Source organism: Chelonia mydas, chromosome 7, assembly GCF_015237465.2.
Source record: "Chelonia mydas isolate rCheMyd1 chromosome 7, rCheMyd1.pri.v2, whole genome shotgun sequence".
NCBI classification, from domain to species: Eukaryota; Metazoa; Chordata; order Testudines; family Cheloniidae; genus Chelonia; species Chelonia mydas.
In genome coordinates this window covers 119,882,074-119,954,162 of record NC_057853.1, presented here as the reverse complement: position 1 = coordinate 119,954,162, position 72,089 = coordinate 119,882,074, and the positions used below count along the sequence as shown (strand labels likewise).

The 72,089-nt window shown below is 44.1% G+C and overlaps 1 protein-coding gene across 10 annotated transcripts; it reads right to left on the bottom strand.

Moving 5' to 3' along the window:
• Positions 1–12,779: 12,779 nt before the first annotated feature.
• Positions 12,780–70,051, bottom strand: SLF2 (SMC5-SMC6 complex localization factor 2). Of its 10 annotated transcripts, none has more exons than XM_043550554.1 (20): positions 69,981–70,051; positions 58,909–58,952; positions 56,221–56,930; positions 55,045–55,102; positions 49,587–50,779; positions 47,122–47,204; positions 46,115–46,234; positions 45,288–45,455; positions 41,434–41,536; positions 38,374–38,449; positions 36,601–36,742; positions 35,693–35,795; positions 34,529–34,705; positions 33,783–33,880; positions 31,954–32,041; positions 31,235–31,363; positions 30,373–30,450; positions 21,240–21,326; positions 19,670–19,738; positions 12,780–18,722 (listed from the first exon to the last, which is right to left on the bottom strand). In XM_043550554.1, exons 1-20 carry the CDS (start codon positions 70,034–70,036, stop codon positions 18,687–18,689), a joined length of 3,618 nt encoding a protein of 1,205 aa, XP_043406489.1. In that variant the 5' UTR covers positions 70,037–70,051; the 3' UTR covers positions 12,780–18,686. The 10 variants fall into 10 exon arrangements, 3 of the variants coding, with proteins under 3 accessions (XP_043406489.1, XP_037761844.1, XP_043406490.1); XM_037905916.2 differs by having other exon boundaries at positions 69,742–69,994; XR_006292066.1 differs by lacking the exons at positions 12,780–18,722; positions 69,981–70,051 and adding exons at positions 20,860–20,936; positions 69,742–69,929 and having other exon boundaries at positions 19,705–19,738.
• Positions 70,052–72,089: the final 2,038 nt, after the last annotated feature.

Below are 72,089 nucleotides of genomic sequence, written 5' to 3'. Positions count from 1 at the left end.
GGATTAGCAGATGTTAGGAACTGCTCAAGTTTACCTTCAGCCTTACTCAAGGAGGCAGTGGGTCTCTGTCAGGTGGCCAAAGCAGCAACCAAACTCTGGCACTGAATTGTCATAGGGGAAGCCCTCTGCATTCTCCAGTCCATAATCATTCCCCTTTCTTCCCTCATGCTGATTGCTCCAGGTGCAGCGAGGGAAATAATGGTTGGCTTCAAACTGGCCACGTCAGAGGGACAGAAATCGTTTTTAAAAGCAGCGGAATTTCTCTTCTCGCTTTCTACCTGTATTACTTCTATGGGCCGCGTGAGCATCATGTCTGAGCACCTCCCACTCTCTGATGTGTTCCTCTTCACAACACAGGGCAGTGCTTTTATCCCCGTTTTCCAGGCAGGGAGCTGAGGCACGGAGAGACTAAGTGATCTGCTCAAGGTCACACAGGCCATCTGTGGCGGAGCAGGAAACTGACCTCAGATTTCCCAGGACCAAGCTAGTGTCTTCATCACTGAACCGTCTGTCCTCTGCTTTAGATTCCCACCCCCTTCCCCAGCAAAACTTTACATACAAGCATAAGAATGGGCACACTGGGTCAGAGCAATGGTCCAGCTAGCCCAGTGTCCTGTGTCTGACAGTGGCCAGTGCCAGGTGCCCCAGAGGGAATGAACAGAACAGGGCAATTCCAAGTGATCCATCCCCTGTTGTCCAGTCCCAGCTTCTGACACTCAGAGATTTAGGGACACCCAGAGTATGGGGCTGCATCCCTGACCATCTTAGCCAATAGCTATTGATGGACCTATCCCCCAGGAACTTAGCTAATTCTTTTCTGAACTCTGTTATACTTTCAGCCTTCATGGCAAGGAGTGCCAAAAGTTGACTGTGTGTTGTGTGAAGAAATACTTCCTTTTGTTTTAAACCTGCTGCTTATCAATTTCATTGGGTGACTCCTCGTTCTTGTGTTATGTGGTGGGGTAAATAACACTTCCTTATTTACTTTCTCCACACCCAGATAGCAAGCGTAAAAAATTGGGACAGGGGGTGGGCGGGTAATAGGAGCCTATATAAGAAAAAGCCCCCAAAATCAGGACTGTCCCTATAAAATCGGGACATCTGGTCACCCTACCTCCTATGGAAGCTGTTCCATGTCCCAATCGGTTTTGTTGCCCTTCTCTGTATTTTTTCCAATTCTCATATGTCTTTCTGAGATGGAGTGATCAGAACTGCGGGCATATTCAAGGCGTGGGTGCACCATGGATTTATACAGTGACAATATAATATTTACTGTCTTACTATCTATTCCTTTCCTGATGGGTCACACACACACAGAACCATCGGGTTAGAAGGGACCGCAAGGGTCATCTAGCAGAAGTGCCGACTTTCTAATGTGCCCGGGGGTGCTCCCTCCGAGCTCCGCCCCAGGCCCTGCCCCCACTCCACTCCACCCCTTCCCCCAAGGCCCCACCCCTGCCCTGCTCCGCCCCACCTCTTCCCACCCCATTCTGCCCCCTCCCATGAGCACACCCTGCCCTCACTCCTCCCTCCCCCCACCCCGTGCCTCCTGCATGAGGCAGAACAGCTGATCCACGGGAAGGTGCTGAATGGGGAGGGGTGGTCAGCGCCTAGGTCATCTAGTCTAACCACCTGCCAAGATGCAGGATTTGGTGTGTCTAAACCCAGGGCCGTCCTTAGGCATACACAGCATATGCGGCTGTGAAGGGCACCCGGAAATTTGGGGTACCAGCCTCGCTGGCTGCAGCATGGACTCCTCTCCGGCCCCTCCCCTGCACTGGGCTGGCAGGCTTCTCCCCGACCCCCGGCCCCTCAGCTGGCCAGCTGAGGGCTCCAGCTCAGGCCGGGCCTCACAGGGCCAGGAGCAAAAGTTTGCATCAGAATGAGCAGGGGGAGCTGGGCCAGGTGTGTGGGGGCGGGGGGCAAGGCTGCCAACAGAGTGGGGGGGATACCTGGAGTCTGGGAAGAGAGTGGGGGAGCCAAGCTCGGGGGGTAGAGCTGGGCACAGGATTTCAGGGAGCAGGGGGCAGAGAAGGAATCAGGCTGGGGATGACTGGGGGGAGTCGGGCTGGGAAGGGAAAAGAGCCGGGGGGGGGGGGTCTTTGTTTGGCTCAGTGAGCAAGCAGCAAACACGCTAGGGCCTCCGGGGGAGCAGGCTAGTGACCCCAGGGGAGAGCAGCTGTTTCAAGCAGCTGCCCACTCTGCCTGCCCCTCTCCCCTTTTCTGCCCACGTGCCCTGCACCAGCAACTCCCTGCAATCTCTCTCCTCGGTTCCTTTTCACTCTGCCTCCCGCTTCTCTGAAGTTTAATCCCAGATGGGGAGGATCCCCTCTGGACCGTCACCTTTCCTCTCCTCCCTTCCCCAGCGGGGATCAGCATCCGTGGGCTGGGAGGAGGGAGAGGCGCACACAGCCAGGCTGGGGAGGAGGGAAAGTTAAAGGGAAATAAAAGATGGCATTTGCTTTTCCTGCCCATTCACAATAGTCCGGTGAAGACAGGAGGAAACGGACCCTAACACAAAACGAGGAGGGGGATGTACCTGGAGCAGAAAAGCCGCAATCAGGGCTGCAGAATGCGAGGGAGGGAGCAACCGCTTAGCTGGGGAGGGAGATGGACTCGCGCTTGACAAGGCTGGAGTAGCTGAAAACTTTTACTTAGGCAAAAGGGACGTGACTTTTTTTCTTGTGGACCCAAGTATCTCCAGGGCTGTCTGTCAAGCTGGCAGCATTGTGACCGAGGGGGAGAGCCAAACAGTGCAGCGTTGAGTGGGATTTGAAAGGTCCCTTCTTCCTCGCCCGTGGGAAAGACCTTGAAAAACAGCCTGAAATAATCCAAAACAAGAGCCACTGTTCAAATGAGCCCTGGCTGGTTATGGCTCCAGCCCCACTGTTGAAGCATGGTTGAAACTGCGAGCAGAGTTATACCCAGTGCAATCCCACTGAGCCGTGTGTGGCAACCAGGGGTGTAAATCAGGGCAGAAGAAAGGCCTGCTGCCTGAATACAATTCCTTTTCTTATTAAACTGCACCTCCCAAGCACCTCTTCACTAGTCAGGACTAGAGGGAAATGCTCTAGTTTAGGGAGAACGAAAGGCCATTTGGGAGTTGATGGCCCAGAGCCGTGGCAGGCAAGAGCCCAGAAGAGGGCTGGACTCAGCCATTGGTATCAGCTATTTCTTTTTTGTCATTCAAATGGATTTTGGGCCACGGCTGACATCCCAGCCATCATGTAAAACGCTTCCCTGTGGCCTTTTGACATGCACACCGAGGTATCTCACTGCCAAGTCCCCGTCCTAGCAGGGGAGAGGAGAGGAGGGGGAAGGCTGCAGGGTAATCTCCCATCTCCATGCAGCCAGTGGCCTATGCTTGCCCCTGCCATGCTGGAGCCTCCACATTTATTTACTGACAAAATTTGCAGAATTTTAAAATATTGTGCACAGAATTTAATTTTTTGGTGCTGAATTCCCTCAGGAATATGGGGTGCTGGGTAGTTGCGGGAGGCTGTGGGGGGGAGATCGCTGGGCATAGGGATCTGTGGTGGAGAACTCTGGGTGAGGGGCCACTGGGCATGAGGGTTGCAGGCATAAGGGGGTGGGGGGTACTGGGCAGGGGAGCAGTGTGGCGGGGCACACTGGCAGCGCAGGGCTGGGGTTAGGGGCGCAGGTGGGAGGGAAGTAGAGAGGTTAGGGGTGAAGGCGGCACAATTAAACTGTTTCTAATAAAGTGCTTGTGGCAAGTTTTCCAATACTGTAAGCTTATGTTTGTGTTGCTAAGAGAAATTTAGATATAGGGCCACCAGTTTAATAATACTCCATAGGACCCCATAAACCCTAAGGACGGCCCTGTCTAAATCATCCATGACAGACGGCTCCAGCCTCCTTTTGTAGACCTCCAGTGAAGGAGCTTCCACAACCTCCTGAGGTGTCTGTTCTATTGTCCTACTGTTCTTACAGTTGGAAAGTTTTTCCTCAGATTTAATCTAAATCTGCTCCGCTGTAGTTTGAACCCATGGCCTCTTGTCCTGATCTCTGTAACAAAAGAGAACAACTTTTCTCCATCTTTTTAATGGCAGCCTTTGAAGTATTTGAAGACTGCTCTCATATGCCCCCTTAATCTCCTCTTTTCCAAACTAAACATACCCAGTTCCTTCAGCCTTTGCTCACATGGTTTGCATTCCATCCCTCTGATCATTTTTGTCACTCGCCTCTGGATCCTTTCCAGTTTCTCTACATCCTTTCTAGACATTGGTGACCAAAACTGGACACAGTTCTCCAGCTGAGGCCTAACCAATACAGAGTAGAGTGGTACTATCACCTCCCGTGACTTGCATGCTATGCCTCTGTTAATGCAACCTAAAATTGCATTTGCGTTTTTTGCAACAGCATCGCATTACTGACTCAAGTCGAGGTTGTGACCCACCACAACGCCCAGATCCCGCTCAGCAGTGCTGCTGCTATGCCAGTTCTCCCCCCACTCTGTGTTTCTTCCCTAAGTGGAGGTCCTGACATTGGTCTTTGTTGAATGTCATTTTGTCACGTATACCCCAGTTCTCCATGTCAAGATCCCGCTGAATGTTAGCTCTGTCCTCCAAAGTGTTGGCAATCCCTCCTAGCTTTGTGCCACCTGCACACTTGATCAGTGTGCTGTCGACCTCCATCCCGGTCATCAATAGAGCTGTTAAACAACACTGGACCCAGAAGAGATCCCTGTGGAATCCCGCTTGAGACCTCCCCCAAATCTGACATCATTCCATTCATAGTTACTCTTGGTTTGCAGTTGTCCAACCCATGATGTGTCCACTTAATGGTCGTTCTGCCAAGACCACATTTCTCCAGCTTATTTATCAGAATGTCATGTGGGACTGTGCCAAAAGCCTTCCTGAAGTCCAGGTATATTACGTCCACCGCATGCCCCCATCCACCAAGCCAGTTAGCCTGTCAAAGAAGGAAATCAAGCTGGTTTGGCATGATTTGTTCTTGGTAACTCTACGCTGGCTGCTAGTGATCACCCCTCCATCCTGCAGGTATTGCAAATAGAATGTTTTATGCATTGCTCTAGTAGCTTTCCAGGTACCGAAGTCAGGCTGACTGGTCTTAGGTCCCCAGCTCCTCCTTTCCCCCCTTTTCAAAGACAGGCACTATGTTAGCCCTTCTCCAGTCTTCCAGGACCTCTCCTGTGATCCATGAGTTTGTAAATATTATCGCCAGCGGCTCTGAGATTTCTTCAGCACCTCAGGTGAATAGCATGGGGCCCTGCTGATTTGAATTCATTCAAATTGGCCCGAAGATCTTGGCTGTGCGTATAGATTATTTTACCTACCACCAGTGCAGCTACCTCTAGGGAGGAAAAAAATTAGGTCAGTAGGGTGTGAATAAACCAAAGTGCAGTCTTTCTCCACTAGCCAAAAGCTCAATTTTTACATCTGATCCAAAAGAGCCTCATCTCGTTGTTCTCTCACTGGCCCTTTGGTCACTCGTGACTTGGAGGGATACCTACATCAGTGGTTTTCAACCTTTTTTTATTTGTGGACCTCTAAAAAATTATGAATGGAGGCATGGACCCCTCAGGGGTCTGTGGACTACAAGTTGAAAACCACTGTTTTATGGTAACAACCACCTTTCATGGACCCCTTAGACATGGTCTGCGGACCTCTAGGGGTCTGCGGACCACAGATTGGAAACCACTGACCTAGTGCATTTCCAATGTCTCTTTCTGAAGCATGGGGTTGTTTCAGAAAGACTTTTCATGCAAGTCCTTGCCCAGCTAGCTGGTGCCTTCTTAGGATGAACTGCCATGGGATCAAATGAGTCAGCAGAACCAAGGAAGATTTGAGGGCATTCTTGTTATCTCTAGTTCTATTCTAAAGTTGCTGTTGAGGGCAACCTTCTCCAGATGCAGCTGAGAGTATAGCTTTTGTCATTGCAAAAGACAAGGGAGTTAAATATGTACTTACCCAATGAGTCATCTGATAATGGAACAAAATGGACAATACATGTGATTTGCCGAAAGGCTTAAAAGGGGACATGGCCAAGGTTGACTGGGCTGAAATGCTACCTACCTTTTAAAAACTACAAGACAGGGTCTCAGAAAGTCTCCTCCCAGTTCCTACATCCTTACCCCATTGTGCCTACTGCCCGTCTCCCCCTCCGAAAAGAGCCAGGTACTGCAAAAAGGCTGTTACAGCTGAGGCCTAATAGATTGTGCACAGGTCAGAGAGAGATGTAGGATTATTTCCTGCTCCACTTCGCCTCACTGCCTTGTTGAGTCACTCCACTTATCTGTTCTTCAGCTTCCCTCCCTGTAAAGGGGACAGTGCCCACCTTTTTAAAGTGCATTGTAATCTATGGATGGCTAAAGCCCTGAATTAATGCTGTGTGGGGTTATTAACAGAACTTTCCTCTCTAGGTAACCCCACATTGATCATTGGTCTTCCAGGTCTATGGGGTGCTAGGATATGTTTGCTTTTGGGGGGCAGAAAAGACACTTCGAGGTACACATACAGTGTCGTGACCAACGTAATTCTTTCCCTCACCTTGCACGTGTCCTTATGAACCAGCAGTTTAATGTTACCAGAGTCATACAAAAGAGAGAAACTCTTCCGGTTGCAAGACAGGAGAAGAGGATGACTGTGGAAAGAGCCACACATAAGCTCTGGCAGGCAGGTCCGTTTATCAGTATTAACATTTCACACTTCACCCTGAAGCATCTCCATGTGTTTTAACCATGCAGCCCCCCTGAAAGGCAGCTGCCTGTTTGCACTGAGGGCTGGGCAGCAAGCAACGAGCACAGACTGGGCTGCACACCCGTAAGGGCAGGGTAAATCCTGGTACACTGGAACAATTCTTTTATGGAAAGTGCCACAACAGAGCAGAGAAGACCTTGAATTTTAGGTCCCATCCAAAAGCGAGAGCCAGGAATCTGCAGGGAGCTCCATTTTTTCTGACCCAGAGTCAGCCGTCCTGGGAACAGAACCTTTGGCTCTATCCAGCCTACGTGTTTTCACTATTAACCCATCCCCTCTGGCAGTTGGTGTGCTGGCTTGGACCCTGTCCTTTTTTAAATGGTGTTTTTAATTAGCTGCATGGGTGTGTGAGAACATGACGTCTGAGAAATTCTGCTGGCTCTTTGTAAATCTGCATGTACAAACTCCATTGATAGCAGAAGTGCTATAACACCAGGATCCAAGTGCAGTCCAGTATGGAAATCTTTCAAAAATCTGATTCATTTTTAAAGTACATTGCTGTATACATTAACTAATTTAGAATCTGACTAGGCGAACAGTTAGTAGTGTGATGTGATACGTTTGCTAAAACCACCAGAGAAACTTCACTGGCTACAATATCTATTTGCATAGAAGAGCACGTAAGGTAGCATTTATGCCCAAAAATATTTTATGTTGGGTACCTGAAGCCTCTGTATGTAACCTGGGGAAAAAAAAAAACCCAAAATAGCAACATCAGGACACACAATAATGCCAACGAGTTAACTGAGAAAGATAAACAAAGCTCATGTCAGTGGAGCGCAAGTTACCAGCGACTGGGTGGTTGCGGTACAAGTCGATATATTTCAGTCCAGTTCCTAGTGGTCAGGTGTTTACCTCACAAAAACCAACAACCTAAATGGCACCGTGACTCAGAAGGGAGGTCCAAGACCCAATGGGGCCACGGCTGCTAGACGGCAATGATAGTCAGACTGAGGTTCCTTCCTGTGCCTCCTGGGGCTCTTTGCAGCACGTGATATTAACACACAGTGTGATTTAATTAATAACCACTCTCAGTTATGAACGAATCAGGAGGCTTTTACCATGTTATTAACCAACCGTAGTTGATAAAATACTACTACTTGGTCAGTCATTTTGCTGTGAGAATCATAGATCTAGTAAATGAATCCATGAATTCACACTACGGTCGCTCTCTTGGGTAATAGCTCCTGACCCACTGAGGTCCAGGTATCATGGAGTATCTTTGCTATCCAGGCAATAGGTGGAATCTTGTACATGTTATTCATGCCGTACCACTGCTGTAGAGAGCGCACTTCCATTTCTAGGGCTACCAATTTAGCATCCTTCATCAGCAAGACATTGGCCCACACACCTCCAAAAGAAAATTTTTTTAAGCCTGAGATTAAAATTGCTCACTAATTTCTTCTGTTCAGATAAATACTTGCTTTGAGATTATTGGTAGTAAAACTCAATCTATTTAATATTAACGGGTGGAACAGTTTTCAGCTATTTACTCCCAAGGTTCCCCTATAGTGAGACGACATCTGTAAAGATCCAGGTGTGTAATATTGCACTGGGTCTCCCCGACCTTCATGTGGCTTTAGGTGTAGTCCGATTTTTACAAGGGAGCTTCTGTTCCTATATGTGACTACGAAAATCTTAACATGCATGGATTGCTAGGAGATTAAGGGAATATAAGCAAATGAATACAATAAGATTAAAGATTACAGGACAAATTCTGCCTGCAATAAGGGTTATGTTATCTCAGGACTGGAGGGATTAAACCATAGTTAATTCTATTACCAAACAATAAAGGAAACTTGTAATGTACAGCCTTAGTGGTTTGCAAATGATCAATAAAAAAAAGGCAGATTCCCTCCAAATAAATGAGATTTGGACAGAGATCACTTTTAAAATCTCTTCTTTTGCAAGTTTCCGCCAATCAAATTGTTGCAGCTTGGCAGTATACTAGGAAAGGCTGAAGAAAGATGGCTTAAAATATATATGCCTGGCTACAGAAGATGGGCCAGACTAGAGGAAGGAGAGCAGTGTTTAGGACATCAGGAAGTCCAGCATCGTACGCTCTGCCATTGTGGTGCTGTGTGACTCTGGGCAAAGCCCTTCACCATCAGTCACGGTGGGCAGGTGCATCAGAGAGAGAGAACCTCCCACAAGCCTGTCTCAGCAGAAAAGGCCTACTGGCTGTTTGGTGATGGGATGAACAGCCTTCCCCTTCTCTGTTCCTAGTGGGTGCCCACCCCCCCACTGACGACTCCGGTCAGGCCCCGCCCTGGCACTTTCAGCAAAGAGGCCAAGGACTGAATGAAGCACAGAGACTTAGGTCTGGTCTACGCTACAGAGCTACATCAGAACAACTACATTGCTCGGGGGTGTGAAGAATCCACACACCCCTGAATGACGGCATTATACTGACCTAGCCCCCAGTGTAGACAGTGCTCTGTTGGTGGGGGAGCTTCTCCCATCAACATAGCTACTGCCTCAGGGGGAGGTGGATTAACTATGCCGGCAGGAGTAGCTCTCCCATTGGCTTAGAGCATCTTCATTAAAACGCTACAGCTGCACTGGTGCAGCGTTTTAAGTGTAGCCCCAGCTCTACAGTTGCCTTAGGAGGCCTGTGTGGGAAGTTTGCCCCATAACCATCCATGCACCATAGGCCTGATCTGGCAATAGACAGACTTCAGACTTGCTATAAATCCAACATCCCTCCATGTGTTATATTTATGAACGGGGCGGGGCGGGGGGGGGGGGCAGAATTCACTTTGAAATTCCATTGCAGATTGTTGTTTTTATATCTCCAAATTAAGCAGGCAGTTAGTCACTGCAGTTCTGAGAGAACAACCAGCAATCTGCTGGTGGTTAAATACTCTCTGTGCTGCCTTTTTTTTTTTTAAAACATGACAATTGATGGCAGCATAGTGGATTGGTCTCATTGAATTACAGAGCCAATTTGGAAACAGGTGCCCATGCAGTTCTCAAAGGGGGAAAAAAAGTTAAACACATCAGAAGTCAGAAACCTGCCCAATAATCAGCTGGATGATTGATGGGCTAAAGGAGCGTTCAAGAAAGACAAGGCTGTTGCAGAGAAGCTAAATTAATTTTTTTGCATCAGTCTTCAATGAAGAGGACATAAGGGAAGATGGTTTAGGTGACAAATCTGAAGAACGGTCCCAAATTGAGGTGGTTTTGGGAGAAATTGATAAACTAAATGGTAATAAGTCACCAGGACCAGATGATATTCACCCAAGAGTTCTGAAGGAACTCAGATGTAAAATTGTAGCTACTAACGGGGGTGTTCAACCTATTCCTTAAATCAGCCTCTGTACCAGGTGACTGGAGTGTAGCTAATATAATGTTGATTTTTAAAATAGGCTCCAAAGGTGATCCTGGCAACTACAGGTTGGTAAGTAACTTCAGTACAAGGCAAACTGGTTAAAACTATAACAAAGAACAGCATTATCAGACAGACAAATGAATAGGATAGGTTGGGGAGGAGCTAACACAGCTTTTGTAAAGGGAAATCATGCCTCGCCAGTCTATTAGAATTCTTTGAGGGTGTCAACAAGCATGTGGACAAGGGTGATCCCATGGATATAGTACTTGGACTTTCAGAAAGCCTTTGACAAGATCCCTCACCAAAGGCTCCTAAGCAGTCATAGGATAAGAGGGAAGGTCCTCTCATGGATCAGCAACTGGTTGAAAGACAGGAAACAAAGGGTAGGAATAAATATGTCAGTTTGCAGAATGGAGAGAGGTAAATATCAGTGTCCCCCAAGGACCTGTATTGGGATCAGTGGTGTTCAACATATTGTGACAAAATTCCTCCTCTACCTTGGTGGATTTGCTCGCCTTGGAGCGTCACAGCAGCCCTCAGTTTGGCCGTTTTCATAAACCCACAGTCCAGGTCAACTCCTCCTGTGTCTGACCAGGAATTGGGAGGTTTGGAGGGAACCCGGGACCGCCCTCTACTCCGGGTTCCAGCCCAGGGCCCTGTGGAATGCAGCTGTCTAGAGTGCCTCCTGGAACAGCTGTGCGACAGCTACAACTCCCTGGGCTACTTCCCCATGGCCTCCTCCAAACACCTTCTTTATCCTCACCATAGGACCTTCCTTCTGGTGTCTGATAATGCTTGTACACCTCAGTCCTCCAACCGTCCGCGTTCTCACTCTCGGCTCCTAGCGCCTCTTGCTCCCAGCTCCTCACACGCACACCACAAACTGAAGTGAGCTCCTTTTTAAATCCAGTGCCCTGATTAGCCTGCCTTAATTGATTCTAGCAGCCTCTTGATTGGCTGCAGATGTTCTAATCAGCCTGTCTGTCTTAATTGTCTCCAGAAGGTTCCTGATTGTTCTGGAACCTTCTCTTGTTACCATACCCAGGGGAAAGGGACCTACTTAACCTGGGGCTAATATATCTACCTTCTATTACTCTCCTGTAGCCATCTGGCCGGACCCTGTCACAATATTCATATATGATTTGGAAAAGGGGGTAAAAGTTGAGGTGGCAAAATTTGAAAACAACTATCTTGAGTAATTTTGTATTAAGTCCAAAGATGACTGCAAAGAGTTACAAACGGATCTCACTAAACTGGGTGACTGGGCAAGAAAATAGCAAATGAAATCCAATATCAGTAAAGTATCCAAAAATCCAAAATGTAATGAAATCCAAAATGTAAAGTAATGCAGAGAGGAAAAAATAAACTATACACACAACATGATGGATTCTAAATTGGCTGTTACCACTCAAGAAAGATCTTGGAATCATTGTGAATAGTTCTCTGAAAACATCTGTTCAGGGTTCATCTGTTCAAAGAATGAGTTACAGCTGGCAAGAAACGTTACAGACAACAGGAAGGGGGGTCTTCAAATGTGTCAGACAAAAAAAAGGAAAGATCAAGGACAGTGTGGGTCCACTGCTCAATGAAGGCGGCAAGCTGGTAATGGAAGATGATAGGAAGACAGAGCTGCTCAGTGCCTACTTTGCTTCAGTAGTCTCACAAAAATATAATGTGACCGGACAACTAGCGAAGTTATCAGACAATAAAGGGGATGGGATGCAGATAAGAATAAGTATGCCCACCCCTTTTGAAAGTAAAGCAGCAAATATCGCCAACGGCCAGTGATGGGACACTAGATGGGGAGGGCTCTGATTTACAATAGAGAATTCTTGCCCAGGTGGCTGAGAAAGTCCCACCGGCTACATGCTCAGGGTCTAACTAATCACCATATTTGGGGTCAGGAAGGAATTTCCCCCTGGGTCAGATGGGCAGAGATCCTGGATTTTTTTTTTTTTTTTGCCTCTCTGCAGCATGGGTCATTTGCAAGTTTAAACTAGTGTAAATGGTGGATTCTCTGTAACTTGAAGTCTTTACATAATTGTAGGACTCCACGAACTCAACCAGAGGTTAGGGGTCTATGACAGGAGTGGGTGGGTGAGGTTCTGTGGCCTGCGATGTGCAAGTCAGACTAGATGATCATGATGGTCCCTTCTAACCTTAGTCTATGTGGACTGCTTTTTTCCGTGTCTGTACAACGCCTAGAACAATGGGGTCTGGTCCGTGACTGGTGCTCCTAGGCACTACAGTACAAATTAATAACTATCCAAACTGGAATTTAGGCATGACACCAGGGTTAACATCCACCTCTACTTTTTGCCGAGTGCCATGGGCTCTTTAATGAGCCATCTGTTTTATGTCTCATTCATAACACAGCCCCTTCAGGAGCACAACAGCACCATAGCACTGTGCTGATTCAAAAGAAAACTACCACCTATTGACCCACCAATGCCAATCTACGCTGCAACAAACTACGTTTTAATGAGTCTTTGTAGTTTTGACTTAACAAATGAAGACTCTAGAGAGTACCTGCCTTCACTGAGTTATGACAGGAAGTAGATTCAAGCAGTTCTCAGCAAGCAGGGGAGGCTAACGTACTGTAGGGAAAACCAGAGCCAAAGAGAGTGTGAGGTATAGAAGTCAATTGGAATAAAACCCACATCATACTAAGTAAAGTTTATAAAAAACGTTAACACCGAAGCCCAAAATACCAAAACAAGTTTAATATACAGAACTAGACATTCAAACAAAAGGTACAAAGCAACAAAATGCTGTATAAAGTCACAAAATAAATCCTTGACATTTTCTTCCCCACAGCTTGCATAAGACAAAGCATATGAATGACACTGTTCTTTCAGTGCACAGACCAGAACAGCGGCAGAAACACCATTGTGAACAGTGACCTCTGGGAAAAGCTCACAGCTGTAACACAAATGACACTGCTTTTACAAAAGTCTGCAGTTTGAACAACACAGGAAAAATCAATGCGTGTTGACTTTCCCTCTGCCTGCCCTGAAAAGCCTGACTACTCAAACGCCTGCTACCGAGTTCTTTTTTTGCCATCCTAAACATGGTGTTTATATATTGAGGTGAGTAGCTGGAACACCTGCCATCAATCCAAGAGCGCAAAAGTCAGTCTTTCATTTTTAAGCAAGCTAAATAGAGAAACTAGTAAACAAAAAAAAACCCTCCCCTGGGATCCCTCAGTGAAGCTTCAGACCAGGACCTGAGATGAAACACTTGTAGCTCTGGTGATTGACCTCCTCCCATTCATAGAGAAAGAAAGTACAGCCATAATCATCCTGCTGGATCTCTCTGCAGCATGGATATGCAATTAGGTTACCCACCTCTTAGACATGACTGGGGTGAATGTAACCACCTTGAAACACCTCAATTGTATTCTCCCACACTGAACCCAGGAGTTTTTATGGGCAATTTTCATCCCCAGAGCGGTCACCTGCAGAGTCCCCAAGACTCCATTGCTCCCTATTATTCAACACCTGTCATGAAAGAATCGGTGAGACAAATGGGGATGAAGTGCCAAGCAACTCACAGACACCCAGCTCTACATCGCCTCTCAACTTTCTCACCATGAGGATGAAGAGGAGGTGCCCAAAGCTGAACCCAGGCAAGACTAAAGCGATGCTGGTAGGAAGAGGGAAGCACTTTGAAGAACTTTAACAGCCCCCATTTTCAAGGGCACCTGCCTTCAAATTATTTCACCGCCTCAGAGCTCCTGGGATGCTACTGGGTGCTCCAACAGTCATGGGGGCAGAACATGCCTACTTCCATGTGTGACCAACCAAAAGATTTATATCCCATTACGTCGGGCACACATCTGGCCGCAATAACCTCCAGGCTTGATTGAAAAACTTTTGGCTAGGCATGGAGCCACAGAGCCTAAAAAAGCTCCCAATGACACAAAACACAGGAACCCATCTGTTCAGCAACACACGTCACTGAACAGATCACCCCTATGCTCTGCTCTCTGCACTCCTTCGCCATAGAAAGGCATTTCAGTTCAAGCAGTACTTGAAATCCTCCATGGGATCGGCCTTGGCTTCCTGAGAGGTCACTACTCCCTCTGCAACCAGAATCCCCCACAATTACTACATTTCACTGAAAAATAAAGGGGTAAACAACAGGCTCATGAGTGCTGGAGGCAGAAGATTCTCAGGAGCTAGGCCTAGACCGTGGAAGCACAACAGAAATCCGCTATGTTAAGTCAGAGGAAGATTTTGCATTTAGATGCTGCAAACCCTACTCCCCACTCAAATTCTTCTCACAATAAGAAAATCACCAATTTATAAACTAACCAAACTCTCTTACAGGCTGGGAAAAATGGAAGACTTATTTTTATTTCTATTTTTAAATAGTTGGCAGATGGGAGGAACCATATAAATTGTCTAGGAGACGCTCTCATCCCACCTGACAGTGGCAGGGCCCTTGGTTAGACACTATTTTCACCGCCTATCCACACCTCAGCAATGCAATACACCAGAGCACGAAACCCTCAGCTCTTAGGAAACTCCAGCTCATACAGAGCTCTGCAGCAGGTCACCTTGGCATCATGGGCTACTGCCATCACATCAAACTTAATCTCCATCCTCTACACTGACTTCCCATAGAATACTAAGTCAAGTTCAAGGTCTCAGTCCTTCTCTTCAAGGTGCTCAGTGGGCTGGGCCCAGCGCTCCTAGAAGATTGTTAACGTTCTTCAATAAAGACAGTGGTAAAGAGCTCTATTCCTCTGGTACAACAAAATTTTCTACCAGAAGGGTAAAGCTCATCTGTGCAGTAGAGCTGGTCTAAGACTGTGGAATAAACTCCCACAGAACTAAGGATCATCAAGAACCTCAGCACCTTCTGACTTACAATGCAAGACAACTTAGAGCTGCCTTCTGACAGAGCAGTATGTACATTTAAAAAAAAAACACTAACGCGAGCACTATACTGCATACATATTTCTCTCCTTGGAAGGAGAAAACAAATCACATGTTGCAGATTTGTGGTCACATTGCTTAATGCAGTAATGAAAGCGTTCAGATACTACAGTAATAGGCATGGTATAAGAACCTATACAGATCATAATATCTAGATACATTAGTTCCATACTCCAAGTGTATAGAGCTTGAATAGCTAAAATTGCACAACCCATTAATAATTTTATCAAAAAGCATTTTCTGTTAAAAACGTGTTTACTTCCATGATCCACCTATTGTACTGATCTTGATATGCACCCAACAAGTTATACATATGCCATATGTCCCTGATGTTCTATTCACCTGAGATCCACTAAGCTCAACAGCTGAATTCCCTTCATAGGCTTCAAAAAGTTCTCACAACTGTCACCTTGAATGAAGTTTTTCAAACGCACCTGTGAAGTGTAAGTCCCAACTGACTTTTCAATGGGACTTGAACTCAAATCATTTAGGCACTGTAGAAAAGCCCAACTCATATACTTAAGACCAAAGCACAGTAATAGGGACAAGACGGTAGAGTACAAATGTTTGTTACCACTGTGCTACCAGATTTTCTTAATTTAAAAACATTTTATTGATCTAGTTTTGTAAACCAAACAATGCTTGTCAGTAAAATAAATGTGTTGCGTAGAAGCATGAATGTACACTGCGTAGCCATCCTTTCATTTCCTGTCTGTGACAGCGTAGCAACGTGTACCTAATTACCCATGGAATGAGATAAAGTGGCTCTCGGTGCAGCTAGCATCATTTTGAAAGATAAACCTCAGTGCAAAGTGCTTATTTGAAGACAGCAGAAGTGGTGACACATTAATGGTGCAATTAGCCTTTCTCCAGAGGAGCATTAGCATCATAGGGAGCTAGCAGGAGCACAGTGGGCTAGCAAAGCACAACAGCCATGGATTCGGTCAAAGTTGGCAGCAGCCGGCAGTACTGGAGGCAGTACTGAGCTCAGAAGAGATGACAGGCGAATGGAAGGAATCCCTGGCATGACACTGAAGCAAAGCTTTGGGACCATCTCTGTAAATCAATGATAGTGGTTCCCACAGAACCACTGTCCAACTTTCACTGGCTGGGGAGCTGTTCCTTCAAACACAGGAGAGTTGAAAGTGATTGTGTACAAATCAAAAGAGAAAGGAAAAATCCCAGGGTTTACAAAAAATGCAAAAGTGAAAAAAGTACAGGAGTACGTGTGCTGTTACTTCAAGACGTATTGTAAGGCATTGCAGTAAGACAGAAATAGGATGTGCAGTGATTTTTCACGAAGTGAAAGTTCTTATTTGCATGACTGCCTGTTTTATGTGCAGAGACATCTAATTAAAAAACAATTCTAGCTTTATTTTCCATTGGAGCTATTAAATAAAAAAGCAAATATCAAAGTGGCTATTTAATCTGAAAAAATCAGCAGTTTCAATTGGCTTTGAACTCCAATAAAAAACGAGACTGGCTGTCCAAACCCTCACCTACCAGTCCTCAGAAATGTACAAGACAGGAGCCTCCTCTTCACTTAGTAAGAAAATATATACACATTAATTACAGTAAGTAAAAACCAATATATTCGGCACTTTTTTTAAACTTTACACAATGTGAGAAAAATATAAACACTAATAAAATTATGTACAATAATATAGTCACAGAATAACAATCTGACACTAAAGGATGCATTTATATAGGACAAACTGTAGAGAGAGAAGTCCCCTACCCTACATTACCCAAACAAAAAAATACCCTTGAGGTAGATTTCTCCAAATCCTGGTGACAGGTTAAGATTTTTTGTTTCTTTGTTTTTAATAGAGCCATCACCATGAATCTTGTTCTAACACGTGAAGACCTTGTGAAAGGCACAAAGATGCTGTGGCTTTCGACTTTATTAATAAACTCACACACTAACGCTTGAAATGGAGGACAAGAAATAGTCTGAAAAGCAATTTAGCAGCGAGTGTCAAAAGCAAATAAAGTCAGGTAAGGATACTTTTCTCCTCCTTACAGGTCACTCCACAATTCTATAATAGTTTCTTCTACATATTTACATGAGGGAGCTTTTTTTAAAATTGAGTCTTTTTTGGCTATTTTTTCCTGGGAAAGAGTTTGGAATATGAATTTTATTATACAAATCAACCATAAGTACAATTAATACTTGTAAAACCAAAGAAAAAAACATTACATGTGTATTCTATGTTGATATCACTAGAATCTCTGGGCTTGCCAACACAACCCCGCAGCCCACACTAGTATGCTATGCTGTAACTTCCCCATATAGACCCTGAGAGCGTGAACTAAAAGGTACTTAGCTTGCATTAATGCAGTCCTGTTTTTAAAAAAAGAGGACTGCATTCACACAAACTAGGTACACCTTTTAGTTTGCACCAGCAGCATCCACATGGGGCAGTTACAGCTTGTGCATACTGCAGTTCAAACTCTGGTAGTCTGAACTGGAGGGCCATGTAGACATAGCCTAAGTTTTAATTAGCAAAAGATTCTTGTTGATGTTTCTACCAAATACTTGAACTTATCTATTTAAGCACATATATTTCATAGATGAAGTGGTATGCTAAGCACACTATAAGTAGTGAGTGCCAACATTTGCTCACAAACAAAGGTATTTTGTCCTTAGAATATTACACACAGCTCAAAGATTTCAACAAGAGTTTGAGCACACCTCTAAGGGCAAAATTTAGCACAAATGATTTTGGACAAGTCTAATATGACATATCTCTCAGCTACTTCGACATTGGCAAAGTCAAATAAGTTCTCATTTTCCCAAATCTAAGGTGATATTTTAAAATTGATATTTTTAAGTTGATATTTTGGTCATTTACAGAAAGGTGCTGAAGTCAGACTACATACATAAACAGGTGAAATTTGTGTTTTGGATACTGTGACAGCAAATATTAATGTTGCACGAAGATTTCTCCTTGTAATATTCGTCTTACATACAACTTAATTTTCTGCACACTGTCACTATATATAAATTACACAGACTTGCTAAAGCATGAAGGAGGAAAATTAAGTTTAAATTGAACCTAATACATCACTGTAATGACCTCTTAAATTCTCCTTTGTTTATGGGTACAGCACAGCCATGGAACAAAGAAAAGTTCAACAGTCAATCTGCCTGGACCACTATTTACACCGCAGTCCCCATCCCTTTCATTGAGGGGCCACCATTTCCTACTTCGCACACTCAATTCATGGCTGTTCATTTTCTAGCTGTGCATTAGCAATACTTATGGATGCATTTGGGCAACAGAACAAAAGAAAGTATATTACCCATAGTTTTACATTGTAGTGATTAGCAAGGGAAGGGAAATGAGAAAACTCTCTCAGCTTTCAATAGGATAGAAGACTAGTGGACAATTCAGATAGACATACTGAAGAAAAGGTATTTTTTAAATCTTGCACATACATATATACAATTTTTCAGGAATGTTACTGTATCTATCAAAGTCAGAAATCAATTGCACAGGTTATGTTTTTTCTAGTTGCCTGCACCAAGCTGAAGTTTTGATTCAAGTTGTTGATTTAGTCTGTTTGACCAGGCTAGAGTTTCAATCCTCTTGGAAAGTCTTCCTTGGTTGCAAAAGAAGTTCTTGTTCAATTTCTCTCTTTGTTGTTTTCTCTGACCTGGCTTATGTTTCACAAATCTGGCTCCCAGAAATCATGCAGCTTCCCCTTAAAAGAAAAAAGAACAGGAAAAAAATTGAGAAACATACAAATTTTATTTTTGAGAGAGTAATAAAGTAAGTAGATAAGTAGCTTGAGCTACGGTACTGCAAGTAAACCCGTAAATCCATATAATCTTCTTATTTTAAACAATAAGCCTACCAATGAAAAGCAAGTTTCCTAGGCAACAGCCAAATGCATATCTAATTTAAAAAACAAACAATTAGAGAATTGCATCATCAGAAATTTCCACAACCTGATTTATAGAAAGCTTTTTCAGCAGTGTATCACCCTCTAGTTCCTTTCCTTTCATGGCATTTTCTCTCACACAGGGATTCCATTCATTTTACCAATGTTACAATTATGTCAAATTTTCAGCAAGACTGCAAGAGCTATCAATATGCTAACAATGCCAATGTTTAATTATTCAATAATTATTTCAAATAGATTTAAGTGTTTATACGTGCTTAAAACTCAGTCCAAGAAGCCTCTTTCAGATTACTGGTTCAAGCAAAACAAACTTCGCTTTAAGATAATTGTTTATATCCCCAGTTAGTATTAAAATAGAAAATAGGTACTCTGATACCATGGCATCCTACTGAGATACAAAACCTAGAGATTGATAGAAAACAGCCCCAAATCTTGGATATCCAACTTGGATATTTGTACATTCCACACGAGATCATCTACATATCTTGAAGGCATATCACTTACAAAGTGCAATCAGAGTTTACTTGGTCACTCAAGCCATTTGTTAGAAAAAAGGTTGAAATCCTACCGAAGTCACAGACAGGATTTCACCCAAGATTATAGCAGCACAGCTAGTAGACAGTGTACTTTACTACTGACTTCATTTACTAATTAGAAATTGCTTTTTAAAACTGCTACATTATACTTTCAAGTAACACAAATTAGTAAAATGCATTTAGCAATAAGAAAAATTGGTTTAACAGTACCTGAGTAGGCCGAGAATTTTGTATCATTTCCTGCCACTTGCCATATATCCTAGCAACTAAGTCTTTTACCTATAAACAAAAATTAATTCATTTACCTATTTAATAGAATAAAAACAAATGTGAGACTTAGACAGCATATGAAGATCCCTTTTAAAGCTGTGATACAGCGGGGCTTTGGGGTGATAGCATTTGAGCTCTTAATCGAATGCTTATACTCCATATGCGGATACTAGAGTGATAGACAATTTTACAAGCAAGATTAAACTTGATTATCTCAATTTAACACGTAAATAATGTCAGTGCTAGAGATCAGCGTGAAAGCATTTGCCTGAGATCAGCGTGAAAGCATTTGCCTGATAATACCGGTGTCTCACTCTTTTTGGGTTAGCAGGGTGTAAAATGCAAGTCTTGCAGGTTGCCATTGGATTGATTATCTTGTTACAGTAATTACTCTGGCCAACAAACAGCAGCACAGACAGCTTCTAAAAGGTGTTCCTGATACATAAGGCCATACTTCATGGCTACCAATCTTGAGTATGCACTCAAATTTCTGCTCTGAAGAGCTTACATTATTTATTACTCTGCTTGTACAGCACCCAACACAATGGTACCCCCCTCCCCGCCCCCAAGAGCTACTTCACAACAATACATACAAGCAGAAGCGGTGGGGAGAAGCAATTAAACAGGAAAATAATAACCCCTTCCCACCTCAAGGGTAAGCGGAAAAAATACACAAAAAGATATGTATGGTGGTGGGGATGCAGTTTAAACTTGAAATATAGTTAAAGTAGGTCTGCAGTATTAATTGCACCAAATGACACCTCTATAGAATCAAATGTCAATAAAGAGGCTTTTTGAAGGGTAGAAATTTAGTGAATTCTCTAAGCTGGTGTAAAACAGCATTAAAATATAAAGGTTTGACTTAACTGAACAAAAGGCTTTTGAAAGGTAAGGACTGCCATGCCGTGGCTTGCTACTAAAGCACATGAAAGTAACTCAAGTAACAAACTTGAGACCCTCGTAAGTAAAGCACCATAACATATTATAAAATAGGTGAGCTAGGCTTAATTCTGCATCACCTTGGGTTTTTTGGTGGCTTAATTAATTATGTATGTAAATTACTTGTTAATTCAAATAAAAGCTATGGATCACTGTGCAAAAGGATCAGATTACTTTCCAAGTCCTCTTATCTTTTTCTCTGTAAGTGCTGCTTGGACAGATCCCTTGTCCCAAAGAGCACTTCCCCCATCAACAATCAGTGACGTCTCTAGGCAGGAAAAACCAGCAGTATCCAGAGATCCGTTGCAGCTATCTTTTTTTCTGGCCGTGTGGCCCCGATCTTGCAGTGATTTACACACGTGCTTAACTCTATGCACTGAAGAGTCCTTCTGACAGCAAATGAGACTATTCGCAGTGCACAGAGGTAAGCAACATGAGCAAGTCCTTGCAGGATTAGGGCCCACATGTATAAAAAGCCAGCAAGGAAATGTAAGGGAATCTCAGTACTTCTAGAACCTCCTAAATTGGGGCACGGAAATGGAACACACTTCGAAGACACACGTATGCTTACCTTCGTTCTATAAAATAGCCTTGCATCTTCCCTAATATCACACTTCACATGTTTTTCTAAGGCACCGCAGAGCCTCAGTAAGTACTTCTAAATAAACACAAATTCAGAAGTATGTTGAAGTTCATCACTTCAAAATTAAACTTTGTCTAAACCCTAAACAGAAAAATTGCAAACACAGGAAAAAGCACACAGTTTTTGCAGGGCTTTTTAATTTTATTTTTTTTTCAGTTTTTTTTTTTTTTTTAATTTGAAGCGTTTTCTCCAATACACACATCTGGCTGACTTTAGAACCATAAGGCCACTGCTGTTAGGCACCTTTAACACCACTTAACTCATGACTAAACATTTTTTTAAATAGTAGTTCCAAAGTTATATTCACGGAGCAGATGTGACAAAGCAGGACTGTCCTTAATGTTTCTTCTGAATAGTGTGGGGGTGCCTCAGTTTCCCCTATGCAGTTCTTAAGTATCTAGGGGGTGGGAGAAGGGTATATGATTGTTGCAGAGCCCTAGAGGGCAGGTGTGTGCAGGGGTCTGGACACAGTTAATGGCCAACACCCTGTTTCCTGGCAACTGATGGCCTGGGCCCTTCCCCCCTGCAAGGTGAGAGCTAAAGGGGTTGGAGAACAAAGGAATCAGGTGACCTCCTGGCCCAGGAAAGGGACAAAGCCCAGAGGAGGAGGGGCTGGAGAGAGTTTCGGTTTGGGGCTGGCTGGGGACATGGAGTGAAGTGCAGACGTGGTTGTCTGGCTCACTGCCCCCCAAAATGGACCCGGCTGAGGGGTCCTGTTTAATTCTGACTGGCTAGTTTTTTGAGTCTTCAATGCCCTAGAAGACTAAAGGTGCCACTCAGATCAAATTTTCATGAAAAGCAATGAAACTACAATAGTCAAAATATAATTTTTCAGCAGACAAGTCAGGTAATCATTAGGCATTTCCATGGAGGAATTAATGGTCTTTTCATGTTTGTGGCAGCTCTCCTGGAAGATTATTAATCTTCTGGCAACATCCTTTTGCTTAAATATGAACTAGGATCCATTTTACAGTAGTTTGGGACAATGAAAGCTGGTTCCCATATCTAACGGAAGCTTCACTGCAGAATTCTGTTTCCTTCCTAAACAAGTCTCCAAAAAACAGAGTTGACTTTCCTCTGTGGAGACTGGAATTGTGTGCTTGGAGGAGGGAAGCTTGCACTTTGAAGCATGGACCTTTTATTTTTGATTAATAAAAATGGAAAAACCAAGGAAGATCTGAATCTCAAGATAGATCATTTAAATGGAAAATATACTAGTGGGTTATGCACAGGCCCTTCACTTCTAGAAGCCTACTTAAGGTCATCAGAAGTGAAGCAGGCAAACATCCTATTCTCCACAGCAGTAGTTCCCTAACCTTTTTTCCAATTCTATGAACCACTTCATAAGAGACTTCTGTCCTCCATCTCCCAGTGAATAGCTGTCAAAAGGTTTCATTCTGTGGACCACTGCTGATCCACAGTAAAGAACCACTGCTCAGGGACATCCGCTAGCATCACAAAGATACCATATAATCCTACGTAGTTGGTACAGTCTAATCAGGAGAGACAATACTGAAAACAGCTGCAAGTGCTAAAGGCTTTATACATTGCCTATCCCATTGATTAGACAGCAGAAAGGTATTCTATCATGCCACCACTTTTCATTAAAAAAAGTAAATTTGGTGGAGAAGAAATGAGTGGGATTCCTAACTGAAAACACAACATTAGGGAGGGGGAAATGTATTAAGGTACTTATTTTAAAAAAACAAATTTCCAGGAAAGATGTGTAAACAAAAGGTTTATACAATACAAGTCACTAACATCTTCACAATAAAGCTACTATGAATCTTTCTCCACTTTCAAAGGAGTCGAAGATTCTCAGTCACACAAATATTAGCAACAGATTGGAACAGACATAAGAATGACATTCTCCGTCTTAAGGGAGTCACATGATAGTCAGATTTCTTTAACCACCATGTGGAAGATCCATGGAGTGGCAACAGCATCAGCGGTAAGAACTGTTCAGCTACCTTACAGTAAGCAATTCAATGGGAACGAATAAAGAAAGACCAAATTACTGTATGGGATAACAGATGTCTCCTGGTCAATATCCGCTCAATAAATGGATTCTAACATCCTAGGCCAAAAGAGCTATTGCTACTGAGCCTATAATGGCTGCTATATTAGCCTGCAGTTGCTGCACTCCACTACTTCACTACGCTCTGTTAAATACTTTGCAATATCTAGAGAGTGGGTCAAAACATTTTTGACTAAATGTTTATTTGTCAAAATATGCTGTTTTAGAGCTGAAACTTTTGCTGAGATGTATCCATTTCAAAAAGAGTTCGGTGTGAAGGTTTTGAGGTCCAGGTGGACTGTCAGGTCACTTACAGAGACCTGAAACAAAAATCTAACCTTTTTCATCCGAAAAGACAGACAAACACAATTCTGTTTCATGAAAGTGTTTGAAAGAGAGGGTTACTCACCTTGTGCAGTAACTGAGGTTTTTCAAGATGGTTGTCCCTGTGTGTGCTCCACTTTAGGCGTCTTGATGTCCTGCGCTTCTAATTGGAGATTTGTGGTAGCTGTGCCCAGGTGGGCCAGGCACGTGCCGTAGCCGTCTCATGCTGTTCCGAGTGCTTGCATAGCGGTGTGTAGTCAGCCATCCCCCTGTTCCTTTTCTACCCCCGAGAATCCGCACGAAACACCGAAGTAGAAGGGAGGAGGGAGGTTAGTGAAGCACCCACAGGGACAACCATCTGGAAGAATCTCAGTCACTGCACAAGGTGAGTAACCCTCTCCTTCAAGGAGTGTCCTTGTGGGTGCGCCAGTTTAGGTGACTGTTGAGCAGTGCCCCTCAGTGGAGGGGAGGGGCTTCAAAGTTGGTCTGTTGATGCTGGATAACATCTTAAATCCAAAGTGAGCATCTGATGCTGATTGTTGTTCTAAAGCATAGTTTTTTGTGAAAGTATGGACTGATACCAAGGTAGCTGCTCTACAAATGTCAGTGATAGGCCACATAGGCTGCCAGTGCTCTGGTAGAGTGTGTGTGAACTCCTGCTGGAAGTTGTACATTATTGTTTTGGTAGCACATCTGGATTGATCTATGGTGGGGAACCCCCATAGTTTGAATATGGACTTGAGAATTCTAGGATCCATCTCCCATTCGTGAGTTTGTGAGAAATCCCTGCTTAGTACACCCACTATTGTATTTGGACATCCCAGAAGATAGGATGCAGATCTCTCTATGTTGTTGGTGATGCACCAATTCCAAAGTCATATTGGCTGTGTACATAGGGAGTATGATCATGTTTCCCCTTGGCGGTTTATATAAAACATGCATGCTATATTGTCCGTGAGGATCTTGATGGCATTGTTCTTGATTAGACGGAGAAAATGGTTGCATGCATTTTGGACTGCCCTTAGCTCCAGTAAGTTTATGTGCAGGTTGGACTCCGCTGGAGACCAGTGGCCGTGAACCATATTGTTGAGTCGGTGTGCCCCCCCAAACTATTAGGGAAGCGTCTGTCGTGATTGTAATGGTTGGAGTTCTTTGCTGGAACGGGACTCTTGAACAGATATTCTTTGGTTGTGTCCACCGTGTTACAGGTCTCACTCTGCATGACATTGTGAGGCGTCGGTTGAGAGAATATCTGTGTGGTATATACGCTGGCAGTATATACCACACCTGCAAACATCTCACATGGAGTCTGTAGGGTTGCCAATTTTGGTTGGCTGGATTCCTTGAGGTTTTATCACGACACAATCTTTAATTAAAGATTAATCTTTAACTCCTAGAGATTCCAGGACAATCCTGGAGGGTTGGCAACCCTAGGAGTCTGACATGTTTTACAACAAACATTGTTGCTGACATATGCCCAAGAGTTGTAAGCATGTTCTGGTGGATGTCTGTGGGCTGTCCATCACCGTTGAATTAGGCTGACTAGAGCGAGGAAGCATAGTTGGGGGTAACGTTGCTGTGAGACAATCAAGGTAGGCTCCTATGAATTCCAACTTTTGGACAGGGACAGATGTGGACTTTCGTACATTTATTCGCAACCCTAGGTCCGTGAACAGGGTTATTGTGCGCTGCGTGGCATTTATTGCTTCTTGCTGCATTGGTGCCCTTGGACACCTTCTTTATAAGTATGGAAATATCATTACTCCTTGTCTGCGGAAGTGAGCTGCAACGACAGCAAGAACTTTTGAGAAGACTCTCGGAGCGGTGGACAGGCCTAAGGGTAGTACTCTGTACTGGAAGTGTTGCTTCCCTAGGATGAATCTCAGGAATGTTCTGTGTGACGGGTGTATAGTGATATGAAAATATGCATCTTGAAGGTCAAGGGCCAAGTGCCAATCTCCCTTCTATGGTGCTGGAATTATTGTAGTTGGTCACCATTCTGAAATGTTGTGTTCTTACAAATTTGTTGAGTTTGTGTAGATCCAGGATGGGTCTCCACCCGCTGGTCTTTTTCTGAGTTAGAAAATAGTGTGAGCAGATACCTCTGCCCCTGTGTTGTAATGGTATGGGTTTCACGGCACCTACTTGTACAAGGTGGTTTATTTCCTGTTGTAGTAGGTGCTCCTGAGAGGGGTCCCTAAAGTGGGACGGGGAAGGGGGTGGGTAGGTGGGATAGAAATAAAGGGGATGGAGTAAACCTTTCAGATAATCTCTGACACCCATTTGTCTGTCATGATGGAGTGCCAGACTGGGTAGCATGGTGACAGATGGTCTCCAAAAAGACGGGGGACCATTTCTGATTCTGGAATAAGAGAGTGTGGAGGACTCGTGTCCTCAACCATGCCTTCAAAACTGTTTTCTGGAAGTGGATTGTTGAGACTTTGAAGGCTGGTCTTGATTCTGCAGACATCTATTCTGTCTTTGTTTAAAACCTGCTCCGTTTCTTTTTGTTTGCAGGTATGTAGATGCCCAGGCTTTTTAAGGTCGCCCTTGAGTCTTTTAGGGTATGTAATGAGTCCTGGGGCTGGTTTTGTTCAATATCTTCATTAAATGATCTAGAGGATGGCATGGATTGCACCCTCGGCAAGTTTGCAGATGACACTAAACTGGGAGGAGAGGTAGATATGCTGGAGGGTAGGGATAGGATACAGAGGGACCTAGACAAATTAGAGGATTGGGCCAAAAGAAATCTGATGAGGTTCAACAAGGACAAGTGCAGAGTCCTGCACTTAGGATGGAAGAATCCCAGGCACTGCTACAGACTAGGGACCGAATGGCTCGGCAGCAGTTCTGCCAAAAAGGACCTAGGGGTTACAGTGGACGAGAAGCTGGATATGAGTCAACAGTGTGCCCTTGTTGCCAAGAAGGCCAATGGCATTTTGGGATGTATAAGTAGGGGCATTGCCAGCAGATCGAGGGACATGATCATTCCCCTCTATTCGACACTGGTGAGGCCTCATCTGGAGTACTGTGTCCAGTTTTGGGCCCCACACTATAAGAAGGATGTGGAAAAATTGGAAAACATCCAGCGGAGGGCAACAAAAATGATTAGGGGACTGGAACACTTGACTTGTGAGGAGAGGCTGAGGGAACTGGGATTGTTTAGTCTGCGGAAGAGAAGAATGAGGGGGGATTTGATAGCTGCTTTCAACAACCTGAAAGGGGGTTCCAAAGAGGATGGATCTAGACTGTTCTCAGTGGTAGCAGATGACAGAACAAGGAGTAATGGTCTCAAGTTGCAGTGGGGGAGGTTTAGGTTGGATATTAGGAAAAACTTTTTCACTAGGAGGGTGGTGAAACACTGGAATGCGTTACTTAGGGAGGTGGTGAATCTCCTTTGAAGTTTTTAAGGTCAGGCTTGACAAAACCCTGGCTGATGATTTAGTTGGGGATTGGTCCTGCTTTGAGCAGGGGGTTGGACTAGATGACCTCCTGAGGTCCCTTCCAACCCTGATATTCTATGAGACATTGGTTTTATCTGCAAATAGTTTCTGACCCTCGAAGGGTAAGTCCTCGACTGTTGCTTGGACCTCCCCTGGAAACCTGGAGAGGTGGAGCCAAGATGTATGGCGCATGACCACAGATTTCGTGATGGATTGTGCTGCCGTGTCTGCAGAGTCAAGGGAGGCCTGTAGGGCCATCCTGGTGATGAGAGACTCTTCAGAAATATTTGCTTTGTACTGTTCTTTTTTGTCACTGGGTAAATTTTCAATAAAGTTGACATTTTGGAGAACATATTGTGTGTATATTTGGCCAGCAGGGCCACATAGTTAGCTATGCAGAACTGAAGTGTAGCTGAGAAATAAGCTTTTTGACTGAAAAGGTCTAGCCTTTTCCAATCCTTGCCGTATGGTGTCATTCAGGAGTTGTGTTTCCCCCTTTGGTTGACCGCCTCCACTACTAAGGAGTTTGGCATAGGGTATGTAAATAGGAACTCAGCCCCTTTTGCTGGCACATAATATTTTTTGTCCGATCTTTTACTTGAGGGTGGTGCTGTAGCGGGTGTCTGCCAGATTATTTTTTCAGGCTCCATGATTGCATCATCAATTGGCAGAGCTATCTTTGCCGATGGAGATGCCTGGAGTACATCTGTGAGCTTAGGTTGGGCTTCTGGTAGCTGTTCTAGTGAAGTGTCTAGAGATTCGGCTACCCTTTTCAAGAGGTCCTGAAAGGATCTGAAATCATCCCCCGTGGTGGGTGATGGCGGCATTATGGTTTTGTTCAGTGACGACGAAGAGAGGTAAGCAGGCGGCCAAGTGTCATATTCAGCTATGTTCTCAGGTCACTCAGTCTCTTTCTCTTGTGTTTCCGAGGGAGCTGGGACAGTTGAAGAGTATCATGCTGTTCTGGACCTGGGCGGGCTAATGAGTCTGTGGTGTTGGGCCATATACATTGCCCATGTATCCCAGTAGGACCAGTTAGGTGGGAATGGTATGGTGGGGGCGGTGCCCATGGCTGACCATACCATCCTCATATATCCGTTTGGTGGTGAGATGGTCTGGGCTTGGGTGAGGAATGGTGAAGAGTGTATATTACTGCTTCATCCTCCTCTTCCTCATCACTGGAGATAGGAGGGGCTGATCTGCAGGGAGTAGTCAGCTGGCTTGGTACCGATCTGGATGGGGTACCCTCGGTTCTGAGCAAAGGAGATTCAGGCACAGAGCCCACTATCAGGTCTGAATGCCTCATGAACTGCTGCAGACCCGTGAGGCTCAGTGCCGGAGACGGCATGGTAGATGGCCCAGGAGTATGAGTTGAAGCTGCCGGTGCCAAGGATTTAGAGCTGTGCGGTATAGGTACAGCAGGTGAAGCCATTGTACCACTCACTACCGAGGTAGTCTTCGGCTGTATGGGTGCCGAGCTGGAAAGTTTCACTTTGCTGTGAGAACCTCCATTAAAGCTTGCCCACATAGGGTCTTCAGCTCTTTGGGAACTTTCGATGCCGGACGTTCCCAGTGCTGCGCGGTCCGGCACTCTGACTGCCGTCGGTACCAGGGCAGATTTTTCCGTTGGAGATTGTTTTCTTTTAGGCAATTCTCGGTGTGGGGATGTCCATGCCTGCTTTTTGGTAGCCATGCTTGGAACAGGCTCCTTGTGAGCCATTGTTGGAGCAGAACCCATCAGTTGCTGTTCCCAGCAACCGTTGGCCAGGGGGCATCCTGGACTCTGGATTTGAGGCTGGCCTGAGGGATTTCTCCATCATGAGGAGCTTCAGTTGGAGATCCCTGGCTTTTCTTGCCTGGGCACTTTTGAGTGATGTGTTATGTCAGAGACCAGTATAGAAAGTCTGCAAGTCAGGCAGCATTTAAAGCCAGCTGACCCGGGCATGCCTGAGAGCGTCTGTTTCTTTAAGGAAAAAACAGGGATGGCCCTGTTTGAGGCTATCGCTGTGTGCCTCTTGAAAAGACAGGGGCACAGTAAAAGGAAAAAGAATTTTTTTTTTTTTCATATGAAGAACATAAGAACGCCATACTGGGTCAGACCAAAGGTCCATCTAGCCCAGTATCCTGTCTTCTGACAGTGGCCAATGCCAGGTGCCCCAGAAGGAATGAATAGAACAGGTAATCATCAAGTGATCCATCCCCTGTCTCCCATTCCCAGCTTCTGGCAAACAGAGGCTAGGGACACCATCCCTGCACAACCTGGCTAATAGCTATTGATGAAACTATCCTCCATGAACTTATCTAATTCTTTTTTGAAACCTGTTATAGTCTTGGCCTTCACAACATCCTCTGGCAAGGAGTTCCACAGGTTGACTGTGTGTTGTGCGAAGAAATACTTCCTTTTGTTTGTTTTAAACCTGCTGCCTATTAACTTCATTTGGTGACCCCTAGTTCTTGTGTTATGAGGAGGAGTAAATAACACTTCCTTCTTTACTTTCTCCACACCAATCACAATTTTATAGACCTCTATCATATCCCCCCCTTAGTTGTCTTTTTTCCAAGCTGACAAGTCCCAGTCTTATTAATCTCTCCTCATAGGGCAAACCGTGCCATACCCCTAATCATTTTTGTTACCCTTTTCTGAACCTTTTCCAATTCCAAATTTTTTTTTTTTAAATGGGGCGACCACATCTGCACGCAGTATTCAAGATGTGGGCGTATGAGGATTTATATTGAGACAATATATTTTCTATTATATATAAATAAAGAAATATAAGACATTATAGTAGGGCAAGGCAGTAGGGTAGCTAACTACAACTAAGCTAACACTATTAACTATGAACTATCTGAGGTAAGAGAGGGAACTGCTGATCGCTCTGACTCAACCCAAAGGCGGCAGAGAAGAAACTGAAGGACGGTTGGCTGAGCACCACTAGGTAACTGCTCAGAACGGTGCAAGATGGCTACGGCACGTGCACAGCCCAACCAAGCACTGCTACCACAAATCTCCGATTACACGCACATGGTGTCAAGACACCTAAAGTGGAGCATCCACAGAGACACTACTCGAAGAAGGTTTTGTTTCTGTTCTACTTTGGAAGGAAAATAAATTTTGAAGCCTCAAAATTTGTTACAAAACAGAATTGTCCTCCAGCTAGCTCCACTGATCTCTTACACAAGTAAGAAATGTTTTCCTCTAATATTTAACAAAATTTAAACTGTCCCTATACAAAAAAGCACCATCTTAAGCAGCCAATCACTTGAGCCAGTTACTTACCCTCTGATTAGAATTCACAACGTCAAAACAACTAACTTCACTGACCAAGTGAAGAAGACTGTAGGTCAGATAGTAGGCCTAGAAAGAAGCCAACATAATTAATGCTTTTAATATTGTAAGTGTGAACTTGAATCTTAGTTAAATTCAGAGTGCTGCCACCCTCATCTGAAACTACACCACGGATAATTGATTTTAGGATCATTTTATTTTAGTGCTATAATATCTAGTTTTAAGCCCTCAGGAAAGCCAGATGGCCAGGTCATTAAACATGTATATCTGAAAGTTTGCCTAAATAAATAATTTGAAATAATATGGACAAGAGCACTGGAAAATACAATTTTGGAACAATTTTACATGGGTCCCTACATGACCTGAAAGGTTTTCTGTATTTCCAATTGTTATAATTAAACAAACTGGATGCATAAAATGGGTAGCTATGTTTTTCTCTCAGCTTACCCCCCAACATCAAACATGTATACCAAGATCCTGAAGGAATGGCTTTCAGACTAAGCCATCCTGCACAATCTCCAGTCTTCCAATATAGGCAAAGAATAATATTACTGCAGAGTAGACAGCTTCTAGACAGACTGTAAGCTTTTTGGGGCACAAAGTGCCTTATTATGTGCTAGGCATTTTTCATCCACAATACGAACCCAATCTCAGCTGTGGCCTCTAAGCACTACCATAACAATAAATAATAATAGTATCTCAGCTCATATGAATGGATATAAAATACTAAGAGCAAGATGCTGCAAGGCATTCCATACACAGAACCCCTCAAGCACTTAACTCTAAAACTGTGAAAGTCAACATGTTCCAAATGACAAAATAAATGTCTAGGAGGAATGCAAATCACATATACCTGCTGCTCTAGTTCTGTACGGACAGACTCTCCACTGAGGTCATCCTGTTGCTCCTTTCTTGCTTCTATCTTTTTCTGTAATAAGTCAGAAGGCTTCATCTGCACCAGATACTGATATAGAAGAGACATCTATATAAAAGCCAACAAACAAATGTTTAGGAATTAGTATAGCTTCCTGACACTGCAAAGCTCAATACAGTACAAATAACAGATCACCACCAGTTGGAGACTATTTTGTCCACCAAAATGAAAACTCAACATCTAAAACAGTAGGTAATTTTACTCTATTCACAAACTAACAAGTGAATTCTTGTGTGTTGCCAACATTAAGCCAACACTATGTTAGTAACCAAATGCTGATTTTTGCATGACAAGCAATAAGCAGGAGAAACTTGCAAAAGGCATGGTACCATTATTGTCAGGAAAATGGATCTTATAGAGTTAACATTAAAAAAAATAAATCACCTATTACAGAATAAAGCAATGGTAGCTGTGGAATAAGTCAGGGAATTGAAGAGCTATATTTAACAGCATACAGCACTCATGATTTACAGAATTTTAGAAATCTAATCGGTCATCCTGAAGAACTCCTAAACCACAGCAAATATGAGCCTCAGAGAGTCAAGACCAAGATGTAAATTAAACACATCTAATCACTAAATAGCAAAATGAAACAAAACCCGCACACAAAATTTTAACAAAAAGTATGTATACAGTACCTGCAGGTCACTGGTAACAGGTAAACTTGTATACTTTTTGTTAAGAAGCTTTGAAATTATCGTTAGGCTAAGGTGTCGTCTTATTTGTCTGAAAGAGAAGTTTGTTTTTTTAAAAAAGGAACATCTCAAATAAGTGCTTTTTAACATTGCATATGAGGCAAAATATGATTTCCCTAAAGTATTTTAGCATGTGCTTTTTTGCATATCTAGTGCGATCTTCCAGCTTCACTAAATAAAGGTAGAAGGCCCAGTTTTTTAAAAATCTTTCCTCACAGGTCACGTTTTCTAAACCTTTTATCACTTTTGTTGCTCTCCTCTGAACTCTCTAATTTGTCCACATCTTTCCTAAAGCTGGACACAATACTCCAGCTGGGGCCCCACCAGTGCCAAGTACTATGGGACCCAATTACTTCCCATGTCTTACACACAAGAATCCTGTTAATACACCAGAGAATATTTTTTCAGGACTGCATCACATTGCTAACTCATTCAATTTGTGATCCACGATAACCCCCAGATCCTTTTCAGCAGCACCACCTAGCCAGTTATTTCCCATTTTGCAGTTGTGCATTTGATTTTTCTTTCCTTAATGAAATACTTTGCACTTGTCTTTACTGAATTCTATCTTGCTGATTTCAGACCAATTCTCCAATTTGTCAAGGTCATTTTGAATTCTAATCCTGCCCTCCAAAGTGCTTGAAACTCCTCTCAGCTGGGCATCACTTGCAAATTTTATACATACACTCTCCATTCCATCATCCAAGTCATTAATGAAAATATTGTATAGTATTGCCAAAATTGACGCCTGCATGACCCCCCTAGAAACAACCTCACAGTCTGTCAGAGAACTACTGGTAGTTATTAGGAGTATGGTCTTTCAACCAGTTGTGCACCCACCTTATAGGCGTTTCATCTAGACCACACTTCCCTAGTTTGCTTATGAAAAAAAGTCATGTGGTACCGTGTCAAAAGCTGCAGTGCTTCCCCCATACCCACTAGGCCAATAACCCTGTCCAATAAGGAAGTCAGGTTGGTTTGGCATGATTTGTTCTTGACAAATCCATGCTGGCTATTCCTTATAATCCTATTATCCTCTAGGTGCTTACAAACTGTTTAATAATTTAATTGTGATTGTTTAATAATTTGTTCCTGAATCTTTCCAGGTATTGAAGTTAGGTGACAGGTCTATAATTCCCAAGGTCCTCTTTGTTCCACTTTTTAAAAAGACAGGCACTAGGTTTCCCCTTCTCCAGTCTTCTGGGGCCTCAACCATCCTTTATGAATTCTCAAAGATAATTGCTAACGGTTCAGAGACTGCTTCAGCTAGTTCCTTAAGTAACTGAGGATGAATTTGATCAGGCCCTGCTGACCTGAATATATCTAACTGACCCAAATATTCTTGAACTTATTCTTTTCCCTATTTCGGTTTGCGTTCCTTCCCCCGTGTTCTTGATATTACGTTGAGTACCTTTTTAGTGAAAACTGAAGCAAAACTACCTCAGTCTTCTTGATGTCATCAGTTATCTCTTCCTGCCGACTAAGCAAAGGACCTATACTTTTCCTTTGTCTTTCCCTTGCTCCTAATGTAATTAAAGAACCTCTTTGTATTGCCTCTTACATCCCTTACTAGAAGCAACACATTTTGTGCCTTAGCCTTTCTACATGCTTATGCTATTCTTTTATACTACTACTTAGTAATTTCTTCCAATGTTTCCACTTTTTGTAGGCTTTACTTAAACCTGTGTGTATTTCAGGATATGTCTAATGTGCTTTGATATTACATAAACTGTTAACTTATTAACATCAAATAAATGCAACACTGTTATTACCTTCCACGCTTTACCCAGCTAGGGACCAGTTGAACTAACCAAAGGAGATCATGGTGATGACTGGAAAGTTCACTAATTGTCAGACAGAGCTGAGGCATCTTAAAAAGGAAAAAGCTTTACTAAGAATGGATTATATTAAAATGGTCAGCTGTTACATGTATGAAAAGTGGTCAGAAAATCCACATATCTACAATCAAACCATTATCCCCTTCCTGGAGCCGTGCAGAAAGAAGGGAGAGTATGTCCTTAATGATATTTTTTGCATTGCATTTGTAGGTAGTCAGCCCATAGATATTCCAGGTTTATTAATTTACAGTAGGACAGTCAAGGTTTGTATGCCAAAAAACTCGCTTGCCAGCTGCATTTAGGATAATGCTTTGCTTCATTCTTTCAAGCAGACATTCTAAATTTACAAGAATTCTGTTGAGTCAGATTCTTGTACAATTCAATATACTGCTTGCTTACAAACAAGCCAGACAAGCACAATGGTAGAGAAACATTTAACTCTCCCCCACATACTCCGTCACTTCCCCCATGATTGCTCATCTTGCTTATGCTGAATTTTCCAATTGTAATTTTCTTATTTATGTTAAAAAAAATTATTTTTTTGCTAAGTCAAGAACACAAGTCAGGATGACCACATGAACGTACTTCAATACAGGCCGATGTTTAAACAAGAGAGGGTTTCCTTGGACTCAAGCTGTAATTTTGTATACCTAGCATTATAAAATTAGGTATGACGTTACCTGGGCATCCCAGTCTCTGATATTTTTCAGTAGGTTTAACAGCAGGCCCTGAAGATCGATCAACGGAATTTGCTGCAGTCGTTTTTCCAGGCTAATTTTAAACAGCAGTACCAGCACCAGCAGCAGCTCCTGGTCCGCATACCCGTCCGGATACATAGTTGTACAAAAACCAAGAAACTTTTTGGGGAAAAAAACCCAAACATATTAAATTATGAGATTTTCAGTTAAATTACTACAGTAGAGCCCCATTTATCCGACCCCCTCCTTACCGGCTCTCTGCATTTACAGAACAACCAGGACTCCAGGGCCAGAAGCAGGTGATCTCGCCTGTGGCCACTAGATGGCGATGCAGCATTGCATTTCCCCATTCTTTGTCCAATCTGGCAAGGGGTCCCAACAAGGCCAGATAAACAGGGCTCTGCCGTATTTTAAAATATATTCTAGGAGCTTAAATTTGCCAGCAGGCATATTAAATGTGTATTAACTGATGGATTTCCTTTGCAACATCTCCTATCATACCAGGGGACTAAAAGGGAGTATTTTTTCATTTACAGTAGCACATTTTTCTTAAACTATTCACTCCCTCCTTTCTGTCATTCAGACAGGGTGTCTTTTCATCTGATTCCAATACAATATTCCCCAGAGAGGCTGGGAAAAGGTGCTGTAGCAGTGATCATCCCCCATGGAACAGACATTCTATATAAATATAGGGTGGTGAGTGGCTGACAAGCTTCCCAGCTAAACGAACAATACTTGAAAAATCTACGATTTTGACTAGACGCTCTCAGGTATTACTGTATGGGTTAATCCCACTTTATTCTCTTCTGAAAATATATGTACCTTAACCTACATCCTGAGATACACATATTCTGGATTTCTCAAGAATGTTGCTCTAAATATTTCCTGTAAACAGTAATGCTATCATACAGTTACCGCTTTCCCTACACAAATGATATGTTATGACAATTAAAGTATTTCCACAAGATATTTTTGAAGCCAGTTAAAAATTTTGTATTTACATTTTAGAAACTTTTACTCGGAAGAGCTAGCTTAAAAACATGAGCTTGGCTTTCTCTCAGGGTAGTATTACCTTCACAAGACATATCCAGTACCGCACTCAGACATAGATCTCCCTTAAAAAAAACAGCATGTGAGAAATCTCACCTTGACCACGTTAATTAGGTTGGTTTCTGGCAGACAAGAAAAAGCGGGACCTGCAGAGGTTTCTCCACTTGTTTGTTTTCCCACTGTTATTTGCATTTCAGATCTAAGAGAAAACATGTTAAATGACCTACACATTTAAAAAAAGATACTCCAAAGCCATTTTGATTCAATTTAAGAAAAATATTATATGATTTCTTAGAAAGTGTTATAGGGAACAAGCTCTGGGTGTCTCTAAAGCGAGGGGTCTCAACCTTTTTCTTTGGAGGCCCTCCCCAACATGCTAGAAAAACTCCACAGCTCACCTGTGCCCCAGCAACTGGTTTTCTGCATATAAAAGCCAGAGCCGGTATTAGGGGGTAGCAAGCAGGGCAACTGCCTGGGGCCCCATGCCACAGGGGGCCTCACAAAGCTACATTGCTGAGGTTCAGCCTAGGTGGCAGGGGTCAGTGACCTGGGCTTCAGCCCCACGCAGTGGGGTTTCGGCTTTTTGCCCTGGGCCACAGCGAGTCTAATGTTGGCCCTGCTTGGAGGCCCCCCTGAAACTTGCTCGAGGCCCCCTAGGGGGACCCCAGGCCCCTGGTTGAGAACCACTGCTCTAAAGCACTCTTAATGGTTTGGCCCAATTTCCTAGGTTGTGCTTTTTATAAAACTCAGTGAAAAGTTAAAGCAGGAAGAGCCAAGGACCGATAAACCCTCTGATTTGTTGAACATTTAACTGGCAGAAATTGTTATAATGGTATGTGTTCTATGTACTATATGGTTAACCGTCAGGCTGTTGTACACTGTTAAAAATGCAGAGAGAGTGGACATGACAGAAGAAAACCAAGGAAGCAGCTCCTAGTCTACATTCCAGCACGAGATAGGATATTTATTGTTTAGAGCAAAGAAAGCAAGAGCAAAATACTTACAAAATATCATCTTCACTAAAGGTGGGCTGTAGATGCTGCAGAGGAAATAAAGATCTAAAAGGCACTCCCATATTGATAAATATAGCCGATATATCAGACAGTGAGGGAATCCACGCTTTAGACTGTGCATCATTGATGGAAGCTACAAGTACAAAACAAGACACTGATGTTTAAAAAGTTAATTTTAGAGTTTGTTGCTTTTAAACAAACTGAATATGTGTAATGGCCATATGTGATGCCAGTGCTAAGCACTACTAACATGAGGATCTTCTGTACATCAAAGCACAGGCCTGTTATCCACAAAGGCACCAGGATAATTTTGTAGCACTAAAGGTGTGGTGCTTGACACTGAAAGGTGATACTGGTTGTCTAGTTGAGAGCAGTTTATGTTTTAGGTGAGTTTTTGAAGTTGCTCCCCAACCCAGGGCATGATACGTAGGGTGAGGGTTACTTTCAGAGGACCAGATAAACTGCCAGTGGGGCTATTATCAGAATACCGGAAGGGTTATGCCTGCCTCTAAGAATGGACACAATTTCTAAACCAGAAAGCATTGTACAGGTATAATTTACTCTTGTTTGATGGCAGTTACCAAAGAGATGATGCTCAAAGCCTAGGGGATATTGGTTTATAGCATGCATTACTGTCTGACATACACATAGTAATTGTAGAAGATGCTCTCGAGCCTAGGGATAGCTAAGTTAAGAAGGGAAGATAAAAATGAGATGCAAAATTTTTCAGACAACAAAAAGAATCAGGATTATAGCTCTGAACTGGCTTACGCTTTTGTAAACTGGGACTTGATGCTGTTGCGAGGAATGCTGAAAACAGTGGAAACTGAAAGTGCCCCAAGCAGGATCAAACACTACTCCTATGGAGTAACATTTGAGACAAAGATACACACGGTGATGTACAAGACAGAGGAGGACATGTTCCCTGTCCCAGAAGCTTACAATCTAAGCAGACAACAGAAATCAAGGAGAAAATAAATAGGATGGTTCAGAGAAACTCGACCCATACCAGCTTTTTAAACGTTTATATGAAATGGGTGAGTGACTGTCTTTTTAATTAAAAGAATTAGCTGGTAGGCTTCAATCAGTAACGAGTCTTGAGGGATTTGAATGAGCAAAAAAGCTGGAGAATATATGGAGTGGTCAGACAGAAGTCCTTGAAACTGCAAATGAGAGAGGGGAGGATAAGCAGGAAATGAGAGCAGAGACGTAGGCAGGGGCAGATGCTCGAAGGCCATTTCCATACATGGGGCCCTCTGTTACCACTTCTGCTATTTATCCTGAAGGAAAACCATGCAGCGTTTGATATAACCAGATAACCATCTGAAAAATCACACTGCCTTCTAGTTTTTAGTCTGTGGACCGTTTTCCTCAGCCTTTATTTTGTGAGGTATAGGCAAAGACTTCTGGGAGGGGAAAACGTCAACATTTGATCTACTGGACAGATGTCTTCCTAGTTTTAGTGCTATTTGGGCAAGGATGGAAGGTAATTGACCGGAGTAACCTTTGTATTGGGTGTATCACCCCTGCAGCTGTACAGTGAGATCACGACCAGCTGCACGGCTTGCATACAATCACTGAAAGACTAGCGGCTATGAAATGTGTGCCATATCACACAGCAAAGGGACCTAAACTCACAATCTGGATCTACAGTGGCAATGTAATAAAAGAGAACCAACGTATTCTCTGTTTTTCCTCTTTCTAGATTTGGGCCTAATGACCATTTTCCTCAGTCAATCACACTGTCTCGTTTAAAAGACTCACCATTTTTAATTGTTATCTCCATCAGCGTATCCAAAATCTGCACTGAAACATAGTAGTCTGAATGAACTGACATCATCTGTTGAAAGAAGCATTGCAAACTAAGTTACGTATTAGGTACACTGCAGTTTTATTAATAAAATAACCTGAATCCTTGTTAAGAGAAGAAACAGGTTACAAAAAAATAAATGCCAAAGCCTCCTAAGCAAGGAACAGTGTGAGACATGATACCACAGGGTATTCAGGTTATTTGCGTCATTCAAACAGAGTTCTTATCTTGTGAATGTTTTAATTAAAATTTACATTCTTGCAAAGGATAAGGTCAGAACCCTACATCCCAATGTCTCAACAGTTCATGAGACGATTCATACTAGTTGCGGCAACCTCAATGTGAGATATGTCACATGAGGATTTTCTTTTTGGAACTGACTTCTCCCGCAGGCTAAGCCACCTCAGTAGATAAACTCTTAATACATTCGAATAAGGTCTCAACTATATACATGACCCTTGAAGAGGTGATTGTAGAGAAGAACTTATTTTGAGTCAGGCAGTTTGGGGGAAAGAAAGGAAATGCAACAGTAAGATCTGCTCTCTGAATCTTGACCTCTTCCCTCAGAAACATTTGAGATGTAGCAAACAATAAAGAAAAATTGGTAAGGAGGGAGAGCAGCATATCCTAAAACCAGCAGTACTGTATTAATCCATTTGGAGACCATCTTCCTGAATATTGTTGAAGAGAACTGGGGAGGATGGTTTTTTAAAGATATAAAGACAACCCTAAAGAAGATTTCTTAAATGGTGGTTCACGTCTTTTCCTGAGGCCAATGTGGTAAGTGAGCTCCTGCCTTCTGGAATCGGTTTTCCTGAAGCTGCATATTCTCCAATGATTCAGAACTTGACCCACCTACCCATGCATGTTGAGGATTTTGGGCAAGATGAATAATTCCTTGTGATAAATGGAAGGGTGTTTACCTTGATAATAAATGAACTACAGAGAACTGCTATATGTAATATGCTGTAAAGCCAGTGCCCTCTAAGAGCAGAGACTTCAAACTCTTTCAGTGTAAGTCTTTGATACCAAGAAGCATGTCTTTACGGAGAGAAAGTAGGGAGGGGACATCTACTTTCCAGTGACTTGATAGGTTGCAAGAGCTTATAACCCTACTCCCAGGTTGGAAAACAGCTCTAACTTTTGGATAGACAAATTGCCCTAAAAACTTTGATATCAAAGTCTCTGAGCTACCTTATGACAAACCTGTGAACACTATTTGCTGTTGAGATGCAACTGTTCAACTCCAAGTCAAGGATGAGCTGCAAGTAATCCAGTGGAGATGGAATCTCTGGTTTCCAAGTTAATCTACCCCCCCCCTTGACACCATTACTAGAATTCTGTCAATACTCAGAATAAGCTGAAAAGTGTAAAATGCCTACAAGAAAGCTAGGAGAGTACCTTGTTTAGCAACTGCTGCTGAACAGCCAAGCTACCCAGTTTAGGTAGTTGAGGCGGTATGCAAGAACAGACTATGGGACGGGAGAGGCTGTCTGCAGAGAAGGAACTGTTACATCTCTTCATTTAACTAGTTGAGAACTATGTATTCTTGGCCAATTTGGGGTGATAAGAATGACTGACCACTGATTGCTTCTTCAGTTTTGATCTTCTGAATCACTCATTCTAGTAGTTGCATGAGGGGCTAGAAGGAGAGGGGTGTCAGAGCTATTTATCAGAATCCCACATGCCTGAATCATGTGACCAGGAAAGTACCCTGGGGTGCTTCCTGTATGGCCCCTGGGGATGAAGCTCTGATGAGAATGTCAAGATGAATTCCTGGACTCCTTAAGTCTGGCTAGTGTCACTACTGACAACATCAGAACATCCTGGGGGCAGAAGACAGACTAAAAAGTAATGCTTTTTGTGGTGATTTCTGCAACTGAACTCTGATAGAGACATGCAGATAAACTTCTGCCATAACCACCAGTGTCAATACGTTTGATGGAGAAATTTCTGCTATAACTGCAACTAAAGTCTCCATCTTGAACTTTGCCCTCATCTACCTGTTCATTCTCTTGAGGTCCAAGACAGGTCAAACTCTTCATAATCTAGTCTTTACTGTGGAGAATAGACTACGGTCTTGAGCATCTTTTATCACGAAAGACAGGCTTTAAGGCCCTTAACTATAGAAGTGAAAGGCCTCCTTCAGTCAGTTTAATTTTTCTCTGGGTCTAAAGAGGAAATGAAGGGTGTGGAAGAGCTCCAGAGAACATCTATACTGTACAGACTCCTGTACCCACATGTCTGAAGTCAATAGCATCCATGTGATAGACAAGAGATATTCCACCCTTAGGCCTGTTTCAGGACAGAACCACCCCTGTTGAGGGTCTCTACAGAAGCCTGCTGGTGATAGGGGAAGAGTCACAAGGGAATGGAAAACCTGATTTGCTGTCCAGAGTCAGAGCCCCTTCCCCAGCATAAGATTCTATGGAATGGGAGCAGGTGTGGCAGAGCTCCCCAATCCTTCTGACTCCTGACAGAAAGAGCACCTACTGGTCTTCTACTTGCACTGTTTGGCCAGCTCTGCCTCGATTGGGGGAGGGAAGAGGAGAAAAAAGGAGTTTTGGTAGGTGGTCCTACTAGACAGACTGGGTACAAGAAATTTCATCTCCTAAAAGGGATAGTAGGGATGGGAAGATGGAAGAGAGCTTTCTGTTGCCCCCAAAATAAGATTTAAGACACTAGGATTCTAAAGAATAAGGCAGGATTGCCGAAGTCCTATTCTGTTTGTAGTGCCAGGAAGGTGAAAAGACCGAAGTGGCATGGCCAAGCCCCGGAACCCCACAGTGTCTGAAATGTCTCTGGTGTTTGCAGGAAGAGAGGTGCAGCTGAAATATTTCAGATTGGAGGACAGATCAGGATCCAGAAAGACAGGGTGATTTATGTTTAAATTAGAAACTGATCTAGTAGGTTCACAATCTTGGGTATTCTAACTGTATGTCCCCAAATAAACTAATCATGAATATAATTGTATAATCTAACCTAGGAGAAGTGAAAAATAGCAGTGATCTTACCTGAAACAGCCACTTCAGAACTGGCATGGGGCACTGCGTACAACTGTAAGCACAACTGAGGAAACCCTGAGTTGCTAAAGAAAGTTGCTGTGTTACTTCTGATCTGTGAAAATAGTTAGAAAGAGAACAGGAATCAATTTGGTGATAAAATTGACATCTCCAAAACCATAAAAACAACATTTTTCCCCAAGATCTCACTTAAGAATTTTGAGTTTATGAAACATCCATTACAAATATTCTTTTCACTATATTCCTGGTGGATACAAGTTGCAGGCCACGTCTATGCTACAGAGTTAAGTCACCTTAAGTTTTGACAACGATCATAAGTTGCTTTAACAACATCGGTGGAGCACATCCAAGCAACGTCACTTGTGTCAGCTGAGCACGTCCACAGTCATTGCTCTTGCATTGACAGAGAGTGTGTTGCACTAGGGGTAGCTATTCCACTGTGCAACTCACCACCCTTTGTGACCCTCTGCTGCTGGGAGCTCTGGGAATGGATCATAGTGCATTATGGGGATGTGCATGCCATCCTGTGATGCAAGACTTTCCATCCCATCATTCCATGGGCTTCCTACTTCATTTCACAACATTTTTCAACAGCCCTAGTAAACTGTGCGCCCACTACCGTTAATTGACAGTATGGATCCTCAGCTGCTGATCACTGTGATGATGAGCATACGAACACAACGCAGCTGGTCCGGCAGTTTTCCATAAGCTGCAGAACAGAGTGAACTGGTGTTCCCTGCTCTGCAGTCTGCTATGGAAACAAATAATTCAAGATTGCTGCTGCCATTCACAGAACAGCTTGCCAAGGTGTGGGAAACAAGCACTAAGTGGTGGGAATCGCCTCGTGATGCATGTATGGGATGACAAGCAGTGGCTGCAGAACTTTCAGATGCATAAAGCCACATTCTTAGAACCGTGTCCGGTATGTGTATGTGTACCTGTATACCTTTAAACTGGTGACCAGAGCAGTCATGAGGGGCATTGTGGAACACCTCCTGGAGGCAAATTAGGAGACTTAATCAAGTGAGCTGTCTATACTGACACTACATTGCTTTAACTACATCGCAATAAATTCTATGCCGCTCCTCGAGGCGGTTTTATTGTGTCAGCATAGCAGGAGAAGCATTTCAATGTGTATACCTCTACTGTTTTGCTGACTTTTGTCAACAAAACTGTAGTTTAGACAAGGCCTTAGTCTACTACAGTGGCTGTACCTTATTCGTAATAGAACTTTTCAAACGCAGGTGACAAATTTTAAAGCAATTCATCCTCTCTCAATTGTCATAATATACATTGAAAATTTTAAGATTAAGAAAGAATAACTCGCTTTCAAATATTCACTGGTCTTCATTAAAAGGCATAATTGTTTTAAAGATATGTACTTTTTAAACAGTGTACTAGCTCTACTAATGAAGAAAGAAATTCTAAGACTAATTTGGATTATATTTTTATAACCAAATATATGCACTGCTAAGATAGATCAAACCAGTGGCCCCCGCTAGTCCAGTACCCTGCCTCTGAAAGTAGGTGCTACCAGTTTCTTTAGTGGAAAAACAGAAGAAACTTTATAGGGAACACTTGTGAAATAAGCCCACGGATGAAGTGTCTTCCTAATTAGATACTGACTTATACCTTGAAGCATGTGTGTTTTTACCCCTTCTAAGCAACCGTCTAATATAACCATGTATGTTTTTATCATCAGTGTCTAATTTGCTGAATCATTGGCCTCAATTATAGCAACTTGTGGTAAGAGTTCACAGGTTAATTAGGCATAGTAGTATTTCCTTTTATCAGTTTTATACTTGTGGAATTACAATCTTATTGAATCTTTTGTTCCTATATTATGAGAAAGAAGGAAAACTAGATGCTCTTATTTATCCTATGTCCAAATCATCATTTTGTATACCTCTATCATATACACATATATCCCTTCTCTAAACTGAAAGGGATAATCACCTCAGTCTCTATTCTGGGAATGGTTTAATAAAATTTTAAAAAAAGAACAGAAAAAATTGAAAACTACTTGCATTCCAATATTTTCCTGCAGTATTTAAAAGCCAAACACCGTAGCATCATAAAACAAGAGATTCTGGAGGTGAAATTGACTAACTTAAAAAAAAGAATTTAAAAAAGCAGCACAGTCTAATTTCCTGCCCACGCTCAGAGAAATGCAAAAGGAAAATTAAAATTGAATAGTGAAACGTTCGAAATTTAAAACTGAGTTTTGATCTTTATGAAACTATCAAAGGGGCATAGTGTCAGCTGGGCTTTTGTGATGTGTATGAAACCATTTAAAGTACAAGGAAATTTTGCTCTTGTGGGTTACACAGGCATACAAAGGATCTTAGTTCTATGAAGAAGCCTTGATAACGGGGATAGGGATACCACAGATTGTAACTTTTTTTTAGGTCCCTATTAATTTTATCCTCTGATGATAGGTGAAGAGAAACATTTCTGTTTGTTTTCCCAAAAGGGAATGAAAAGAAGCTGCTGGAGCCTTGGTTTCCCTCCCCTTCCTCTGGAAGGCAGTATGGTCCAGTGGATAGGGAACTGGATTATGAGTCAGAAGAATTGGGTTCTTTTTGCAGCTGATGTGTTATGTGACCTAAGACAAGCCACTTCACCTCTTTTCACATTCAGTCTAAACGCTAATGTAAAACAGATAAGGAATTAAGTGCCACCTCCCTGTAATGGAAAGAAGATGGAAGGAGTTTGCCATGACTGACTTACCATTACTTCCAAATTTTCTCATGACAAGACAGCCGTATGCTTAAATCGGTTCTAGGGGTTTTGTCAAGAGACTCAACTAGTTCTTCTGATGGGCTGCGTGATTAGATACGCGAAAGATTCTAGGTTTCACGTCACCCCAGAACATAACGATTATGCTGTAAAAACTTTTGTTTGAATCCTCTTTAGCATGGAAATCTTTCTACAAACGAGTGCAATAAGTACTACAGCTCAGAGTCCACTTTAGGAGACCCGATCTTCTGGGTCTTGCCATACCCAAGCAGCTAACTTTCTTCATTCATTGTACTGTATTTTTCAGTTCTGCCTTAGCAAACTGTCAAGCTTGCGAAGGATTCCATGGGCCAAGGATTCCAAGAGCCAACAGAAACAGGGGGAAGCCCTCTATCTTGAATCCTTCTTCATCCATGCTAATGAAAAATGGAGGTGGGTTGTTCAGTGAGCTTGGAGGTGGTGTGACTGGGTTTATGAACCCCTCACTGGACAGGCGAGGTTAAGGAGCACCTCTGGGCTCAGGAGGCCCTGCACCTGCCTGTGCCCAGCATTCTTGGGTTGGAGGTGAGATTGAAAAGGCAGCCAGACAGCATAGTTGGGGGTGGCAGGCCAGGGAGAAGGATATGCTCTAGGAGCTCCAGGGAAGGAGGTGACCCAATACCGCACCAAGTCAACCCTGGATCAGAACCCAGTGAAGTGGGAGGACCCGGGGTTCCCTACCCCACCTGAGAACTGCACCACAATAGGGCTGCCACTTGGGAACTGTGCCCACAAGGTGGAGCTGCCACCTGGAGCCCTAACCACTAGGCATGAGACCCAGGTTCCCACCTACAGGGGAAAGAGCAAAGCCTCCTTTCAAGCAGTGGCACAATTGTTTTGTAAAGCCCTCTAGGAAAACCTGACTTCCACATAAAGGGGTCAGCACTGGTTTTCAAGGTAAAGCAGAACTCACTTCCATCCAAAGGCTCTTTTCTTTTCTTTTCTTTTTTTTAACTCTTCAGAAAAATCTAGCCAGTATGACAGCCTTGCAAATAAAGGGCAACAACATGGGGGGTGGGGGTGGGGGGGAGAAGAGGGGGAAAAAAAAAAAAAATATATATCCTCACCTAAGAAGGAGTTTTTCTATAGGATTTTGAGGGATGAAACCAGAATTCCTCAAATCAAGGTTTTGCTGATTGAAGATGTTCCCAGAGTTTGAGAAGTGAAATATTTCTTCTCCAGGATGAGAATCAGGAATGGCATCAGATACTACTGAAAACCTCTTTATAAATGCCCTGTAATACACACAATTGTTCTTGTGAACTTAGATAACTGGTACTACCTGTCTGAGACAGTTTTATCCTTGGCTGATGAACATTTCAGCCTTAAACTGAAAAGCCTTTTTAGCCTAGATTCAATACAGTTATTGCCAAGTAATTATGTAGGACCCTGAAGATAAAAGAGGCGCTTGCATTTTAAAAAACGAAAGAGGTAACTGGGATAGGTTACAGGAGCCACATAAATCAGGAGTTCTCAAACTTTTTCTTTCGAAGTCCCCCCCAACTTGCTATAAAAACTCCACAGCCCACCTGTGCCACAACAAGTGTTTTTTGCATATAAAAGGCAGGGCCAGCGTTAGGGGGTAGCAAGCAGGGCAATTGTCCAGGGCCCCACGCCACAAGGGGCCCCACAAAGCGAAGTTGCTGAGGCTTTGGCTTTAGCCCCGGATGTCGGGGCTCAGAGCCCAGGGCTTTGGCTTTCTGTCCTGGGCCCCAGTGAGTCTAATGTCGGCCCTGCTTGGTGGACCTCCTGAAACCTGCTCACAGCCCTCTGGGGGGCCCAGACCCCTGGTTGAGAACCACTGACAAACAACATTACACTGAGTATGCGTGCCCATGTGGGAGAATAAAGAGAAACTAAACAACAGATTTAGGTGATATTAAAGAGGAAAAACCTGTGTTCTTCTGATAGATCTCTATCTTCATCAGAGTTTTCTTGCTCTTCGTCTCCAGTTGAAGAATTTAGTCCAATTTCCTGCATGTCTTCTTGCAGTTGTTTCTCTAGTTCATCTACCCTGCAGTGGAGGCAAGAGCAGAACACCCTATTATTGCTAGTCCGTTTTTACAACGAACGGAAGTATGTTCCGTTGTAGATTAGTGTTCCGATCTCGGATTTCAGCATCACATGAAGCACATTATAATGTGATAAAACTGGCTGAATGTACTCTTCTGAGTATACCAGTTTAAAAGAAAAATTTGATGAAGACTACTATAGCTGTATGATCCTACTTGTAAATAATATCAAGAAATTATTATAATTGGTAAAAGATCAAAGGGAAGAATACTCTTTTTCTATTACTTTAAACAGCTTTTGAATTTACTTCTAAGATCAAGTTCGTTACTAGCTAGATTGTCAATAGCACCCCCTCCCATCACCACAAACTGGTATCAATACACATTCCAGCCTATGGCTTTTGCCTTAAGGACATCTTGGAAGGATGCTAATTGATTGCACCCACCAAACTGTGGCTGTTCTGATCCTAGTACGCAGCAAGAACGATGTTAGTGTCCGACAGGCCTACCTCTGTAACAGCAACCAACGCGGAAGAAGCGACAGTAAAAATTCTATGCAAGTAATTTTATTTCATACCTGCCTAGCAGCTGTTTGGTGACCTACAATAAGGGAGACGACAGGAACTGGAATGAGACTAAGGACAGGTATACACATCACAAAAGCTACAACTAACACTATGTCCTTTTACTGACAGTCTCATTAACACACATTCAGATGGTCCCTCTAGGTACAGATTGAGGCACACTGGCAGCAGTAGCCAAATCTTAACTTGCCACGTCTCATGCTGTGCCAGTTCTGGGAGGAATAAAGAACCTATGATTCCACAAGCAAGTTTAGCATTTTTCACAAGTCTTATTAGATTTACCTTAAAACAATAAACATGCTAACCTTTTGGATTCTTCCTTCTCCTTCAAGAGATGCTCTAGGCTGTTCACATAAGACACTTGACTCACAACAGGAATCTTAGAAAGCTGTAATGAAGTAGTATGAATTTTTTTTTATAATGGGGAAAAACAGTGTTCTTCAGAGGATTCATGGCTAGACAAAAGGTAGCATTCATAATAATTTAATCCATCTGCTCAAGAAGATATATTATATGAATTTGCACTTAGAAACATACAGGAGATCCTGAAAAATAAAATCTAAGCCAAAGAGCCCCATTTGACAGATTACACAACCAATTGCAAAGAGCAGAAACATTTTCTCTCAGACAGCACTGACCGGCAGATGAAACATTGGTCTTACCATCTCAGATCTTAGTTCTGTTTTCAGCTCTACTACAAGCTTCCTCTGAGGCACTGGGCAAAAAAATCACAACCTCTCTAAGCCTCATTTAACCGATACGTAAAATGGGTGTCAGATACTGCAGTGAAAAGCACCATATAAAATGTTAAGCAAACACACTTGCTAACTTCTTAAGGAAGCGATGCCAGGTTTTACCAAATAAGGGCTGAAGATAATTAAGGCTAGTCAATAGAATAGAGGAGTCTAAAACATTGGGCACAGGGTTCAGAGCCAGGTGGGTCCAATCACAGAAGCTCAAAGGAACATTTTCGTGGGGAATGAAGAAGTGCTTTTACCAGATCCTGCATCTGATTAACATTTAGAAATTCAACCCGAGATAGCTTTAGCACAATTCAGGAGCTTTTATTTTTTCCATTTCTGATTTTTGTTCTATATTGTTGTGTGCACACCCTTTAAAAAATAAATAAATAAATAAAACAGGAGACTATCCCACAAAAGATATGGTCATGGCAATTCTTGAGTAACATACTATTTATCTGTAGTGTCCATTTAATTCCACAGACACATAACTAGGTAAGATGTTTGCAGTAAATGTATGTGACCAAACATCTGATCTAGTATGTGCCTCTAATTAATGGTCATTACATGTGTGTATAATATTTGTGTTTTTTCAGGAAACAAGGCGAACAGCACACACACATAGACCTCACTATTTCAAGAGTTAGAAACAGAATAAATTTTTATGTAGTCATATTTATAAGACAACTTTGACTAAGGTTTTAAAAAAAAATCAGCTGCTTTCAAGGTAATTAGCCTTCTGTTAGGAGCACTACATTAGGAAAGTCTTATGCTAGAAGTGCTTAAAGTTAACCCTCCTTTATATTTTATTATAAAAATTTAAATTAAAAAAAAAAAGCAGCTTTTTTGCCAGGTTGTGCTACTGAACAAATAATTTGTAGAGCGCTAACCTTAAGTTATCCCCATAATACTCATTTAAATTGTAAGATGGGGTTCATCCTAATGGACAGACTGAGCAAAAAAGGAGAAGTGACTGCAGGATAAGTCCTGGCACCTCTTGCAAGTTCCCAACTATTCTCAGCTTCCTTGAAATTCAGGCTCCCTCAATAGGATGGTCTGATACACTTCAAAGAACACTTCATGCTCACAGGTCAACCTCCTGAGCCTTCACAGCTCACTAACTACCTAGGTTACCGCTAAGCTGCATGGCCGCACAGCAGCCTATTAAGCACCGTGCAGGGCTGTGGTGGGGAGAGATGCCTCTTCCCCAGTCCCAGACCTGCAGCAGCCCGGGGTGAGGGTGGGAAGAGGTGCCTCTCCCACCCACCCAGGTGCTGCTGCGGGGAGAGCAAGCTGTGGGGAGTCCTCTCTCCCCGCTGTAGCCCAGGGCAGCCTGCACCCCAAACCCCTCATCCCCAGCCCCACCCCAGAGTCCACACCCCCAGCACTCCAACCCTCTGCTCCAGCCCTGAGCCCCCTCCCACACTCCAAACCCCTCGGCCCCCCTCCTGCAGCATGAATTTTGTTATGTGCGCCAATATGGCACACATCACCTCCATACTGGTGCACATAAAATTCATTCCGCACATGCGTGGAAAAAAATTAGAGTGAACACTGCTAACTACTTTTAAATTCATCAAGGTGGATGAACTTCTTGAGACTGGGGAACAGCTTACTCAGCAGCCAGCCCAACAACTACTGAACTCCCAGAAGAAATGAAGCAGACCAAGGAAGGATCTTGCCACATTCAGGACAGTATGAAAATGTAAAGCCTATTTCTGTTTTAACAGGAAGAGTAAGTGGAAAACAAAGTTCCTGAAACCGCTAATATGCTCAAGTGGAAGAGGCCAAAGGAACTTATTTACTTTATGTAATCTCTGCAAATGCTCAGATAGCATAGGTATGAGTGTGGTATAATACACGATGAAAGGATGCTCACCATGTTACAGGATCACAACTGACTGACCCAGTTTTACAGCCAAATACACAAGACTTTACAAGAGATTCTTCTTACATAGGAAACACTGAAGTGTCAGAAGAAACAAACATTGATAAATCTGACTCAGATGAAAAAAATTTTAACCACTTACAGGACGTTTGGGTGATGGAGTCAAGGAGTCCTGTGAAAGATCCTCAAGACAAGCTCCCTCTGGAGTTCCAGCACGTGACTTTGACGTTGAGGACAGGATATCTTGCAGTGGCAAGAGCATTTCTTCTTCATCGCTGTCCAGATTACAGTCAAAACTCTCATCTTCACTATCAGAACTGATGCTTAATTTTCTATTCAACACAGAAGTTATGGTGGAGCTTTCAATGTTCAACTCATTTGAAATCTGTGAAGAACTAGAGCTATTGGCTGAACAACCATCTTCAAAATACAGTGAACGTGCAACAACTTTGCCAATCTTTACTGAAAATACAGGCTTCCCAATAATTTCCACTGAAGGCAAGTTAGAATTATCTTCTGAAGTCTTTACAGTGTTCTCTTTTGATTTAGTAAAGTTCTTGTGAGAATCTGAGGGAAGCTGTACATTATCATCTTTACAAAGGATAGGTTCAGTCTGTCTCACTCTGTCTTGCTCTTTCTTAGTTTCCAATACCTGAGATGAACTAGCACTTTGAATGTGGGAAGAAGAACGTAGGCATTTCATTTCTTCTGTGCACGCTGTGTTTGACTGAGTTTTAGTTAATTCACGGATATAAGTCTTTACAGTAGCTTTTTCCTGAGAAAGAGATGTTGACTTTTCTAAGAGGAAATGTGAGCGGGTTGCTTGCAACTGATTTTCTTTGGTATCTGCAACATGGATTTGGTCATTTTTATTAGCACAGTGTCCAGAATTTAAAGGTGATAAACCCACATATGAGGAATTACCTTTTTCCTTTTTGTGGCTTATGTCAAAATATTCCTCTGAAAGAGGCAAGTCTTCTCTATGTGACATAGCAGCATCCTCTAGTTGCAGAACACCATTTCCTGGAGACTCTAGTACAATGTGTTTAATGAATTCAGACTTTCTACTTTGGTATTTTTCAGATGACCTGCTGAAATGAGGTTCATTCAAACTTTGTACCACAGGTTTTCCTGAACTTTTCAAATCCATATTCATAGATATTCTTTTTTTTTTCCCAGGAAAGTCTTTTTGTTTGGACAGTCCTGAAGAAATTTTTGAGTTAAGGCGGAATGACTGGTTTTTCCATATATTAACAGCCTTTTCAGATGACCATCTTGATAGAAGTGGGGAAGAAACTTCAGGTTTTGAAACCTGCTTTGATTGAGATGAATCATCTGTGGAAAAAGTTTGAAAAAAGTTTAATATTTTGTAAAAATTTCAGTGTCTCTTGAAACTGTGTCACAACATTCCTCTTTTAAAAAGTAGTAAGACAACTGTTAGTTCCTCATTAATGACATACCTGACAAAACGTTTGAGCACAAACAGCAACTCTCTCACTTAGCCCTCAGTATTCAGGCTAAGATCAGTTATCTTTAGTTGAGATTATACAGGTGCATTACTACTTGTCTAATTTGGCAATGAAATAAGAATGGTTTCTTTTAAGAAAGGAGCTCAGTATCATATTGGGGCACCTGCTCCATATGCTAGAATTAAAATATGTTGGACTGATAGTAGCCCAGACTAAGGGAAGAGGGATCATGTCTGAGAACATAGGAAAGTTTCCGTTAAGTCTGAAGTAGTTTATTTCAAATACATTTATTTATACCTGGGCTTCTGAAAACTGATTTTGAAAACAGAATTAAAAGTATCACAGTAACTAACACACTTATCAGATCCCATTCCCTTTTGGATAAAGATTCTTTTAAAATATAGGTACTGATCTTCTGGGTGGTGCTCCAATTCCAAATTTCTAATTAGGCATTGTCACCTCTGGCAGCCGGGGAGGGGAGGGTGGGGAGTAAAAAATGCTACCATATATAAAGCTATCGGCTGGTAAATCCATCCAACTTAAAAAGAGACCCAAGGATGCCTTCTTCTAAAGCTAAATTTGATACCTGAGACAGAGCTGGGCAAAAGCACTGTTATTCTGAAAACTGGTACACTAACATGCACTGTGTATTTTGATATTTAAGTAAACAGAATCAATATCTCACATTGTCAACTATGCATTAATTTTGTGATGTTCGCTTTAGGTAAGTATGAATCTGTTCTTTTAAAAAGAAAAAAAAAAAAAACAAATTAAGCAAAGTGACCTATGCACAAAGTGAATGAAATTCTGCTCTTATTTATTCTAATTAAGGCTACGCTTTAGTCATGGGTATTTTTAGTAAAAGTCATGGACAGGTCATGGGCAGTAAACAAAAAGTCCATAACTTTTACTATATACCCCTAACTAAAACTTGGGTGGGGGGCCATGGGTGCTCAATGGGGAGGGTGCTGTCTGGAATCCCGCTGGTGCTGGGGTTTTTGTGGGGCGGGCAGGGGCTCCCTACCTAGTTCCGTGTGTCCCTGCAGCTCCTAGCCAGCGGATGGGTCAGAGGGCTCTGCGCGCTGCTCCCAGTCCCGCCAGAAGCGCCGGCTGCGTAGCTCCCATTGGCCAGGAACCACAGCCAAAGGAGCTGCGGGGGCGGGGCCTGAGGGCACAGGCAGCACGCAGAGCCCCATGGCCCCTCCTCTACCTAGGAGGTGCAGGGCCATGCCAGTGGGAGCCAGGGAGCCCTCCACCCCAGGATAAGCGCTCCCCACACCGCCCAAACCCCTGCCCCTAGCCCTGAGCCCCCTCCCACACACCCAAACTGTAGCACAGGCTGCAGAAGTCACGTAGGTCACGGAAAGTCACGGAATCCATGACTTCCGTGAGACTCGCAGCTTTAATTCTAAAGTAAACCTAAAGTAATTCCATTGAAATCAATGGAATTATTTTGAGATTTACTCATTTGGTTTAATCTTTTTTTTTTTTTAATTCAGTTTATGCAACTTCTATATACTGAATAATAAAAGATTATGGTTTAAAAGGAAAGAAATATATTAAAACTACAGCTGTCAAGTGATTAAAAAAATTAAACGCACTGTTAAACTAATAGAATACCGTCTATTTAAATATTTTTGGATGTTTTCTACATTTTCAAACATACTGATTTCAATTACAGCACAGAATACAAAGTGTACAGTGCTCACTTTATATTTATTTTGACAACAAATATTTGCACTGTAAAAAACAAAAGAAATAGTATATTTCATTTCACCTAATACAAGTACTGTAGTGCAATCTCTTTATAATGCAAGTTGAACTTACAAATGCACATAAAATAACTGCATTGAAAAACAATGTAAAAACTTGAGGACCTACAAGTCAACTCAGTCCTACTCCTTGTTCAGCCAATTGCTAAGACAAACAAGTTTGTTTACATTTACAGGAGATACTGCTGACTGCTTCCTATTTACCTCACCTGAAAGTGAGAAAAGGCGTTCGCATGGTACTTTTGTAGACGGCATTGCAAGGTATTTACATGCCAGATATGCTAAACATTCATATGCCCCTTCATGCTTTGGCCAGAGGACATGCTTCCATGCTGATGATGCTCGTTAAAAAAATAATGCGTTAATTACATTTGTGACTGAACTCCTTGGGGGAGAACTGTATGTCTCCGGTTCTGTTTTACCTGCGTTCTGCCATATATTTCATGTTATAGCAGTCTCGGATGATGACCCAGCACATGTTCATTTTAAGAACACTTTCACAGCAGATCTGACAAAACGCAAAGAAGGTACCAGTGTGACATTTCTAAGGACAGATACAGCAACCGACCCAAGGTATAAGAATCTGAAGTGCCCTCCAAAATCTGAGAGGAGCGAGGTGTAGAGAATCCTTTCAGATGTCTTAAAAGAGCAACACTCCAATGCAGAAACTACAGAACCCGAACCACCAAAATAGAAAATCAACCTTCTGCTGGTGGCATCTGACTCAGATAATAAAAATGAACAGGCATCCGTCCACTTTGCTTTGGATTGTTATTGAGCAGAACCCGTCATCAGCATGTACGCATGTCTTCCAGAATAGTGGTTGAAGCATGAAGGGATATATGAATCTTTAGCACATCTGGCACATAAATATCTTGTGATGCTGGCTACAACAGTGCCATGCAAACACCTGTTCTCACTTTCAGGTGACACTGTAAACAAGAAATGGGCACCATTATCTCCTGAAAATTGTAACCAAACTTGTTTGTCTGAGCGATTGGCTGAAGTAGGACTGAGTGGACTTGTAGGTTCTAAAGTTTCACATTGTTTTGATTTTGAGTGGAGTTATGTAACAAAAAAAACCCAAACTACATTTGTAAGTTACACTTTAAAGATAAAGAGATTACAATACAGTACTTGTATGAGGTGAACTGAAAAATACTAGGCTTCAGAGTAACAGCCGTGTTAGTCTGTATTCGTAAAAAGAAAAGGAGTACTTGTGGCACCTTAGAGACTAACCAGTTTATTTGAGCATGAGCTTTCGTGAGCTACAGCTCACTTCATCGGATGCATAGCATATCGTGGAAACTGCAGAATTCTGCAGTTTCCACGATATGCTATGCATCCGATGAAGTGAGCTGTAGCTCACGAAAGCTCATGCTCAAATAAACTGGTTAGTCTCTAAGGTGCCACAAGTACTCCTTTTTTTTTTTTGAAAAATACTGTTTCTTTTATCATTTTTACAGTGCAAATATTTGTAATAAAAAATATACGAGCACTGTATACTTCGTATTCTGTGTTGTAGAAATCAATATATTTGAAAATGTAAAAAAAAATCCAAAACTATTTAATAAATTTCAATTGGTATTCTTCTATTAATAGTGCAATTAACTTTTTTAATCAGTTAATTTTTTTGAGTTAACCGTGTGAGTTAACTGCGATTAATCGACAGCCCTAATTAAAAAGTAAAACCATTATTTTTTTTTTTTTTAAAAAGATGAAAGTCAAAAGTTGTAAAAACTACAACAGTAAAGGTGGAATTTCCAAATTAGTCTTGAATCAATATTGTGGTTTCTATGTTTAAAAGTCTTAGGAATTCATGCTTAATCCTTTTATAGCAAACTGATAACACAGCTCATTTCTGCAACATCATATCCTGATTTAATTATATACTAGAGAAAGACCAGGTAGGAGAGGTAATATCTTTTATTGGACCAAGTTCTGTTGGTGAGACCAGCTTTCAAGTTTACAAAAGCCCTCATCTCTCTAATATCCTGTGACCAACATGGCTACAGCACCACTTAAATTACATACTGTATTTTAATACTTTCAGCAGCTCCAAGTCATTTTTAAACTTTGCCACAACAGACCAAACCACTGCAATGCTGAAATAGTTAGGTCTGTTTAACTGACATTACTTACAAAAAAAAACCAGAATATTTGTGGTACAGTTTCATGTTTAGTTTCTTAGTTACTGATGAGCCTCTATGAAATTATGAGAGTCTCAATTCATCTTCGGGCACATACAAGGAGTATTCAAACTTCAAAAGGAATCTAGCCATTAATAAAGGACAATCATTAAAATGAGATAACCTGTTTGCTCCAACTAATTCTACATCATTAGCATTGTTGTTTTTACCTGAGGCAGTCTCCCATGAAGCAGAGCTTGATCTTTTTCTTAAAAGACATCCATTGCCCTGTTAATAAGATGAAAAAAAAGTTACTTGGTTGAGCGTGACAGTGTTTTTAAACAGGGCTCGCCGGTTGGTGAAATAAATAGCATATTCAATTTTAGAAAAAAAATACTAATGCCATTCCCATTTATTTAAAACTACTTTTTGTTTCCCTTGGCTGTAAGGTTCACATCAAAAAGAGTGTTATGCCTTAACTCAGGGGTTCTCAAACTTCATTGCACCGCGACCCCCCCTCTGACAACAAAAATTACTACATAACCCCAGGAGTGGGGACCAAAGCCCAGGCCCACACGAGCCCTGTCACCCCAGGCCGGGAGAAGGGCGCAAAACCCAAGCTCAAGGGCTTCAGCCCCAGGCAGGAAGCCTGTAACCTGAGCCCCGCCGCTCATGGCTAAAGCCGAAGCCAGAGCCCCACCGCACAGGGATGAAGCCCTGGGCCCCAGCAAGTCTAACACCACCACTGGTGACCCTATTAAAATAGGGTCATGACCACTTTGGATTCCCCAGCCACAGTTTGAGAACCGCTGCCTTAATTCTAAAGTTGTAAATACCTAAAAAGTGGCACACAGGGAGAGAGGATCACTGCTTCACCTAAAATTACCTTGTCAAAACATAAGCTTTTTTTTTTTTTTTTTTTTAAATAAAACGCCATCAGTTATATCAATATACGTCACTTTATACTATTTTTGCACACTTTTACTGGTTTCCAGCATCAGTACACCTGCCTTTGCATTTAAGTTTACCACTGGGAGAGGGACTACAATTTCCATCAAAGCACTGTGTTTGCACTGAAAATTGAGAATGAAAGCAAACCACTGCTGCCAGGAAGAGAGCTAATGTCCCTTCCTATCACTCAATGCTTATGGCTAAGGTTATGAATTATCAGATGGGTCCTCAAGATTTGGTGTGTTAGCGTAAACTTATACCTAGCTTCGGTAGTCTTCTGTTTTAACCAGGCAACTTTTCAGCTAGTTATTTCTGATTAACCTAAAAATAGCTAGTAATCACTTTATCAATGTTTTGCTTAAAAAGCCAATACTATGTAATATATTCTGTATGTAATCACATTCATCTAAAATATTGGTCAGAGGTTTGGCCCTTATTGACACTTGCAGACCTACCTGATTTGATATACCTGGTCCTAAGAATACCTTTACTGGACTGAAGGGCTGCAGTTTAGGTTGTTCCATTCTTTGTCTCTTCTTCTCTCCTTCTTTGCAGTAAGTTTCCAGTGGTAACCAAAACTGAGATTCAACGGGGCTGTACTGGAGCTTTGTGGAATGCCCTGCTTTTTGGCACAAAGGTTTATTGTTCACGTTACCATTACTTCTGGCATAGTTTTTTAAGATGTCAGCTTCTGATGTTGAAACCCATTTGCTGGCAACATCTGAACTGGCCTCCTCTAGATCCACGCAGTCAATCCGCTGTTCCCAACCATTTTCATAAAACGGTGTTCTTGTTTTAATTGGACACGTTTCATTCCTCCCAGGTTCTCTCTTACTAGTCGTATCCTTTTTTGTCAAGGAATAGTTGGGAGAGCCTGCAGACATAAGGAGTTTTCGAACCACAACCTTTGGATACTTTTTGTTTAGCACCATGCATGGTCTATTGTTCTCTAAAATTTTTGGACTGTCCTTTCTCTCTCTGTTAGCTCCTCTCAATAAGTCATCCATTACAGGACTCTTGTTTGGCGATTGGACTGGAATCTTTTCCCTTCTAGTTTTCTTCTGAGATGATATTTTCTTTTCAAATCGTTCTGTACATATGACCGACAGTTCAACATCCCCATTTTTTACATTTCTTTTGTCCGGAGAACACAATACAATTCTGTCTTTATTGCCAAATTTAAAGAGATACAAAATATAAAAATTAATTATGCATAATTTAGTCACCACACTATTATAGAGAGAAATAAAAAAGCTTTTAGACACAAAATATGAAGTAACAATGCAGAACCTACAGTCAAATAAAGAAAAGGTATGTCTGTCCTGCAAAAAAAGGGTGTGTCCTTAATTCAGTTTAAAAAGGGTGTGTCCTTAGCATGGCAGTGAAGAGCAACTCAGCTTTTAACTCTGTTTAGCAGTTTGAGTTAAAACCTCTATGGGAACCCGAGTTAAAAACTAATTTGGATTAGGTTTCAGAGTAACAGCCGTGTTAGTCTGTATTCGCAAAAAGAAAAGGAGTACTTGTGGCACCTTAGAGACTAACCAATTTATTTGAGCATGAGCTTTCGTGAGCTGGATTAGCAGCTTGAGTTCAATGCCATGCTCCCAGAGACTAACTCAACCTGCTAACCAAAGTTAAGAACTGAGTTGCTGTCTCTCTACTGCTAGTTTAGTTAACTAACCCAAATTCAGAACACACCTTTTTTGCACAGCATAGACCAGGGGCGGGCAAACTTTTTGGCCTGAGGGCCACATCGGGTTTCCAAAATTGTATGGAGGGCCGGTTAGGGGAGGCTGTGCCTCCTCAAACAGCCAGGCGTGATGGCCTGGCCCCCGACCCCTATCCAACCCCCCTTGCTTTTCTCCCCCTGATGGCCACCCCAGGACTCCTGCCCCATCCACCACTCCCTGTCCCCTGACCACCCCCGCCCCCCTCCCAGCCCTGCCACCCAGAGTATTGTGCCGGTAGCACAGTGAGCTGAGGGGGGGGGGGGGTGAGGGGCCGGGGGCTAGCCTCCCATGCCAGGAGCTCAGGGACCAGGCAGGAGGGTCCCATGGGCCAGATGTGGCCCGTGGGCCGTAGTTTGCCCACCTCTGGCATAGACATATCCACAGACTCCATCTTTCTCTCTCACCAGCCAAACAGACTATTAAGTAATTCAATGTTCACTTGCACTACGTAAATTTCAAACAGTATTTTCATGCCCAAAACATAAAAATGAAACTGTGCCACAGCTTGGGTTACTATCCACCATCTAGCTTAACTAGCCTCAATGGAAAGGAAATTTGTAACCTTGCCATTATTACCCTACTAGAATTCATGCAGGGTTACATCGGACCTATTTGATCAGCAACATTACTTACACATCTGGTTATACAGCTAAGGCAGGGGTGGGTTAACTTTTTGGCCCAAGGGCCACATCTGGGTGGGGAAATTGCATGCAGGACCATGAATGTAGGGCTGGGGCAGGGGGCTGGGAGTGCGGGGTGTGGGAGGGGGTATGGTGTGCAGGAAGAGGTTCAGGGCAAGGGGTTGGGGCGCAGAAGGGGTGTGGGGTGCACGAGTGGGCTCAGGGCAGGGGGTTGGGATGCAAGCTCTGGCCCGGTGCCACTTACCTGCAGCGGCTCCGGGGTGGCAGCAGCACGCAGCAGGGCTAAGACAGGCTCCCTGCCTGCCCGGGCCCCACCGCTCCCGGAAGTGGCCAGCACCATGTCTCTGCAGCTCGAGGGCTGTGGGGGATTGAGTGCTCCACATGCTGCCCTCGCCTACGGGTACCTCCCCCAAAGCTCCTACTGGCTGTGGTTTCCCGTCCCTGGCCAATGGGAGCTGCAGGGGGCGGTGCCAGAAGGCGAGGGCAGTGCACAGAGCCCTCTGCCATCCTGCCCCCCCCGCCCCCCGGGATGTGGTGCCGGCTGCTTCCGGGAGCAGTGCGGGGCCCGTGGGGCCACGGGGGTGGTGATCTAGCCCACATCCAATGCCCTAACTGCCCGGATCCGGCCCGCAGGCCATAGTTTGCCCACCCCTGAACTAAGGTCTTCTATAGATTAAACTTATTTCCAGTTGCGAGACTTCTAGTTAGATTTCTGCACTTGTATAATTTAAGAAAACTCATGTACGATCTTTCATAACAATGATTAACTTACCTTGTTTTGGAGCTGGTTTGAAGAAATCTGTAATAGACTGATTTCTGAAAAGGAAACAGAAGTATTATAGCCTAAATATACAGTTTTTATAATATCAATGCTGTCGTAAGAAACAGATAAAACTGAAATCCTGCAATATTTTACCCATTCGTTACAGAAAATTTTGTAAATGTCAAAACTAAGTTCCAATAGCATTCTGTCCAGTATAAAGCCTTGAAAAAAACAAGCAGATGACATAATTCCTTTTCCCACTCTGAATGGAATGAGAAACTATAAATAAAGTAGGTTTCAGAGTAGCAGCCGTGTTAGTCTGTATTCACAAAAAGAAAAGGAGGACTTGTGGAACCTTAGAGACTAACCAATTTACTTGAGCATAAGCTTCCGTGAGCTATAGCTCACTTCATCGGATGCATCTGATGAAGTGAGCTGTAGCTCACGAAAGCTTATGCTCAAATAAATTGGTTAGTCTCTACGGTGCCACAAGTACTCCTTTTCTTTTTATAAATAAAGTACTAAGCTAAGTTCTCTGCAAGCTGTATGGCCACACAGCAGCCTATTTAGCTACGCGGAAGCACTCAGGGAACCTGCTCGGGGACCTGCCGTGACCTGCCCCAACCTACCACAGCTGGGGCAGCCCCCCACCCCAACTATGCCACAGCCCTGGACCTGCCTTGGCCAGGGTGGCCCCCAGCCCCAACTATGCCGGGGCCCAGCCAGGGCCGGGGAAGCGCAGCATGGCCCGGCCCCAGCCTGGACTTGTCACGGGGTGTTCCTCCCCAAACCAAGCCCTGACCAGACCTGCAGGGGCCGGGGGAGGGCCCCCTATCCTGAAGCCCCAGCCCTGGAGCTGCTGTGGCAGGGAGAGGTGCCTTCCCCCCCCAGCCCAGGTGCTGCTGTGGGGAGAGTCCTCTCTCCCTGCCATAGCCCCCATCTGCACCCCAAACCCCTCATACCTAGCGCCACCTCACCAGCCAGAGCCCTCACATCCCTGCACCCCAACCCACTGCCCCAGCCCTGAGCCCCTCATCCCTGGCCCCATCCCAGAGCCCGCACCCCAAGCCGGAGCCCTCACACCCCTTCCCACACTCCAAACCCCTCAGCCCCACCTCTACCACATGGATTTTGTTATGTGCACCGATACGAACAAAATTCATTCCAAACACAGGGGGGAAAAATTAGAAGGAACACTGGTACTAAGTGAAGGAGTACTTGTGGCACCTTAGAGACTAACCAATTTATTTGAGCATAAGCTTTCGTGAGCTACAGCTCATTTCATCGGATGCATACTGTGGAAAGTGTAGAAGATCACTCTCCTTACAATGTGTATGATAATCAAGGTGGGCCATTTCCAGCACAAATCCAGGGTGTAACAAGAACGTCCGGGGGGGGACACGACGACAACGGGAAATAGGCTACCTTGCATAATGACTAAGCCACTCCCAGTCTCTATTCAAGCCTAAGTTAATTGTATCCAATTTGCAAATGAATTCTAATTCCAATTCAGCAGTTTCTCGCTGTAGCTCACGAAAGCTTATGCTCAAATAAATTGGTTAGTCTCTAAGGTGCCACAAGTACTCCTTTTCTTTTTGCAGATACAGACTAACACAGCTGCTACTCTGAAACCTGGTACTAAGTGGTCATTTTTTAAGGGTGAGATTTTCAAAGTTGATGAGGGGATTTAGCCACACTGCTTCCATTAATTTCATTTGAACCTGTGTGACTAAAACCCCCGCATTCAACTCTGAAAATATCAACCAACCAGTCTTGTTGATCAAGCTCTGGAGATAGGTATAGCTTTTAAAACATCCCTGATTTACAACAACAATTGCAACCTCCTCCTCTCTGAACACACTGCCTTCTCTCTTTGTTATCCAATAATCACATCATGCCCCTATCTGAATCCCTCCACCGACTCCACTCTTCCAACACATCAACTTCAAGCTTCTCCTCGTACCATTCAAGACCTTTACAATTCTCCTCCTTCCCACTTCAGTATAAGTGCACTCAATTTCCTCCTTTTGAGTCTAGCATGAGCTAGAACAGCCACACTGCGAAGTAACACTAGAGATGCTGCAATGCCCTATCTCTAATGATCAACACCCCCCAAAAAAACACCTTTCAAGGTCCATGGCTCCTACATATGCCTAGCACAATCTGTGGTGTTCCTCATTCAGTGCACTAAATGCCCCAATAGCAACTATGTGGGTGAAACTAGACAATCACTATGCTGTCAAATGCACTCACACAGAAAAATGATGAGAGACAAAAAACACTACATCACATGTGGGTGAATTTGCTTTTCACAAAGTGATCACTATCTCTGACCTATCAGTCCTAATCGTCAAAGGAAACCAGCACAATACTTTCAAAAGAAAGCCTGGGAGCTTAAATTAAAATTTTTGCTACACATTAAAAATCACGGGTTTCAGCGTAGCAGCCGTGTCAGTCTGTATCCGCAAAAAGAAAAGGAATACTATTCGTTAGTCTCTAAGGTGCCACAAGTACTCCTTTTCTTTTTACTAAAAATCATGGACTCAATCGACAGTGGATTTTATGGCTTATTACAGCAATCTATAACCTTCTAACAACCCCCTTCCCCAGTTTGCAAATTAATTCCAGTTCTGCAGTTTCTCATTGAAGTCTATTTTTGAAGTTAGATATGCAGACAGAGTTGGAAATGCTGTTTGTTCCAGGGATTGGTTCCTGGGTTAAAAGTCACCTACTACAGGACAGGCCCAATAAAGAAAATAACAGAATGCCACTAGCCATCACCTACAGCCCCCAACTAAAACCCCTCCAGCACATCATCAAGAATCTACAACATATCCTGGAGGACGATCCCTCACTCTCAGACCTTGGGAGACAGGCCAGTCCTCGCTTACAGACAGCCCCCTAACCTGAAGCAAATACTCACCAGCAACTACTCACCACACAATAGAAACACTAACCCAGGAACCAATCCCTGCAACAAACCACATTGCCTACTCTGTCCGCATTTCTATTCAAGGGACACCATCATAGCACTAACCACATCAGCCACACCATCAGGGGCTCGTTCACTTGCCCATCTATCAATGTGATATATGCCATCATATGCCAGCAATGCCTCTCTGCCATGTGCATTGGCCAAACCAGACAGGGAATAAATGGACACAAATAGGACATCAAGAATTGTAACATTCAAAAACCAGTAAGAGAGCACTTCAATCTCCCTGGACACTCAACAACAGACTTGAAAGTGGCAATTCTTCAACAAAAAAACCTTCAAAAACAGACTTAAGAAACTGCAGAACTGGAATTAATTTGCAAACTTGATACCATCTAATTAGGCTTGAATAAAGACTTGGAGTGGCTGGGTCACTACAAAAAATAATTTTCCCTCTGTTGCTACTCATACCTTCTTGTCAACTGTTGGAAATGGGCCACATCCACCCTACTTGAATTGGCCTTGTTGGCAATGACCCCCCACTCGGTAAGGCAACTCCCATCTTTTCATGTGCTGTGTATTTATACCTGCCTACTGTATTTTCCACTCCATGTATCTGGTGAAATGGGTTATAGCCCATGAAAGCTTATGCCCAAATAAATTTGTTAGTCTCTAAGGTGCCACAAAGACGCCTCGTTTTTGCTGATATTTGCATGTTTGTTAATATCACTTTTCACAGCACACTCAGTAGCTAGCTGGGAGGCTGTGATAAATGATACGATACTAACAAATATACAAGTACCACTTACCACAGCCTCTCAGCTAGTTAGTAAGTCTGCTGTGAAAAGTGATACTTCTATGTTTGTTAATCCACTTTTCTCAGCAAGCCCCAGGACAAATTAAGCCCTGGATGAGGAGGTCAGAGGGGGAAGGCAGTGAGGGCCCAGGGCAATGGGGGGAGAGGCAGGGTTGAGCCTGAATGGCCTGAGACGGGGGTCAGCGCACGCTGCTGCGTGGTCACAGCAGGGTCTACACAGCTGAAGCTGCAGGCTGGAGCCCACTGCTGTGCAGCCAGCACCAGGGGGTCAGCACCCAGGGCCAGCTCCTGCCACATAGCAGCAGGAGCCTGGGACCAGAGCCAGAGGGCAGCAGCCAGAGCTGGAGGCCAGAAGCCGCACAGCCTGGCTCCTGAAGTCCTGCCACTGGAGGCACCCCAGGGGAAACCCGTAACAGTCTAATTCGAGGTGGCCAACCTGTGGCTCCAGAGCCACATGCAGCTCTTCAAAAGTTAACATGCAGCTCCTTGTATAGGCACCCACTCTGGGGCTGGAATCATGGTGCCAACTTTCCAGTGTGCCCGGGGGGGGGGGGGGGAGGGGGGGGGATGCTCACTGCTCAACCCTTGGCTCTGCTACAGGCCCTGCCCCGACTCCATCCCTTCCCACTCCCACCCCTGAGCCTGCCATGCCCTCGCTCCTTCCCGCACAGAGCCTCCTGCACACCATGAAACAGATGATCGGGAGGTACAGAGAGGAACTGATTAGCAGGGCTGCCAGCGGGTGGGAGGCGCTAGGAGCGGGGGGCTACTGAAATATTATAGTGGGTCTTTACCAGTGTACATTGGTAAATTCTGGCTCCTTCTCAGGCTCAGGTTAGCCACCCCAGTCTAACTCAAAAATAATTAAATGACCACCATCTACACTCTCTTCCAAGAAGAGAAGGAAATTATTACTGACTTGCAAGATGGTTCCTATTTTTATTTGTGGAAGTTTCTTTAGGTTCCAAACAAATGATGTTGAAAGGAGGAGTGTGATGTATGGTGAGAGATCTTTATTAAAATCATTTCCTATGGGTGATGTAACCAGAGTGTACTTTCTAACACTCTAGTCAAACTGAATTAGTATGCAGATGGAAAGTATAAGATGACAAAGACCAGCTTTATTTGTTGAGGACTGTCATTTAAGATCTCCAATTACCCATATTTTGGTTATGCTTTTACAGATTAAAGTGATAGCTTGTTATATTGGAATTAAGCAAGGAGAGACATGTTACAAAACTGTCTTTAGCTCTGAACCAGAAGAGGACAGTTAGCTCTGTATCTAGAAGTCCAGCAAATGCCTCAATTCAGGGACTTAAGCACATGCCTTCAGAAAGTCAGTGTGACTACAGTACCCACATATTTAGAGTTAGGAACATACTTAAGTACCTTGCTGAACTGAGGCTTAAGTTTATAGCACTTTTCAGTCACCTTTTAAGAGTACTAATATATTAATTTTTACATCTGATTTTTAAAAAGACTGGAGGAGAAACCTTATATTTAAAAAAAACCACCACTAACTTTTGATTTTGTTGCTTTTAAGGCACTCACACGGGAAATTTCCTGCACCTAACGTTAATTTAAATGGGTTAAATTAAAATCTGAATTTCAGAGTATACTCACAATTGCAAAAAACGTGTGCTGTGACCAGACTATATGACCATATAACAACTATGTATTCTTGTTAACATCTAGGGTAGATGTAACATCACAGCCACACCTGGGGGGAAATCCATACTTAGGAGAAAATAATTTTACATACTATCAAGATAGACAAGTCATGAATAGTACATAAAACACCCTGATCATCATTATTCTGATAATTAATGATCTTCCACCTTTGCCTCACCCAGCAGGAGAAGGCAAGCTCTTGGAGAAAGCTCTACTCTCCAGCCTTCTCCCTGCAGGCCCACAGCAGTACCATCTTCCCTGCCCTTGCACGCTGAAGCAACAGTGGTCAGAAACTTCAGTCCAAAAGAAGGGACAGAAAAACCTGAGTATATATGCTTTTCTTTCAGGGTTAAAACAATAAATGCTATGCAATTTTATTTGGTATTTTTTTTAATGTCACTGTAAAATTTAGAACAGAAAGGGTAGAAGGATAGACCTTAAAGACACATTGCCTTTTGTAACCATGGGCGATAGTATCTGTCCTATTAATAGGTCAATGATCACTCAAGACTAATATCCTCTCTCAGACAATGGAGTATATTAGATACTTCTGATAAAAGCAAACACGACAAAGACAAATAACTCAGTGGGGGAAAAAACCTAAAAGGATGCATAGGTTTGTGCGTATTTGGGGAAGCAGTGCATTTTTGCCTCCTCTTAAAAAAACAAAAAAATAAAAACAAACCCAAAAAACATTGAAAATCCAGGTCATCAGCCCTGGAAGATGGAGAACTTGTGAAGTGACAGTGTCACAATAATTAAAAGAATGAAAGCAAGTAATTGAGAGGGGAAAGATTTTCAGTCAGACTTTAAAATGTTTTTGTCAACACCTACTTCAATTTATTTATGTTTTCAAGGGGGGAAAAAGCCTTTACTAACACTCTCTTTCAATTAATGTGCAAGTATTAATCCGAGACAATAAATCCGAGACCATCAAAAAGGACTCAGGAGGACCCCACACACAACTGGGATGATCTTGACAAATTGGAGGATTGGGCCAAAAGAAATCTGATGAGGTTCAATAAGGATAAGTGCAGGGTCCTGCACTTAGGATGGAAGAATCCAATGCACCGCTACAGACTAGGGACCGAATGGCTAGGCAGCAGTTCTGCGGAAAAGGACCTAGGGGTGACAGTGGACGAGAAGCTGGATATGAGTCAGCAGTGTGCCATTGTTGCCAAGAAGGCCAATGGCATTTTGGGATGTATAAGTAGGGGCATAGCGAGCAGATCGAGGGACGTGATCGTTCCCCTCTATTCGACATTGGTGAGGCCTCATCTGGAGTACTGTGTCCAGTTTTGGGCCCCACACTACAAGAAGGATGTGGATAAATTGGAGAGAGTCCAGCGAAGGGCAACAAAAATGATTAGGGGTCTAGAGCACATGACTTATGAGGAGAGGCTGAGGGAGCTGGGATTGTTTAGTCTGCAGAAGAGAAGAATGAGGGGGGATTTGATAGCTGCTTTCAACTACCTGAAAGGGGGTTCCAAAGAGGATGGCTCTAGACTGTTCTCAGTGGTAGCAGATGACAGAACGAGGAGTAATGGTCTCAAGTTGCAATGGGGGAGGTTTAGATTGGATATTAGGAAAAACTTTTTCACTAAGAGGGTGGTGAAACACTGGAATGCGTTACCTAGGGAGGTGGTAGAATCTCCTTCCTTAGAGGTTTTTAAGGTCAGGCTTGACAAAGCCCTGGCTGGGATGATTTAACTGGGAATTGGTCCTGCTTCGAGCAGGGGGTTGGACTAGATGACCTTCTGGGGTCCCTTCCAACCCTGATATTCTATGATTCTATGATCTTACTCAACATTCCTGATAATAAGACAAGAAGCAAACAAAATCCTTCAATTTAAAAAAAAAAAAAAAACCAACCCATCTAACACTTTTCAAGCCTTCTTCATATCTCATACAACAGGAAACAACAGCACAAGCCTATTTTTAACAAAAGTTCCTTATAAAGGACTTTAATACCCAAAGAACATAAGGGCCCACAGCCCTTCCAAACTATTTATTATCTATATCCATCTTATTCAGATCCAGTAAGATCCATGTTTAATCTTTAAAGAAATCTGCAGCAGCACCAATATTGCTAGTCCATCAGACAAAGCACAGTTACACAAAATGGGAGCAAGGTACCAAACATATCTGCCCTTGTCGCAATGGAGCAACTCAAACTAATATATCTATAGAGTTATGACTTCGTTTTGTCCTCCTGGAAGCGTTTTAACATCTACCATCTCATGACAGTCTTTTCAAAGTCTGCAAAGTAACAGGATGCAAGTTGGCCAACACACATTTTCAAAATAACCACTTTCATCTGAACGCTTCACAAAGAACGAAAGCCACACAGATCAGTTTCACTTTCCCAAACAGGAAGTAATACAGAGAGGAAAATGAAACCATACCTGTTTTCCCTCCAGAACAGGTAATATTAAGATGGAGGAAAAATAAAGGAAATAGAAGAGCAAAATAAGGTGCTCCATCATGTAGGAGAAAGCCTCCTGTCACGTACAGAAAATTTGGGATGGAGCTGACCAAGTCATCAGCAGAATTCAGCTGACTGCAAGTGTAGCACCAATAGAACCTGGTCATCAGTGGGCGGGATAGAACTTGAGACCTCTGAAGCTTAGTGTACGAGCCTCAACTGCATAAACTAAAAGCCATATGGTTCTTACTCGAGACTGTAGCAGACTCAATCTCTAGCTCAGTGGCTCTCAAAGTTTTGTACTGGTGACCCCTTTCACATACCAAGCCTCTGAGCGCGACCCCCTCCTTATACATTAAAAACACTTTTTAATATATTTAACACCATTATAAATGCTGGAGGCAAAGTGGGGTTTGGGGTGGAGGCTGCCAGCTCGTGACCCCCCCCCATGTAATAACCTCGTGATCCCCTGAGGGGTCCCGACCCCCAGTTTGACAACCCCTGCTCTAGCTGGGCTAGGTGCCACTAGAGAGGGACACAGCACCACACCAAGCAAGCATGGGTTACACAAACAGCTGGACAGATGAACCCAGCTGGTATAAAAAAATTTTCATTTGGTGCCACCCTCATGTTGCTTTGATTTCAATATCATGAGCTGGTATTAGTCATATCTGGGACAGGCCAACTAGAGTTAAAGATAAACAGAAGCTCTCTCTTTTGATCTGAGCTCTTAAGACTAGTTCTCTTGATTGGCTACAATTCTTCCTGGACTCAAAACAGACCAGCACATGTTGACAGCTGCAACCTCTGCACACAGCAGTATGACTGGTTTCAGAGTAACAGCCGTGTTAGTCTGTATTCGTAAAAAGAAAAGGAGTACTTGTGGCACCTTAGAGACTAACCAGTTTATTTGAGCATGAGCTTTCGTGAGCTACAGCTCACTTCATCGGATGCATAGCATATCGTGGAAACTGCAGAAGACATTATATACACACAGAGACCATGAAACAAAGCTTCCTCCCACGCTTATCTAAAGTGATCATCAAGTGGAGCCATTTCCAGCACAAATCCAGGTTTTCTCACCCTTCCCCCCCCCCCACACACACACACATACAAACTCACTCTCCTGCTGGCAACAGCCCATCCCCCTTTGAAACCCCTCTTTATAATGCGCATGATAATCAAGGTGGGTCACCTCCAGCACTAATCCAGGTTTCTCACCCCCCCCCCACCCCCCCCTTCCAAAAACCACACTCACAAACTCATTCTCCTGACTTCCTGAATTAGTACTTCTTGGGTCAGCCACCATTTTCAATTTGCTCCCAAGTCTGCCATTCAGCTATCTTGTGTTATCAGAACCACTGGCATCAAATAAAAGTAAAGAAAGAGCTAGCCCATCACCTACCACCCTCCGAAGAGTGGAGAGATCAATTTGCCATCAGCACCTGTTATTAAGCAACACAACACTATCAATTCTTCATCTGGGTGTTGGCGCTGCTGCAGTTTTTCCTCACAAGCAGGTGAACACAGGAACTACATAAGCAACCACCCAGAGCTCCACGGAGGCGAGTCCAACAGCCCTCCTAAACCACGAGATGCACTTTGCATCTCATGAAGGCCAAACCAAGCCCAGAAGGCATCTGTCTGTTTTGACAGTGTCCCAAGTGGGTGGAACTTGGGAGTGTAGCAGGCAACAGAACTTATTTTCCTCTGAGTTGGGCACTTGCAAATGTCTATGTGGGAGAATCCTCCTAGAAAAACTGAGATGCAGCAGCACATGGCAAGTGCTGCCATCTCCTCTGGAGGGGTGGGGAGGCACAGCCCCCCCCCCCCACAGGGCACGCTGGGCACTGCGGTCTCCCTGGGGGAGACGGGGGGGGAGGAGGAGGCTCAGCCCCCCTCCGGGCATGCTGGGCGCTGCGGTCTCCCTGGGGGAGGCAGGGGGGGGAGGCAGAGCCCCCACCCCGGGCACGCTGGGTGCTGAGGTCTCCCTGGGGGGGCGGTGGGGTGGGGAGGCACAGCCCCCCCACAGGGCACGCTGGGCGCTGCGGTCTCTGTGCAGGGAGCGGTGGGGTGGGGAGGCACAGCCCCCCCGCCCCCCCGGGCCTGCTGGGCGCTGCGGTCTCCCTGGGCGGGGCAGTGGGGTGGGGAGGCACAGCCCCCCCCCCAGGGCACGCTGGGCGCTGCGGTCTCCCTGGGGGGGCGGTGGGGGGGGGAGGCACAGCCCCCCCCCCAGGGCACGCTGGGCGCTGCGGTCTCCCTGGGGGGGGCGGGGGGGGGGGGAGGCACAGCCCGCCCCCCCAGGGCACGCTGGGCGCTGCGGTCTCCCTGGGGGGGCGGTGGGGGGGAGGCACAGCCCGCCCCCCCAGGGCACGCTGGGCGCTGCGGTCTCCCTGGGGGGGCGGTGGGGGGGGAGGCACAGCCCCCCCCCAGGGCACGCTGGGCGCTGCGGTCTCCCTGGGGGGGCGGTGGGGGGGGAGGCACAGCCCCCCCCCCAGGGCACGCTAGGCGCTGCGGTCTCCCTGGGGGGGCGGTCCAGCCCCCCCCCAGGGCACGCTAGGCGCTGCGGTCTCCCTGGGGGGGGGGGGGGGGGGGGGGCACAGCCCCCCCCCCCGGGCACGGTAGGCGCTGCGGTCTCCCTGGGGGGGCGGTGGGGGGGAGGCACAGCCCCCCCCCCAGGGCACGCTAGGCGCTGCGGTCTCCCTGGGGGGGCGGTGGGGGGGGAGGCACAGCCCCCCCCCCAGGGCACGCTAGGCGCTGCGGTCTCCCTGGGGGGGCGGTGGGGGGGAGGCACAGCCCCCCCCCCCCCCCAGGGCACGCTAGGCGCTGCGGTCTCCCTGGGGGGGCGGTGGGGGGGGAGGCACAGCCCCCCCCAGGGCACGCTGGGCGCTGCGGTCTCCCTGGGGGTGTCACCCCCCGCCGAGAGGGGGCGGGCCAGGACGTTTGTTCACACCCGCTGCCGCGCCCCAGAGCCCCGGTCCTGCCCGCCGGTACCTGCAGTCTCGGGCGCTCTCTCTCCCGGCGGCCGCCGGCTTAAAATGGCGGCCGGGGGTCCCCCCGGGAGAGCCCTGTGCGGAGCAGCCAGCGCCGAGGTGCCGGGTCATGGCTCCGGCTGCACGGAGGCCTCCGCCCAGGCGCGAGAGGAAACCAGAGCCGCGCCCGCCGCCTTCCCCACAGCCCGGCCCGCCCTCCAACGCCAGCCGGGAGCGGCACCGCCCCTCCTGCGTGCAGACCTCTGATTGGCTGCGTAGGCGAGGCGCGAACTCTCCAATTGGCTCCCACGATGCATGGGGGGGGGGGTGGTCGAACAAGAGAACGAGCGTCCCTCTGATTGGTTGCTAGGCTGTAAGGGCGGGGGAGCGACGTTGAGCGAGAGCCTCTCCGCCTCCCAACGGATAGAGGCGGGGGAAAAGGGGGTGGGAAGGTGCCTGGCGGCCCCGCCTCGTGCTGCCTCTCCCTCTCCCATTGGTCCGTGCCCGGCGCGCGAGGGGGAGGGCGGGAAAGCTTCGCGCCGGTGTTTTTATTGCGCGCGCCAAGCGTCGTCTGCGCGTCACAAAGCGGTTGGGGCCGGTGGCAGGCGGCAGGCGGCAGGCTCCGTCCTTGTGTGAGGGGAGTATGACCCTCCGCCCCCCCCCCGGCCGCCGGGGTTCATTGGCGGGAGAGACACCCCCCCCCAGCTCAGTCACTGCTTGGGCCCTGCCCTGACAGCCCAGCCTACTGCTGTTTCCAGCGGGGGGCCAGTCAGCAACCCCCTGCCTGGTGCTGAGGGGCCAGTGCCCCATTCCCCCAGACTGGCCCCACCCCTGAGCAGCCTCCTCTCTCTCTCTCCCCGCGGTCCATCGCCGCACGCCGATCCCCGCCCTCGATGTAGGGCCACAAGCACATTTAAGCAGAGCAAGACCCGTGCTTCCAGCTGTCGTAGGGGCACAATGTAGGGGGGTCCCCTCGTGCAGACAAAGCTCCTGAGAGCAGCAGTCTTCAACCCTGGGGAGCACTGACCTAGTGTAAATAGAGGCAGAGGTGACCAGCCAGCAGCGCAAAACCCATATGGGCCTGTTTAAGGTACTTGAATGGTACCCGTAACCATAGTATCCATGTCTCTTTAACACCCCACTGAGGCAGAGAAGTGCTGTTATACCTGTTTCACAGCTGGAAAACGGAATAAATGACTTGGCCAAGGTCACACAGCAAGCCTCTGACAAAGCAGGCCTCAAACCCATCTCTCCGAAATCCTAGAGGAGCATCCAACCACTCGACCAAGCTTTCCTCCCAGGTTACCCCTGCCTGGAGCAAACAGTGCCTTTCTAGGCAAGGGGTTTATATTAGTCTGATTCACCGAGTAGGTAACACGAATGGTTGCCTGTGCGGCATAGACAAAAACCTCAAGCCTTAGCCAAAGGCTCAGAGAAATCAGAAGCATAACCAGCAACCTCTAGCACCAGCTGTTAGGATACAGATATTCAGGCCTGTCTGTAAAGGCCTATACTCTAAGAATTTAGGTGTATTCTTAGCACTTGGCTAGTTATAGAGGTATAAAAGCAAGAATCAAAATCACTGTCTGCCGGTGTAAGAGCCTTCTCTTACTGTGATAGTCTGAGGCCCTGTTCTTAGGCTAAGGCCTTTGGCTAAGCAACAGAGGCAGCCGTAAGCTGGGAAGCGACCGGTCACCTCCTCACATTCCAACCTAGTCACATTGAAAGAAGGTGCTAGTGGGCTGTTAGGATACAATCCTGTCCTGATAGTGCCTATCGCCTCCAGAGAAAGGGAAGTGCCTAGAAGATGTAAAAGGAAATTTAGTTTGAGAGCATCCTGTCTGGCAAGAACTCACTTATCAATAGCTGGGATGTGAAATCCTCATTTCTTTAAAAGAAAAGGAGTACTTGTGGCACCTTAGAGACTAACCAATTTATTTGAGCATAAGCTTTCGTGAGCTACAGCTCACTTCATCGGATGCATAAAGTGGAAAATGCAGTGAGGATGTTTTATACACACAGACCATGAAAAAATGGGTGTTTATCACTTCAAAAGGTTTTCTCTCCCCACCCCACTCTCCTGCTGGTAATAGCTTATCTAAAGTGATCACTCTCCTTACAATGTGTATGATAATCAAGGTGGGCCATTTCCAGCACCCATTGATAAACATTTAATTACATTAATAAACATTTGATAAACACGAAAGCTTATGCTCAAATAAATTGGTTAGTCCCTAAGGTGCCACAAGTACTCCTTTTCTTTTTGCGAATACAGACTAACACGGCTGCTACATTGAATATAAAGACTAGAGTGCAAAAGAGGTTATGATTTCCCTCCTCAGAACAGTGCCATAGAAAGGAAACTGGGGA

What these genes read in the sequence shown, in the direction of transcription:
- SLF2 (XM_037905916.2), bottom strand. Translation starts at nt 69,851, where the DNA reads ATGACCCGGCACCTCGGCGCTGGCTGCTCCGCACAGGGCTCTCCCGGG. An exon ending in ACCTAATTAACGTGGTCAAG is followed by an intron (nt 34,706 to 35,692) that starts GTGAGATTTCTC and finishes TTCCCCAAAAAG; the next exon opens with TTTCTTGGTTTTTGTACAAC. An exon ending in CTGTTACCAGTGACCTGCAG is followed by an intron (nt 31,364 to 31,953) that starts GTACTGTATACA and finishes GCTTTTATATAG; the next exon opens with ATGTCTCTTCTATATCAGTA.